Raw genomic sequence first — 72089 nt, 5'->3', positions numbered from 1 at the left:
GAGAAGGAGCCGAGGAGAGAGGATGTGAGTAGGAATCTGGAAAGTTTGTTTTGAAGTGTCCTATATCTGAGAGATAAGAATGATCAGGAAATTATTATTATTATTAATATTATTAACCCCTTTTTTTTAGGCACTAAACTATTCTGAAAAATATATATATAATTGCAACATGCAACAATTTTAAAGATGTTACTGAGTGACAGTTCATATAAGGAAATCAGTAAATTTAAATAAATAAATTAAACCCTAATCTATGGATTTCACATGACTGGGAATAAAGATATGCATCTGTAGGTTACAGATATCTTGATCTTTGATGGGGATTGTTTTATTATGTTAATTAGATTTCAGGGGGGCTGTATTATTAGTATTATGCATACTGTAAAGGGGAGTCATGCTGTAGTTCATGTCTTATGTAGCCTGACAGGCAGAAATAAATGCCCTCATTCAGGAAAATGTTACATTCTTGACTCTCAAAATGTGCAATACCCAAGTCAAACTTTATGGTCATCACTAAGAGTCACAAGCAAAACGTATGTTCATTCTGTTAGTAGTAAAGCTAAAGGACATTTCTGAACATCCTATCCTGTAAATTGTGAGAGGAGATATGAGTTCATGTCTGGTGTTCTCTGGCTTGGCTAAAGAGCTTGGCTGCCCTCCAGTGTCACAAGGTCAAAGGTCTTGTTTTGTTGCCTTTTTCCAGCAAGGCCAACTTTCACCTTCTGACAGTTCTTCAAGAATTCTTTATACCTTTTTTATGGCTTAATGCCGAGTGCCCTCTAGTGGCTGGGATAATATAGTTCATCACTTTAATCTGCCACATTTAAATGACCATGGTCAGTTTTAAAAACACTTTGCATGGTACAGTCTACAATATAGAAAACTTAAAAGATATATGTAGAAGTCAGTGGATAGTGGCAGTCAAAGTGTCATCCGTTACAGATCATATAGAACATTAGATGATAATCAGCTTTATGGTTCTATGTCTCTCATTGTAAATACAGTTTTAAGAGAGTGTTGGCTATTGCAGAAATAGGCCTATGTCCTATTATGGACTATTTAAGATTATTATCAAGGCAAGATTGCAGTTGCAGCTTTAGAAATTATGTATTGATTACTCCTACATCATGTTTTGTTCAAGTCAAGTCAAATACTTTATATACTATTTTGATTTATTCATATTGCAGTAGGCTTATATACAACACATTGAGTATTATGTCAAGAAAGGGACTAACAGTAAAGAGTTACTTATTCTGTGACTGAAAATGTTTAAATATCAAATGTAGTATTACAAGGCATTTGATTTTGGTATTCAATTCCTTACATCCACACTGAATGTCACAGCCACTTTGTCTGTGGTTAAAGAAGAAAGACAACAATCTCTTTTACATAACAAGTTATTTGAAATCATTAAATGAATTATGAACTGCCTGTTCTTTGTGGCAGTTATACTGTCTTTATACAACAACCCTCAATAATGGTGCAGTATATGACATTGTTATTGTACATAACATTTACAGTTGACTGAACCTTTCAAACAAGAATGATAGACATTAGTTCAACCTGTTTGTACATGGAGCATGTTTGAATGGATGGCAGTCAGTCTTCAGAGGGAAAGACGTTGTGAAATAGGCAAAGAAAATTAAGACGCACAGCCTTCCTGTTATTTGTTTTATTGATTATGATGAGCAATGTACTTTGTTTTTACTATTACTTACTGTGTTTTGGGTTTGTACAGAAAGGCACTGTGTATTTCTATGTTGGCCAGGGTGGTTCCCAATCAGAGACGGCTGTAGCTCGTTGTCTCTGATTGGGAGCCATACTTAGGTAGCCGTTTGGCATTTGTTTGGTGTGGTATCTTGTTCCGTTTGGTTTGTGTTTGTAACCGTAGGACTTCACGTATCGTTTGTTGTTTTGTTCGTTGTGTACTTCAATAAAATATGTACGCATATCACGCTGCGCCTTGGCCCGCTTCTTCCAATGACGATCGGGTGTCACCTGTACTGGAATTACCCCTTTTATTAATCCTACGTCTGCTGGACCCCGGGACCACAAATGCTCTGGAACTTCTTTTAAGTCTGACTCCTGTTGTTTTGTCAACAGGTATTCCTCTCCTCAGCATCTGCTATTCTCATCTAAATGTACTCCGGGAACTGAATTGGCTCTCCAATTCAATTTCCGACGATACCTATTTGTGGATGGGCTGTGTTGATCTCCACTCACAATATTGACCCAATCAGTGATCCTCTTACCCTTGGATACCCACTGGCCCATGTCTTTCCAGTCCTCTGCTGGCTCCTTTGCTAGGGACACATGTGGGCTCCATCTTTCCCGGAACATTGGGGCCCTAGTTCCACCTCCACTGCTGCGTGGGTGTTGTCATAGTGAAACCATTTCAAGGCTATAGTCCTTTTTGTGGTTTTAAATCATGCTTCCTCATAGATTGCATCTGGACCTGGGTGTTGGTTATACCAGAGAGTACAGTGTAGGTCATCGGGGGACATTTTAGTGGGGCCTGGTACTACATCATCAGCAAGTTCCATCAAGGTTCGGGGAAAATCAGTTATTCCCCCCCTTAACAAATCTTGACTATACCAATAACATGGCTCCCCTTCCCCACAGACCACCATATTGTCTCTGACTATGTGTACTTTCATTCCCCTCTCAGTGGAAATGACGGCCACATTCAATTTAGTCATTACATCACGTCCTAGTAAATTTACCGGACACAGCTTAGAGATCAGGATGGGTATGGTTGCCTCTCCTCCTGATTGGTCATGTTTTAGGGTTATTGGGGCTGATAACCTTTCAATAAATTGATGACCAGAGGCAGATCGCACTATGATTTTCATCTGGCTTGTCTGTTGCACAGATTGCTGTCCTGCAGGCTCCCATATCACAAAGGAATTTAATTTTCTTACCCATTACTGTCAATGTCAAATAAGGTTTCTGTTCCTGTTGAAGTGCTAAGTCAATAGTAGCCAATTCAAACACTTCACAATTTGGATCAATGGTTTCCGTAGTCTCCCCCTCACTAGAGTCTACTCTTTCTCCCTCAAGGACTAGTCACGCCTTATCTTCCTCTTCCTCACGCTCAAAGCTGGGAAATAGACGTCTGTTAGGCTTCTCTCTTTTTTCTTTCTTTCCTTTTCCTTTGGGTTTGCATTGAAAAGAGTTATGGCCTGTGTTACCACAGTATCTGCATGGGGCCTCACACTCTCTGGCGAAATCCCCTCCTTTGTTACAGTTGAAGCACCGACCTCCCCTGCTGTAGCCTTCACTTTTCCCTGCCTTTACCCGCTATTTCTCCAAGAGTGGCCATTAGGTACTCTGCTCCTTTCTGCTCTTTCTTGGCTCTGTCCTGTCTGTTATTCTGCTCATTATGAATTGCATATCGTTTAACCTCAGCTAGCGATGCCACCCTCCAAAGTCCTTTTAATGGTTCTGCTTATCTCTGGTCTGGTTCGGGTATGCCACTGTTTGCGTTAAACACATCTTTAACTCTCTCTAAGTACTGGCTGACAGTCTCATTATCCTTTTGTTTACACTCATGTGCTTTAGAGAAGTCTGCATGACGACGGTAATGTTCTCTGAGGCTATTACACAATTCAGTTATTTTCCCAACATACTCTCCGTGATCGGCCCATGGCAAAAGTGCCCTCTGGGCATCCCCTGAAACCCACTGCCCTCCAACGGCAGCCCAAACCTTCCTATTCCTGTTTTGGGGTGGGTCATTCCTACTACCGTTCTGGCCACGTCCTCTGTGTTCATGGCCTGTCTGCTAAATGGCATATTATTTTTATTATTACTGTATACATCTAAGGTTGCTGGGGCCCCTTTCATTCCACGCCAATAGATTAGGTAAGGCTATCAGTGGGTACTGGCCCCCTGCTACTCTCTCTCTCTCACTGCTTCTTTCTCCTTTACACACCTTATGTATCTGTTTAAGCATGGATTCGAGTTTATCTGCGTCCAGACGTCCCTCAAAACCATACCTCTCCCTCCACCTGGTTACATAATGGAGATTTCTTCTATCCCTGGATTCCATTTTAATTACATCAAGTATTTCTCGTCCCCAGTAAATTCTGGGACCTCTTGTGAGGATTTGCCCCCCATGGTTGGTACTGTTAAAAATCCCTTAGCCACCTCTTCTATATAACAAGTCAATTTAACAAGTAATTCAAAACAGCTTCACACCACAACACCTGGAATCACCCCTCCCTGTATAGGTATTCTTGACTAGTCCCCCAGAATTATCTCATACTTTACGGAGGAATTTATCCCCACAATGTAATCTTGATAATTCCTGACAGTCTCATACAACAGGAATGGGTTCTCCCTCCTCTATACAACCACCTGGAATTATTCATAGATGTGACTTTTGAGCAAACATTAGGTCTCACACGTATACAACCTCACATGATTATTGGTTAACACCATCGGTAACCTGGAGTTTATAAGGCTCCAGAACGGATAGAGTTACAGCAAAATCTACAGTTGTTTGTGACTTTTGACTTTACTAATATTCTATTTCTCACACATGCTATTTTAATTCCTTCTGGTGTACTTTTGGTATTTGATTAACCCGGATAATTTGTTGACTGTTCTATAATCTCTTACAGGTTACATCCCATAGGTGTACTTTTAATAGTTCCTTCTATTTCAACACCGGGTAGTTTATTTTGGTAATTGGCCTATTACCGTGAGTCGTTACGGACCCACCAACCTTAAATCGGCTAACAACCTTAAATCGGCTACCGGCTACAACCTTAAATTGGCTACCTTAAAATGGCTACGCATTGATCAATTTGCTACTCTAAATTATGACGTTACCCTCAGTCAATATTTTAGCAAGTTCTCAAATCAATTTCACCAAGTAATGAATAAAGACTACTGACCTTATCCTTGCAGCCGAGATTCAATGTAGGTTTGGATTCCGTCACCGTCTGTCATTAATCAGGTGTCCTCTGGCCTGTTTTAACCCTTAATGTCAAAGGGCAGGACTTTCTATTTACAAATGTATCATTCGCCCGTCGACGGTTTTCAGAGTTACCTGGAATGACAGAAGCAGGTATTGGAGTCCGGCTCAGAAGGACCAAGCTGTTTACGTGAATTATTTAACAAACTATTTCAGTGTCTCTGTGCGTCTCCCAAAAGGTTGTAAGTCTTTTGGGATTTAAGTAACGGACAGAGTCCCGGTCTGCATAGTCAGAGATTTATTCATTGAGAATTCTGCCATCACAATTTCAGAGTCCATCTTTTATACTCATACGTCATACAAAAAAATCCCTCCCCTCTGTAGGCGGGCTGTAGTTTTCCACTCTACAACTTCTCTCCTGACCATCAGTTCACACACACACACATATACTCACATGCATACACACATACATACACACACACTTTCTTATCGTAGCCTACTCCCTGCATTCCTCAGTTATTGCCATTCTCACAATATTCTGCACCATACTCATTAAAAAGCCTATCAGTTGCCTGTAGGCAGTTCTCCTTGTCCTTTGATGTCTGGCCTAACTCTTACTCACATTGCTAAATAGTGGCTCAATGCCATAGCCTTTACTGGTCCTACACTCACACATTTCTAACACATTATACACAGTTTCAGGGTGTAATAATTAGTGATTAATAATTAATCTATCAGGAAGGAACCAACTTTTTAATAAAACATTTACAAATTGGGGTTCTGTGAAGCTGCCATTACCAGAGACTATGGGTCTCAGAGGAGGGTCTGATAGTTATTGTGGATCATAATAAGCTGCAACAGACTGGGTGAAGGGTGATGAGGAAATCTCTCTCCTTTTCAGTAACCCAACCTTGATCTACAGCACTCCTGATATATGCATCAGTTTCACTCGATGCAATCTGTGGGGTTGGCACGTAAGTGGACATAGAAGTCTCCACTGTTCAGATGACTCATAATGCCTTTGTGATTTTGTTCATAGCTTTGTACCACAACAGCGCCCCCCTGATCAGCAGGGCACATTACAATATTACAGTTGTTTTGTAGGCCTTTGAGTGCTACGATGTCTTCTACACTGAGATGACCTTTTAGAGTATTTATTTTTACTGGCAACTTCTCTAAGGTCATTTTCATCCGGGCGGCTGTAAGTGGTAATAGAGGGGCTGAGATTAGAAAAGAGTGAAAAGGTAGACTGCTTTTTTGAAAGGGGTAGGAATTCTCACTCACTTCATTTCTTTATTCTCCTGGATAGCCACCCGTTGAAGTGTCCTGGGGTAAGGAATGTTTTGGGGGGATTTTCAAGTCCCTCAGTCAGTCACCTGATTTCCTTTTTTGTTTAAGCTGGGCTGTAGAGTGTTTGGGAACACCTTTTAAATCTTTGACTTTAACTATCTTTATAACGCTGTCTTTTGCTTTATGTTAGCTAGCTTTTAAATATTCTGCTTGCTATCTTTCTTACCATTATCTGGGTATTTGCTTTTCAATGCGAGTTCAACCATAATTATTCTACAGGATTGTGCCATGTTTATTCTGTTGATAACTGGATCACTGGCTGTCTCATGGTGTGTGTCATGTTTGGGATGGCCTGAACTCGGAGCCCCATAGAATACCAAGACTAACTGCAGTCAAAACACGGTGGAACAAAGCCAGAGTGCAGTAACTTCACTTACTGGAGTTTGCCTTGATTTTTACTTGGGTTTTGAAGTTACTGCAAATGTTACACTCAATTTGCTCTGAAACTGAAGATAATTAAACCAGGACACTTTGGCTGTGCTTACACAGGCAGCCCAATTCTGATTTTTTTCCCACTAATTGGTCTTTTGAGCAATCACATCAGATCTTCTTACATTAGATTTTTTTCAGAGCTGATCTAATTGGTCAAAAGACCAATCAGTGAAAAATTAAATCAGAACTGTTTCCAAATGCAAAAGTTTTTGCATTTGTGGCACAAATCTTATTAAAGTCATGGTACTGATAGTATCACTTTTCGTGCATCATGTCCAAATCATTCAAAAGTATCTAAAATGTATTGTGAAGCTCAACAAAGTCACTTGTAGATGATTTGAACTTGATATCGGTTAGCATTTGGAAACAGTGCCAGGGAAAATAAACAAGAGCATGGATTGCTGTAATAGCTTGTCCATAGACTGCATACAGGGTAAGGAAACACATGTATTATTTTGTCATTTGGGTGAACTATCCCTTTAACTAAAGATTGACCAAATGTGTGGTTACTGCGGTTTGCAGGTTTGCAATTGTACGTCAGAATAGCTGTGCACATAATCCTAATACACTACATAACCAACAGTATGTCAACACCTGCTCGTCGAACATCTCATTCCAAAATCATGGGCATTAATATGGAGTTGGTCCCCCTTTGCTGCTATAACAGCCTCCACTCTTCTGGGAAGGCTTTCCACTAGATGTTGGAACATTGCTGCGGGGACTTGCTTCCATTCAGCCACAAGAGCATTAGTGAGGTCAGGCACTTATGTTGGGAGATTAGGCCTGGCTCGCAGTTGGCGTTCCAATTCATCCCAAAGGTGTATGATGGGGTTGAGGTCAGGGCTCTGTGCAGGCCAGTCAAGTTCTTCCACACCGATCTCAACAAACCATTTCTATATGGACCTCACTTTGTGCACAGGGGCATTGTCATGCTGAAACTGTTTAGCACTTTTTTGGTTACTACATGATTCCATATGTGTTATTTCATAGTTTTGATGTCTTCACTATTATTCTACAATGTAGAAAATAGTAAAAATAAAGAAAAACCCTTGATTGAGTAGGTGTTCTAAAACTTTTGACCGGTAGTGTATATATATTTCCTGAGATTTCTTATATCTCCTAGATTAGTATTAAACCACACAGTGAACTCAGAGGGAATCATACAATAAGCAATAGTAGTATATAACTATTAAGAACCATATACAAATGTCTCACATCTCAGTTTGGGAACGCAATTCATCCCACAAGTCCAGAGATATGAGTGAGTCCAGTTGTTGATGGGCAGAGACAGATATGTTGCTCTCTGCCACTGCTTGAGGGAGACTGACAGTATTGTGTGACCTGCATAGTCAAGAGGATGGGCAGATGTCCGGCCCCCTAGTAACATCCCTAGCAACCTATTAGGGCAAAGGTCACACAGGTCAGAGAAAGATTGAGAGGCAGGTTTATGGTACATCCTAGACTCTCAGGCTCTGGTTGTTGGGGTGGGGAGTGGAGCTCAGGGTTGTGAGGTGCTGATAACAGTCACCAGCAGGGACTTTGTAACACCAACCGTAAATTCCAAAAAGTGTCAGATGATTCAGGGCTGCCTCTGGACCTGGGCATGGTGTCTCTGGAAGAGGAAGAGGAAGGTTTTTCTCTGGGGGAGACTGCAGCAAGTCTCCTGACACACTAGAGGGTGCTGTCCCTACACCAGGGAGACTTCTCCTACATCCAGCCTCATCCGCTTCCTTCCTGTTTCAGCAGCCTAACGGCTGGGGCCACCCAGTCTCCAACGCCCCCCTATTATTACTATTAGGAACTGGGGAGCTGATGATGATGATGAAGATGATGATGATGATTACTACTACTACTACCTGAAGCAGAATAGGAAACCGGAAGTGGGTTATTAATCTGAGGTCTTATATATTGGTTGTTGATCTAGAGCCATTTGATAATTACAGTGTGTTACTGGTTTGTTCACTGCTAATGATTTTTCACTGGACTGGGTGGTGCTTGAGATTTGTATTGAATTCAAACAGGTGCTTCTTTTTCCCTCAAAGTGTTATTCCCATAACTCACTAGATCCAGGTATCCTCTCAGTGTGAAACAGCATGAAAAGCAATTCTCCTAGCTTATTTACTTACTGTACTGATTATTCCACCCAAAGTTCTATGTGTGTGTGAGTGTGAGAGAGTGAGTGACTCACAAAATGACTAAAGTTTGTCCCCTGATGTCAGTTTTGAAATGTTAATGGTTCTCTGGTCATTTCCCTGTACCTGTGTGTGAGAGATTAGAGAACTGAGTGCAATAATTTAATATTGATAAGAATCACTGCACTCTTGATTTCATAGGCCTGCTGGTTTCTTGACTGTTGAGGCTGACTGACTGTCTGTATCTGAAATGGCACCGTAATACCTATGGGCCCTGGTCAAAAGCAGTGCACTAAATAGGAAATAGGATGCCATTTTGTCTGTCATTCCCAGAGCTTAGGGTGTGTTTGTCTCCCTCTGCTGGCCTGGAGGACCCAGACAGACCAAGCCACTGTGGCTCACATGGCTGTGTCTCAATACTCTTAAATGGCTTCCTTTCCTCATACCCATTCCTAGTCGCTATACATGACCAGACCAGGGAAAACTTCAAGCCTTAGTTATAGACCTGGAGGTTTTCCTAGTCAGGTCACATGGTCAGGAAAAGGTCCCGGTGATATTCATATCATATCAACTGATATGAGGGGACTTAAAAGGTTTATGACTATATGGCTTTAGCTATTAACCTTTTTAACTAGTTCTAACCAGTTAATATAGCTAGTGATCTGTAGGAAAGGAGGAGGAAAGATGAACAAGAGTATTGGGACGTAGCCGGTCTCACTGAACTGTGCTGGCCAGAGTCTCTTCATTACTTCACTGTTTAAACAGCTTTTACATCTTGGCATGCTCTCCACCAGTCTTTCACATTGATGTTGGGTGACTTTATGTCACTCCTGGTGCAAAAATTCAAGCAGCTCAGCTCTGTTTGATGGCTTGTGACCATCCATCTTCCTCTTGATCACATTCCAGAAGTTTTCAATGGGGTTCAGGTCTGGAGATTGGGCTGGCCATGACAGGGTCTTGATCTGGTGGTCCTCCATCCACACCTTGATTGACCTGGCTGTGTGGCATGGCGCATTGTCCGGCTGGAAAAACCAATCCTCAGAGTTGGGGAACAATGTCAGAGCAAAAGGAAGCAAGTTTTCTTCCAGGACAACCTTGTATGTGGCTTGATTCATGCGTCCTTCACAAAGACAAATCTGCCCGATTCCAGCCTTGCTGAAGCACCCCCAGATCATCACCGATCCTCAACCAAATTTCACAGTGGGTGCGAGACACTGTGGCTTGTAGGCCTCTCCAGGTCTCCGTCTAACCATTAGATGACCAGGTGTTGGGCAAAGCTGAAAATTGGACTCATCAGAGAAGATGACCTTACTCCAGTCCTCTACGGTCCAATCCTTATGGTCTTTTGCAAACCTCAGCCCCTCTTCTTTGCTTCTCATTGATGAAGGGCTTTTTTCTAGCTTTGCATGACTTCAGCCGTGCCCCTAGGAGCCTGTTTCGAACCGTCCTCGCCGTGCACTTCACCCCAGCTGCCGTTTGCCATTCTTTTTGTAGGTCACTTGATGTAATCCTACGGTTGTTGAGTGACATTCGAATGAGTTGGCGGTCATCCCGGTCAGTAGAGAGTCGTTTTCGCCCTCTGCCGGTCTGTAGCTTTGTTGTCCCCAATGTCTGCTTCTTGACCTTGTTCTTATGAACCGCTTTTAGGATGGAGGCAACCTGACGCTCACTGTATCCCTCTGCCAGTAAAGCCAGAATTGAACCCTTCTTTTCCTCACTCAAAACTTTCCTTTTCAACTTTTTTGGCATGGTCAATAGTTATTTTTTGATTAATATTACTTTTGAGGTACTATTAGCACTGTTTTTGCAATCCAGCTGGTCCTATTGCAAGAGGATAGTGATGACCACAGCAGTGGTTTTTATACTTTTCCTCGTTAAATAAGATTTGGTTCAGGTGATCACCTAATCAGTACCTAATTCAGTAGAATGAGGTGTGTCTGTGTTGGAATTCAACAGACACTGGAATGGAATGGCTGTCATACATGTAGAGATGCTGATTTAAGAAAAATTTGCAGTGGTCTCTTAATTTTTTCCAGAGCTGTATATATATATATACAGTGCCTATAGAAAGTCTACACGCCCTTGAACGTTTTTCACATTTTGTTTTGTTACAAAGTGGGATTGAAATGTATTTAATTGTATATTTTTGTAATTTATCTACACAAAATACTACACATTTTTACAAATGAATAGAAATTCAATAACTAAAATATAGTCATTGCATATGTAATAACCCCCTTAGTTTAGGCAAGCCTAAATTATTTCAGAAGTAAAATGTGGCTTAACAAATGGTGTAATAAGTTAGATGGACTGTGTGAAATAATAGGGGTTGACATGATTTTTGAATGACTTCCCCTTCCTCTGTCCCCTATACATATAACATCAAAGGTCCTTCAGTCAAGTATTGAATTTCAAGCACAGATTCAACTACAAAGACCAGGGAGCTTTTCGAAAGCCTCTTAAAGAAGGGCAGTGAATGGTAGATGGGTAACAATAACAAATTAGGCATTGAATATACACTATATTTACAAAAGTATTTGGACACCCCTTCAAATTAATGGATTGCTGACAGGTGCATAAAATCGAGCACACTGCCATGCAATCTCCATAGACAAACATTGGCAGTAGAATGGCCTTTCCTCAGTGACCTTTCCAACAAGTCAGTTTGTCAAATTTCTGCCCTGCTAGAGCTGCTCCAGTCAGCTGTAAGTGCTGTTATGTGAAGTTTAAACGTCTAGGAGCAACAACGGCTCAGCCGCGAAGTGGTAGGCCACACAAGTTCACAGAACGGGACCGTCGAGCGCTGAAGCGCGTAGTGTTTAAATATCGTCTGTCCTCAGTTACAACACTCACTACTGAGTTCCAAACTGCCTCTGGAAGCAACATCAGCACAATAACTGTTCATTGGGAGCTTCGTGAAATAGGTTTCCATGGCCGAGCAGCCGCAAACAAGCCTAAGATGCTCAATGCCAAGCGTCGGCTGGAGTGGTATAAAGCTTGCCGCCATTGGACTGTTGAGCAGAGGAAACGCGTTCTCTGGCATGATGAATCATGCTTCACCATCTGGCAGTCCGACGGACAAATCTGGGTTTGGCGGATGCCAGGAAAATGCTACCTGCCCGAATGTATAGTGCCAAACTGTAAAGTTTGGTGGAGGAGGAATAATGGTCTGGGGCTGTATTTCATGTTCGGGCTAGGCCCCTTAGTTCCAGTAAAGGGAAATCTTAATGCTACAGCATACAATGACATTCTAGACGATTCTGTGCTTTGTGGTAACAGTTTGGGGAAGGCCCTTTCCTGTTTCAGCATGACTACGCCCCCGTGCACAAAGCAAGGTCCATACAGAAATGGTTTTGTCGAGATCAGTGTGGAAGAACTTGACCAGGCCTAATCGCCCAACATCAGTGCCCGACCTCACTAACGCTCTTGTGGCTGAATGGAAGCAAGTCCACGCTGCAATGTTCCAACATCTAGTGGAAAGCCTTCCAAGAAGAGTGGACGCTGTTATAGCAGGAAAGGAGGGATCAACTCCATATTAATGCCCATGATTTTGGAATGAGATGTTCGACGAGCAGGTGTCCACATACTTTTGGCCATGTTGTGTATCTTTAAGCATGGTCAAATTAATACTTATGCTGTAGATCAGGGGTGTCAAACTCAATCAGAGCAAGGGCCATATTGAAAAAATATAATGTCCACTTATTCAGATTTTATTTAATCCACTTATTCAGTTTCAGACCCCTTGAGTTCTTCCACATTTTGTTACGTTACATTCTTATTCTGAAATGGATTAAATAAAATCAATACCCCATAATGACAAAACAAAAACAGGTTTTTAGAAATAGTTGCCCATTTAAAAATAAAAAATAAAATAAGAAATACCTTATTTACATAAGTATTCAGACCCTTTGATATGAGACTCGAAATTTAGAAAAATCCAAGCTCCCAGACAGGATTGTGTCGAGGCACAGATCTGGGGAAGGGTACCAAAAAATGTCTGCAGCTTTGAAGGTCGCCAAGAACACAATGGCCTCCATCTTTCTTAAATGGAAGAAGTTTTGAACCACCAATACTCTTCCTAGAGCTGGGCATCGAGGCAGAAGGGCCTTGGTCAGGGAGGTGACCAAGAACCCGACGGTCACTCTGACAGAGCTCTAGAGTTCCTCTGTGGAGATGGGAGAACCTTCCAGAAAGACAACCATCTCTGCAGCACTCCACCAATCAGGCCTTTATGGTAGAGTGGCCAGACGGAAGCCACTCCTCAGTAAAAGGCACATGACAGCCCGCTTGGAGTTTGCCAAAAGGCGCCTAAAGACTCTCAGACCATGAGATACAAGATTCTCTGGTCTGATGAAACCAAGATTGAATTATTTGGCCTGAATGCCAAGCGTCACTTCTGGAAGAAAACTGGCACCATCCCTACAGTGAAGTATGGTGGTGGCAGCATCATGCTGTGGGGATGTTTTTCAGTGGCAGGGACTGGGAGACTAGTCAGGATCGAGGCAAAGATGACCGGAACAAAGTACAGAGAGATCCTTGATGAAAACCTGCTCCAGAGCACTCAGAACCTCAGACTGGGGCAAAATAAGGTTCACCTTCCAACAGGACAACGACCCTAAGCACACAGCCAAGCCAACGCAGGATTGGCTTCGGGACAAGTCTCTGAATGTCCTTGAGTGGCCCAGCCAGAGCCCGGACTTGAACCCGATCGAACATCTATGGAGAGACCTGAAAAGAGCTGTGCAGCATCACTCCCCATCCAACCTGACAGAGCGAGAGGATCTGCAGGGAAGAATGGGATAAACTCCACAAATACAGGTGTGCCAAGCTTGTAGCGTCATACCCAAGAAGACTCGAGGTTGTAATCGCTGCCAAAGGTGCTTCAACAAAGTACTGAGTAAAGGGTCTGAATACTTATGTAAATGTGATATTACATTTTTTTATTTGTAATAAATTAGCAAAAATGTCTAAAAACCTGTTTATGGGGGTATTGTGTATAGATTGATGAGGGGAAAAAACAATTAAATCAATTTTAGAATAAGGCTAACAAAAAGTGGAAAAAGTCAAGGGGTCTGAATACTTTCTGTAGGCATTGTATAGGCCTATCGACAACCAATATTTCTCAAATCATTTCAGGCTAAATTCCAGCTAAACTTGGAGAGGACAGTTAGACCTCCTAACTACTTACATAAAGCATGCTTCTAATGAAGAGCTACAAATAGCCTTATTAGACTGAAAAATAGAAGGTCATTTCGTCAGCATCGTGAAGCTCTCCATGCTCATTAGTTGCTCATTCAACATATTTGCTGCTACTTCACTCAATCCCGTTTTAAAATGTTCCCATCCTAACTGTTTTACATTCCCTGAGACCAACCAGAAATGTTTCCTTGGCCAAATATTCCCAGATGTTCATAAAACAGCCTCACATGTGGTCTCGTTTCTGCATCACCAAATGTTGTGCAAGGCAAAAGAGCTACGCTTCAATTGCTCGTTCTGTGTTGCAGACTGCAGGGACGTAGTGATGCCAGAGTACACCTGAGCGTCGCTCCGCCACTTCTAACAATGGTGCTCGTTTAGTAAAGTTAGCTAAAAGCTGAATCAATGTCTTGGAAAATCACAATGATTGATTAGAATTTTACATAACATAACCGAATACAATAACATAGTATAAGGTTACTGTTATACTAAAAAACCCACATAATTTCTTATGAGATTTTAGGATGGTTAGCTGAATTGTCCCAAAAAAGTATCATTATTATTATTATTATTATTATTAATTATTAATTATCATGCGGCCAAAACTCAACAGCTCGCGCCACTAGACATAATGCATATGCAAATGCTGCCAAATATTTGTATTCATGTAGGGTAGACTGTCCTGCTAATGTCCTGCAAAAGCAACCTGTTGTCCCACATTTGGGTATTTTAAATGTTGTCACCCTAGGCATGTGTCTGTACCAGTGGCGACCCGTCATTCAGGGCAGAGCCCCACCTGTTTTGAGCCCCACATTTTTAGCTAAAAATAAAAATATAAAAAAGGAGGCAGCTCCAAAGTGTTTCAGCCTAGCTCAGTGCTTTCTGTGGTGGTGGGGGAGCCAGCGGAAAATACAGAGCGTAGGTGTTGGTAAACTACTTCTACTTCAAGGGTAGAGCTCGAAAATTCAAGCCCCTTGGGTGCTGCCATAAGAGTTACATTAGAAGTGCCCATCCAAGAAGGCTCAAGGTCATTGGCCACAGATAAAATGTCAAATCACATCATATCTACAGTAGCTTTGATTGGACTAATCATGTCAACATCATACTTTCAAAGTCTTAGCTAGCAGTCATCATCGTGAATCAAGTCGACAATCAACAGGCAAATCCTTTTTAATCATTGTCATATGAAGAGAAATAATGCTGAGAAATTATAGATCAAACATATCGGACATAAACATTACACAACAAGTTCGAAATCGCAAATTCAACAATGAGTGGTTTGGAAGGAATCAGTGGCTAACTGCAAGCATTGCAAAGCAATCACTAGCCTGCTATTCAGTGTAGTGGCTGTGTGGTCCCAAGCTGTTAGTAGCCCATGTGCCTCACCCTAATAATTTGGTCTATTTTCCCCTCTTAATTTCGCCTACTGTTCTGTCTCGGTGGTGCACATGTAGCCTATAACCTGTTTTAGAGAAATGTAATCATTGAATATTGTAAGAGCTTTCATTGTCTGCTTATATGCCCCCTTTATTTATCCTACGGTTCTGACTTGGTGTACAGGGAGAACACTGTAAGAATGGCCCATGTTCTGAATTCTGTCGCTTAACATTTGAAAAGTGTCGAACAAATAGTTATAATGACTACGTCCGTCCTAGCTCGCTCATTAATGTCTTAATCAAAATTATGGATTGCCTCTTATCCTCTTGTCGTCCCCTTATGCCATAGTTTGTGCATCTCAATTGTCAGTAGAAACCACATTTGTTTAAGCAAGTCAGCCATGTCAGCTATGTTTTTTTTAAGGCAGTAAATGAGGCTGAATGAACTGTTTCGCTGCCAGACAAGGCTCTGTTCATAGCCAGGTGTAGCAGTGGTAAGGATTCACTACATGGTGCTGAAAAGAAAGCTCTACGATTGGGACAGCTTTATGTAGGCCCTAACAGTTTGTGGGCACCGTTTGTCACCATTATAGTGCAATTAATGTATTGTTTAGTGTACTGGCTTTGCTGGCATGCATCCCACTTTTTTTATTGACATGCTAAAATCGCCACTGTTCTGTACACTTTACCTCCGCTGCACACGATAAACGGGACACACGAAAGCATTCTTCCAGAACAGGGAGAGTGAACATCACCCTTTTAGTCCGCAGACTACAGAGCCAGACAACTATCATCCAGAACACGAGGAGAAGACCCCATCGAGCCCTTTCCACGGAGGCCTGGGTCCAACAGAGATACATGACCTCCAACATGTAAATACATGCTTTACTTCTTACCAAACGGGCGGCAGTTCGGGGCAAGGTATTAGGATTACTGTGAGCGTAGTTCCTTGTGTACCCAAGTGTTCTCTCTCTCCCTCTCTCTTTAACTCGCCATCTTTTGTAACAAGTGTCATATTGTGTTAGTCCGCTAGGGACCCGTTTTCATTGTATTAAGTTTCTAATCCCTAACCTATACCGCGTATGTGTTTTTATCTTGTGTTATCATTTTAATTAGTTAGTAAATAAATAATTAAATACATTGGTGTGGTACGGAATGATCAGCAAGACCTAGGTTTCTGCGTATTTAAGGAGTCTACAACTTTCAGAATGAGACTTATGAGGTAAATGATTAATATGTGACTGTTAAATGATATAAGAGATATCTAGATAACTTTAGAGTTAATTTGGGAAACGGTAACTCGTTAAACAACTTTTCCCATGGTGCCCCAAATTCATCACATTAATGGAAGTCATGTCACAACATATTGGTGCCCCCGTGCGAGGAGTTGAATTCAGTCTATAGGAATGGTGTAGCAGGATATGTTGTACACCAATAGCGCTGTAGGCAGGATTGTTGAAAGTGGCGTGTGCGTGGTCCCTTTTCATCCAGATACTAGTAGGGAGAGATTGACTCCGGTGTTAGTATATCTAACGAAAAGTCAGTGTGTACTGAATGCTACGAGCTAGGACATATGGGCCAGCCAATGTAGGTATCAAGAGAAATAGACTAGTTGGGCCAAACTTAGTACTATTTTTGTCTCTCGCGTTTCAGGAGCAAGTAGACTCGGTCATAATTAATTTCTAGAGCGAGAACATATGGGCCCGCCAATTATAGAAATGTGAGTAGATAATAGTCGCTTGACCGAAACGGACTGATTATCTCTCCATCTCTTGCGTTTCAGTAGCGTGAGGAGTTCAAGGCGGGTATTTATTTTATGTTTCCGTGTGTTCCAGTAAAACATTGCTAGCAAAGAATCGCCGAAAGGGTTAACATGAGACATCATTAACAAACCTCTTCCCTTGTTAAAGGGGACCCTGTATGTGCTTGGAAGTGAGATTCTTGCGCAAGTAGGGTTACCTTTGCACTAGAAGCTAACAAAGGGAGAGGAGCCATTTTTGTTTTTCCCTTTGTTCCAACGGAAGTTCCGCCCCCTCAGGACTCCCGCTTGATTTCAGCTTTCTGCAGTCAGCGACCTCTGGTGGTGAAGAATCGCCAGTAATTGTTTTTGAAAAAATTCATGTGAGGGCACACTCTTAAACCACTGTTACAACGGGTTAAACTGTATGATATCCATCCAATCTCAACTGATTGGATATTATTGTCTCATTCGATTTAACCGGGAAGGTGAATCGCCAAACAAACCTTTTTCAGGGTTGGTCATTTGGATAAGGTCCACATGTATTTGTTCAAACCAATGAGACATTTTCAACTTTTCCACATTAACTTAGATACAGCGATGCTATCAGGTTAATTAAAGTTTAATTCCCAGATAGCCTGTAAAGGTATGATTAATCATTAACATTGATTTATTAAATTAAATGTGCAAATTCATTCATGTCCAACCCTCACATTACTGATCCAGTATTGATGGTCCATTAATGTTTATAAATAGATTTAATTTGTTTTTGCAGCTTCCAACGTCTTGTAGTATATGGAGAATTATGACTTTGCTAATGTTTTTAAGTGGAACCTGAGAGGATGTTTATTCAGTTTCAGAGGGAGACGTTTTAGAGTGACACCTCATAGAACAGAGAAGTCTGTTTGTTGGAGACAGGTGATTGGACAGTAGAGGGAGTCACCCATATTTTGGGAAAGATTATAAGTACTGGGTTTGAACAAAGAAGATTAGAGCAGACATATTATTTTCGGACAATGCTCTCCGGATGATCTTGACATCTGTAAACTTATGCTGAAATCTTGTGATATGAATAAAACTTATGATCAAAGCTCAGTATAAGCGGACTCCTTTGTTACAGCATAATTAGCAACATCAACTCGACACTACAAATGGCGACGAGTGATGAGGCGGATTACGTCTCTGCAGTGTTTCATTCATGAACAGCGAAGTGACTCTCGCTCAAGACGCCGGCTTATAAAGTGAGATTTCTCACGGTCTTGTGTGTGATTTCGTTTGTCTGCTTTTGGGTGTATGCGCTGGGGAGATGTACCGTAAGGGACCGGTGTGTGCTGCTGTTGCTTTTGTTGCTGTGAACGAGGTGTCTGGCCTAACCATTCTAAATTTGTTTGCACTGGTAAACAGCGCAAAAAGGGAGGAGTGTCTATAGAGATATTTTGCTTGAATAAGAGTTCAAGAACAATCGATTGAGAGGAATAAGGCCTAGGCATATGTATGTAACTTAGAACCGCTGTGAATCAACGGAAACCCTCATGGAGGTGATCTCTAGGATGGGCCAAAAATCCTAATAACGCGTTAGGTGAAGTTAGGTAAGCCCAAGGGGCTTGAGGCTGTGGTATATTGTGATTGTATGTTACCGCTCAGCTGGTGGTTGACGAATCATTTGTTTGATGTAACCGCTCATTACAATTCCGGAGGGACCTCGTGGTAGCATAAATTTAGCAAACAAAAGAATTTACGACACGGCGGAGGGAGAAATGCTAATAATGCTTCATGCTACATGCTAATGCTAATGCTACATGCTAATGAATTTATTCATGCTACATGCCAAATTTGATACGGGCTACGTTCGATATTTTTTCCTTGGTGGTCCATTGGAATGGGTCGAGCCACCAATATCGTGTTTAGATAGTTTCGGTTTGGTGCCTGATGTTTTGTGAGCTCTGTTAAGTGTTATTGTTTGTCTATAAGGGTAAAGGAGAGGAGGTATAGCGGGACTGCTAACGTTCTGTTGTCTGGAGTGAAGAGAGCTGAGAGAGAGCTACTTCCACTGTGAAATCGTAGTGATGAATGTACTGCGCATGCGTGTGATTTTACGACACTAGAGTAACGTAGGGGTAAATAGGTCACTCCTCTGCTATACTCTTCTGCGGGGAGGCGCAGACGAACGAAGGAACAAAGAGTTAGACATTTAGAGTCTAATGGTGTATTTTGGTTGTTACATCGGCTGTTGTTTGAAGATGAAACTGTTTTCTTGAGACCTATTGAATTGATAAATGAGAGAGAGATGTTGACGGATTAAAAATAAAAAAATAATTAAATAAATAAATACAATAAAAAATGTTATTGAGCTATTTATATTATTCCTGAGTTAATTCTTAGCGCGAATGTGACTAGAGGAATATTGAATGGTTGTAATAACTCAGTGACTGCATAAACTGCTAGATTCTTGTCTGTTTCTTTGTTCTTTTGTGATATGAGAGAGGAGAGAGAGAGAGAGCGGAAGTGCTGACGTATACATCACGTGACAGGGTGTGACGCATCAGAGTCTGCTGCAACAGGATCAAGTAAAAAAAAAATCAAGGCCAGTGCTGTTTTGTTTACAAAACCTTCCCCTACAGGATATTTGATGTTATGACAATTTGACAAGGACTTGGCAAAAGACTGATCAATTGATGAAAATAAAAATTGCATTTTGGAGTTTTTGTGCATGAGTGGGTTTGATTACAGTTGTGTTGGGAATCGAGTACTGACATTATTCTGTAAGATTGAGGTCATTTGGTGCTTATTAAATAATTGGTTTATGAGTACTGTAGTGTTGCTGGATTATAGGTATTTTCTTTTTGGATTGCTCTGAAGTTGTCTACTTTCCTGTACTTTTCCTGATTGGATGTGGTAAGATTGCCACTAATCAATAATTTGGTAAAATAAAATAAAATGAATAAATAAATAAATTGATGAATAAATGAATAAATTAATTGATTAATTAATTAATTTGGGGAGGAAAAAATAGGGAGGACACTATAGGCTATATAGTCTAAAATAATAAAATATTTCACAATAAAGGAATATAAAAGAGTTGTTACAATGGGGAAAAAGGACATCAAGACTATGAAGGTAATTACACCTGTTGATATAGTTGAAAATAGTAAACATTGCAATACTATTAACTAAAGGTTATCTGGAAAAGGGAATAAAGGTTGGCTTGACATTGAACAAACATAGCTAGTAGAGGGACTCTTAACCCTGACATAATCAACATAATGAAAGTGCTTCTGTCAATTCATAAAGCAGATCAAAAGAAGGGGAAAAAAGGGGTGATGGATGTTTGAAGAAGAAGAATACAAGAGATTCGAGTTCTGATAAAAGCAAAGATGAAGACAGCGATAAAGAGTGGGAGAGTAAAGGTGCTTCATATTCAAGAGGATTTTATCCTACAATGATTAGCAAAGAAGAAATAGAAAGAGATATAGACTGAAGTGTATTATGCCTGGATAAAGCGAATAGTTTAGAAGAAGTAAAAGAACTGGAGGAACAACTCAAGAAGCTGAAGATACAGAAGAGAAGAAAAAACTGCTGAGAAAAGAATCCCAAGAATTGGAGGAGAAGAATACATTGAGGCCAAGGAAAGAGGGTACTAGTAAGAAAATGATGCCAGTGATCATTCGAGGACAAAACTTAGAATATAAGCCTTTGCAAAGTACCGATATGTCAGATATACTTGAGAAGCTGCCTACTCTTCAAGATGGAGCCTATCCTTGGATTTCAAAATTGGAAGAAATTACAGTGGGAACACAGTCTGCTATAGGAGACATTAAGAGACTTTTGGCTAATCTCCTGGGGATTCCAGGTATGGAAGAAATTTTTCAGAGAGCGGGACTCAATAGATATGTGGGGACTGCAGTGAACGACCCTGAATTGTTGGCTGCAAGTAGGAATCGTCTGTGGAGAGCATTGAAAGATACATTTCCAACAAATGTACATCCTAATAACATTCTGATTGACCCACTAGGACAACAAGAAAATCCGAGAGCCTATGTGTCAAGAGTCCATCAAGTGTGGAGAAATATTACTGGAAATGATCCAGATGTGAGTCAAATTGAGCAGTCAATTTTGAGAGCTAAATTGCAGATGGGACTGCCCTCACCAGTAAGGAGTAAACTGGCAGAGGTGGTTGGACTTGGAAGCATGACAAAAGGTGTCTATACAGATCATATAGCCCATCAAGTGGATCTGTACAGAAAAAAGGAACACAACCAGAAAGAACAGGACCAAGAAACTCTCAGAAAACTCAATCAAATACAACTGGGTGGAGAAGAAGGAGAAGAAAAGCTTTGGTTATGAAGAATCAGAGTGAATCAAATCAACAATCACTGTTACAGCTTCAACTGAAAAAGGTCAAATGCAATTGTACCAGCCACAACTAGAGGTAAAAGTTGTTTCATATCCATAGATAGTTTCTGGAAACACAAGAGGGAATTTCAGAGGAAGATAAAGGAGCAAGTGAAGATCATCTGGAGGAGAGGTGAACCTTAAAGGAGCAAGGATTCTAGAGTGCCTAGAAGATCCGAAGGGGGGTGTCAGCTGGTAGCACCAATTAGGAAAAATATCCAACAATTGAAGTGAAATAAAAGGACTAGGAGAAGTGATAGTGGAAAAGCTTTTATCTGTGTTCAGCCTAAAGAGGTTAAACATCTCACTATGTAAAATTAACTAATTAGGATAGGGATTTGCGAGAGTAAAACAGTTGATTACTCTTAAGGAACCAATTGAGATCTACTATAAAAATCAAGAAAATTAAAATACACATACTGGTATCAGAACATATAGCTATTGCATTGTTGGGAAGAGAAGCATTGTGTAAGTTAAACTGTACAATAAGATGTACACCAGACGGCTGTCTGGTAGAAGATTATAAAGGAGTAGGGTTTTTGGGAACCATATTTGCTTGATTACATTCCTACACCAAGAGGGGATTGAGATTTCAAACTAGGCTAAAAGATGTTCAATCGTTTGCCAAGTCTGTGTGTAAAGAAGTCAGAAGCAGGTGGGGACTTCCCGATCACATATTCTAATATTAGTGGTAAGGGATTTTGTGAATAAATCAGTGAAAAGGTTTTTAAAAGGTTAGGAGAAAAAGTCAGATAAAAACGTTATGAGAACTAGGGTTGAAGGAACTCTAGGACAGTTAGCTAATGTTAGTTAGTAGTAAGAGAGAGAGAACTAGTGGTGACAGATGGAAATACAAGTAAAGAGTTCAAAGCCTTAGGGAGAATGGATGAATTAACAACAATGAGATCAACACTTCAGCCTATTATAACAACAGTGAGAAGCAATTAAACTCCTTCAACATTGACAGTTATTAAAGCCATAAATATATCACATTTGATTACAAGGGAGCCGAAAGCTCCAGCACCAATTTTAGAGGAAAAGACTGTTATTAGGGTTAGGATGGGTGATACAGCTCATCTTCCTTGTAGCTGTGAGATGGAGTGGGGGTGGTGACGTTCCTCCCACATGGAGAGATAATTATGGGGAAGAAGTGTTGTTATTAGGACCAGAAGTAGAAGCTCTTGCACCTAGTCAAAGGAAGTATATTTTGTACAACAATATGAAGTGGAAGAGGGTTATGAGTGATTGCTCACTTATTTTGCGTAATGTTACATGGAAAGATCAGGGAGAATATATGTGTACTTATCTAGTGCAAGCATTAAAATTTGTTCCGGTTAAGAATTATTGGTTAAAAGGCTATGTAACTCGTAAGGTGACGCTTATGATAGAAGATTTGAAGTCTGTTGAAACTTCCACAGTCACCAAAGGAGTTCAGGAGAAGCATATTACAGTAGCCACTCCAACAGTAAATAATACGCAGAGGATATCAGTAACTTTCCCACTGGAAATAGTTAAGAGTTTTAATACATCAACTAAAGCAACTATTTTAATAGTAACTTTGAAAGAGATTAATGGTACGACGGAGATAACAAATGTAGGAAGTATGACACAGACACCAACAACAACTTTTCTGAAACTAGAGGATGTAGCAAGAGTGACTCAGGAGTTTATGTTACGGATGAAGAGTGCTGTCAATGGTAGTAAGGATAGTGTTAAAATAGGAGAGCAGATGGTGGTAGAGAAGGATATAGATTCATCTGAAATAGTGCAAGGTACTATCATGGAGGTACAGGATGAGTTCTTTGATTTCAACGGAACATCAGAAGATACATCTGATCAATACCGCTCGTTAGGGAAGAGATAAACTAAATGGAAGGCATATGGGTTTGATTCTTCTGTTTTGAAAATTAAAGATGGATGTGCAGGTAGGAATCTTTGGTTCCAGCAGTTAACTCATTCTGTAAGGTCAGTGAGGAATCTTGAGGGTCCATGTCTGCTGAGAATTCCAGCACCAGGCACATGGGGTTTTATTTTAGAGACGGTCGCTAAACCTCTATCAAGTACGTGTCAATCTTATGCTTTATCATGGCTGTTGTATCAGCAACAATCACTAACGGATACAATAATGTCGTTGTTGAAACATTTGTTTAGGCCTAGGTTTAAGTGTTCTTGGTTAAATGAAATACCCTATGTGAATTTGTTAGATGGGAAGGAAAATCTGTTAACAGCGACTCCTGAAGCATTGGAGGTGAAACCTGTGAGGGCTAAAAGCAGTTTTTGTTCTAATAAAACATATGGTGGAAAGGGTATGTTTATGGGAATATCAGATTGTGATGATTATATGATGACTTTGGGTAAGCATGACCTTAAGGGTAGTAATGAGAAATATAACGTTACTTTTTATGTTCCAGTTAGTAAGAAGAGCAGGACTTTGATGGTGAAAGATCAGCTTTTGCCTGGCAATGTGACTATTGGGAATTTTAGAGATATTTGGTGGGTTTGTGGTGATAAAGCCTATATATTCTTACCCTATGGATGGATAGGATGTTGTTACATGTCGACGTCGAAGCTTCCATATGAGGTTTTTACCATTGAAAGAGGGGAAGCACCGGACACAGATAAATCTGAGTCTAGGTTTGGAAATAGGGTGAAAAGGGACATGGCAGAATTTCATAGTCTGGAAGCCTACCATTGGAGGATAAGTCTAGGAGAGAAGTGGGGACTGGGACTTTTTCCATGGTATGGTGTAACATTTTTGGCAGATCATATTGATAATATTACCTATACTTTGCAGGGTTTTGCAAATGAAACGATAAGAGGGTTTAACCTTCTGTCGAATACTCAAAGAAGTCACAGACTGACGCTGTTGAAACATGATATGGCTCTTGACTATATTCTAGCAAAACAAGGTGGCTTATGTTTGGCTATGAATTTGACGGGGGATGATTGTTATACTTTGATTCCAGATAGTTCCGATAATATCACTAGTGTTATAGATGCATTGAAGAATTTAAGGGATGCATTTGGTAGATCTGAAGGTGCTGGATGGTCAGCGAAGACTTGGTTACAAGATCAGTTAGGCCCAGTGGGAGCAGTGATGGTTCAGATTTTAGTAGCAGCTCTGATAGCACTGTGTGTGATGTTTTGCTTTTGTACTTTGTTACGGACCTTTGCGAAAGCTATGATATTGAGATGGGTTGGAGTTGTGATGACTGGAGACAACACTCAGATGCCGTTGTTGACTGTTCCTGATCTGGATGAAGATGGACAAGTGGGACTGGATGGAGTATTGATGGATAAATATCCTTTTTGATTATTTGATCATTTTTCAAATGTTTTTCAATATTAGTGTGATTTTAGTGTTTTGTTATGAATCGAAGGGGGGAAATAGAATAATGTGATTCATTCATATATCATTTATATATAATTTTTATATTCTTAGTTGATATTTATGTTTTAATTTGAATGTGTTGTTTTGCAAAAGATACTGTTTGGTCTTTTCTTTTCTTCCAGAAGCATTTGGGGGAATATGTAGAGATTGAAATACTCAAACAAGGACAATATGAAGGGACAATATGAAAGGAGAATATGAAGGGACTGGAGGAGATGGAACAAGGAAGGTGTGGAAATGTTCAGAGTCCATCATCAACGATGCATTGGAAGTCGACACTGCTGAGGAGATGAAGTGTAGTGGACTACATTCCAGTGTCTGCAATGAAATATAGACATATTTGCATGTGTAATACATAATTTGTGTCATATTCTTAGGTATTAATTTTTGTAGAATGATATTTGATGTTATTGGATACATGTGGGGATCTTAGATGTTTTTGTTTATTTCGTGGAAGCTTAGGGACATGGAGTCTAGGCAGGGATAGAGATAATCCACAGTAGGGTCCGATGGGTCGACCAGCCTGAGGGGACATTTTGGATAGTATTTTGTTTGCTGGGGCTTTCATGTGTATTTAATGGCATCATAGTTTCAAATGCATTGATAAAGATTTATGAATTGATCTGGAGTACTTAGGTGGTTGCCTGGGGCAGAGGGGCCGTGAGAGAATTTTACTGTCTTGATTGATGGATGGATATTTGGAAAGAAGGCTGCCAGACAGGTTTTTCGCTCTCACACTCCATAAAGATTTGTTCATATTTCATAGTAATGTATTCACACTTCATAAAGATTTGTTATATTTCATAGAAATATATTTACACTCAATAGAAAAATGTTTTTGGTTTATTGTTAAAGATACTCAATAAGAATAATTGTTACTTGTCATATTCCTATTCTTTTTGTTTTCGAGACTTTTAGTTAGTCTCGAAGGGGGGAAATATGTAGTACATGGAGAATTATGACTTTGCTCATGTTTTTAAGTGGAACCTGAGAGGATGTTTATTCAGTTTCAGAGGGAGACGTTTTAGAGTGACACCTCATAGAACAGAGAAGTCTGTTTGTTGGAGACAGGTGATTGGACAGTAGAGGGAGCCACCCATATTTTGGGAAAGATTATAAGTACTGGGTTTGAACAAAGAAGATTAGAGCAGACATATTATTTTCGGACACTGCTCTCCGGATGATCTTGACATCTGTAAACTTATGCTGAAATCTTGTGATATGAATAAAACTTATGATCAAAGCTCAGTATAAGCGGACTCCTTTGTTACAGCATAATTAGCAACATTAACTCGACACTACAGTCTCAAAACCCAAACTTTGAAAAAACTGACATTAAAAAAAAATAATGTGCAAGCTATCAGAGGGGGTGGTCCCCAGTCCCCCTCTAATTAGTTAACCCTCACCCTTAAAAGGATTGATCGCTGACCTCAGCAGTGATTTAACCCTAACTATGCAATTAGCGGAAACACAGCAGAAATTGCGACAAACGCCCTCCAAAGTAAACCACCGGGCGCAGGCCTTGTAAATGTTCTCTCCAGTTTAGCCCTGATGTATCGCCATCAGAGATTGGGATCTCTCCAGTACCGCAGTGCACAGCAGAAGCACGAGCAAGAACCGGTTGACATGAAGGGACAGGTGAAGAGAACCGGAACACTAATGACAAAAGCAGAAAAGGGAAAAGGTGCCCCAAATTCCTACTGAGTTAATTGTTACATGATTAATTTAATCTAGTAACAATTAAACATAGTAGGTAATTATTCGATAAATAACAGTCATCACAATGAAATTCTCGTCACGACACAGTATTCTATTTCTCATTTATTTTTTATTATATATTTTTCTTCCACTTTGACAGAGTATTTTGTGTAAATTGTTGACAAAAAAAGGACTAATCCATTTTAACTCCACTTTGTAACACATTAAAATGTTAAGAAATCCAAGAAGGGGTGTAGACAGTTTTCAAACAACATGGCATATTACAAAATGCATAGCAAAAAATACTTAATTAGGTCATCTTTTGTGCTTCATTTGATCAATGTCCTACTCATTGTATTATTTTCGACACAATGTATTTGGCCAGAATCATTCTGCCTTACAGTTTCTGTTTATCTATGTGAACAATACTGAAAAACTATTTTTCGGACAAACGTATTATGTTTGCTTACAACTTGTCCACCACCTAGACAGACATACATAAAATGGAACCAGTTTTATCATAATAAACCAGCAGTACATCAAATAGCGTGATGATGTCCCTTCAACAAAGGGTGGTCCTTCAATAGAAAAATGTCCAGGACCATCTGAATTTTTTCAGGAAACGTTAGAATCAGCAGTTCTGATACCTTGTACTTTGTCCACTGCAATTTGTATTAATTGCTTTTTGAAGTTCCTACTCCAGTTTTCTACTCCAGTTTCCTACTCCAGTTTCGGCTGCTGCTCCACTTTCTACTCTAGTCCTAAATCTGGAGTTTTTTGCTCCTGATCCCACTAATCCTACATGAATATGCATTTATAATTTTTCCCTCCTCCTCAAGTATTTTTCTCTCTCGCTTCACGTTTTTTCTCTTCTCATGTCTTTCTCTCTCCTCCTCAAGTATTTTTCTCTCTTCACGTCTTTTTCTCTTCTCCTGTCTTTCTCTCTCCTCCTCAAGTATTTTTCTCTCTTCACGTCTTTTTCTCTTCTCCTGTCTTTCTCTCTCCTCCTCAAGTATTTTTCTCTCTTCACGTCTTTTTCTCTTCTCATGTCTTTCTCTCTCCTCCTCAAGTATTTTTTCTCTCTTCACGTCTTTTTCTCTTCTCCTGTCTTTCTCTCTCCTCCTCAAGTATTTTTCTCTCTTCACGTCTTTTTCTCTTCTCCTGTCTTTCTCTCTCCTCCTCAAGTATTTTTTCTCTCTTCACGTCTTTTTCTCTTCTCATGTCTTTCTCTCTCCTCCTCAAGTATTTTTCTCTCTTCACGTCTTTTTCTCTTCTCATGTCTTTCTCTCTCCTCCTCAAGTATTTTTCTCTCTTCACGTCTTTTTCTCTTCTCCTGTCTTTCTCTCTCCTCCTCAAGTATTTTTCTCTCTTCACGTCTTTTTCTCTTCTCATGTCTTTCTCTCTCCTCCTCAAGTATTTTTCTCTCTTCACGTCTTTTTCTCTTCTCATGTCTTTCTCTCTCCTCCTCAAGTATTTTTCTCTCTTCACGTCTTTTTCTCTTCTCATGTCTTTCTCTCTCCTCCTCAAGTATTTTTTCTCTCTTCACGTCTTTTTCTCTTCTCATGTCTTTCTCTCTCCTCCTCAAGTCTTTTTTCTCTCTTCACGTCTTTTTCTCTTCTCATGTCTTTCTCTCTCCTCCTCAAGTATTTTTCTCTCTTCACGTCTTTTTCTCTTCTCATGTCTTTCTCTCTCCTCCTCAAGTATTTTTCTCTCTTCACGTCTTTTTCTCTTCTCATGTCTTTCTCTCTCCTCCTCAAGTCTTTTTCTCTCTTCACGTCTTTTTCTCTTCTCATGTCTTTCTCTCTCCTCCTGTCTTTCTCTCTCCTCCTCAAGTCTTTTTCTCTCTTCACGTCTTTTTCTCTTCTCATGTCTTTCTCTCTCCTCCTCAAGTATTTTTCTCTCCTTTTCTAGTCTTCTTCTCCCCTCATATTCAATGAGCCACAGAAACAATGGTATGTCCATCTCCTCATATATTTTTCTCTCCTCACAGGTTTTTCTCTCCTTTTCTAGTCTTCTTCTCCCCTCATATTCAATGAGCCACAAAAACAATGGTATGTCCATCTCCTCATATATTTTTCTCTCCTTCTCATGTCTTTTTCTCTCCTTCTTATGTATTTTTCTCTCCTTCTCATGTATTTTTCTCTCCTTTTCTAGTCTTCTTCTCCCCTCATATCCAATGAGCCACAGAAACAATGGTATGTCCATCTCCTCAAAAAATAATATTATATTATATTCTGTAAGAATCAATGGGTACATATCGATAATTTATAAGTTCAATTATGGATGTCGCAACTACAGATTGCCCCTTTAAGCTGAACAAATAATGGTAATTTAGCTTGTGGCTAGCCCAAGTGGCTATTGGTCTTACCTTGAAGTTGTAGGTAAAGTTGGCCGACTTGGTCCTTCAGAAAATTTCCATTCACGTAGGTTACAATGAAAAAGCATCTAGTACAATTGGCTGAAATGACACGCATTTAGAATTAAAACATGCAAATGTATAGTTATAAGGTACAAGAAACATCAGGGAGATTAAACTACCTGCAGCAACTTCTGGTACAATGAGAATACTAAGCTCAGTGGACTGAGCCCTTCTTACATATTAGCTGTTTGCTTACCAACTACACAAGTCAATTTGCAATTGTAACCAACTTCATATAGCCACCCAGTAAAAAGTCACATGGACACACACACTTCAGGTTGAATTGGTTTTTACCTGCAGTAAAATATATCAAAAAGTGATGACAGGCATTGACAGGACGGTCACAGCCACACATTAGGTAGGACACATGATATATTTTAGATAGGAGCAACAGTAATGATACATGCTCTCAATGTGAAGTGACATTAATCCATGAATACAGAGCACAAGTACAACCATTTTTATATGAACCTTTTAAGGTTGTAAGAAAAAGCCTTGAATTACCAATAAATCACCTGGTAGCAATAGCTAGTGTGACATTACAGCGCACCGACTGACGGCGCTAGTTAACTCATCATTAACATGGCTAGCTAAACCAGCAAACACTTGATTAACTTGCCGAAATAGGCTTTAAATACATTAACGGCAACATAAATCTATACATAGTCACATTCGCTAATGATGTTTGGCTGTATTAACCAGTTTTCAATAGACACTATTGTGTTATACAGTTTTAAACAGTTTCTATGTACAGAGGAAGGAGACACAAACCTGCTCTCAGAATATCTTTCTCAGACTGAAGAGCAGGCAGACCAACTTTCTGAATAGGGGAGAAGCACTCAAAACGTATCACACCCTTTTCTGAAGTGAAAGGTTTCACCCACTGCTCTGCCCGCGAACGGCGGAGTTCTATGATATTACATTGCGCGCAGAGCAAGGGAGGTTGATGGAAACTCAACTTTTTCACTTTGTCATAAGGCAAAGGATCTAAGTCCAAACAAAACATTAATTTGTTGCTTTCTCATGAAATCCACTGGACAACATTGACTGCGATGGCGACTTCACAATGGGGAAAATATTACCATAAGTACTAAAATGTGATTATTGATTAAATTAGGCGTATTGTATTGTCTATTCTGACTGGGTGTTGTGGATTCCTTATACCAGAATGGGTGAATAACCTAAAATTGTCTTTCTTGATCACCATGGCCACACCTTGATTCAGACAACACACCATTTTGTTTATGAAAAGTGTAGCCTCCATACTCTGTGCTACTCGTGTTTCTTGTGATCTAAAATGTACTACTTCTCTTCCTTAATATCTTATTACGGAATACACACAAATGGAAAACATATGTTTATACATGTTTCAAGATAACTAAACCTATAATAATACATGAACTCTACTGCTGCTCTGTAGACTACTGCAACCACTTGACATTTTAAAGGGTCAATAAGGGTACACTGACTGAGTTGAATCGGTTGACTGATTTTTCTCAATGAGTCATATCTGAAATGGGATTGTGTTTTTTTAAATAATTTCTTTAGGGATATTTTAATACATATTTGTTATTCTATTACAGCAAGTTCAGGGGAACTACAAGAGTGGAAAAGAAACAGCATGGGCCTACTTATAGATTGTAAGCTTAACACACACCCACACAAAAACACACACACTGCTGCTGCTGCCTATTGAAATCACTGGCCACTTTAAGAAGTGGAACACTAGTCACTTTAATAATGTTTACATATCTTGCACTACTCATCTCATATGTATATACTGTATTCTATAATATTCTACTGTATCTTAGTCCATGCCGCTCTGTCATTGCTTGTCCATATATGTATGTATTCTTAAATCCCATTCCTTACTAGTGTTGTGTGTATTGGGTATAGTTTGTGAAATTGTTAGATATTACTGCACTGTCGGAGCTACAGTGAGGGAAAAATGTATTTGATCCCCTGCTGATTTTGTACGTTTCCCACTGACAAAGACATGATCAGTCTATAATTTTAATGGTAGGTTTATTTGAACAGTGAGAGACAGAATAACAACAACAAAATCCAGAAAAACGCATGTCAAAAATGTTATCAATTGATTTGCATTTTAATGAGGGAAATAAGTATTTGACCCCTCTGCAAAACATTTCTTAGTACTTGGTGGCAAAACCCTTGTTGGCAATCACAGAGGTCAAACGTTTCTTGTAGTTGGCCACCAGGTTTGCACACATCTCAGGAGGGATTTTGTCCCACTCGTCTTTGCAGATCTTCTCCAAGTCATTAAGGTTTCGAGGCTGACGTTTGGCAAATCGAGCCTTCAGCTCCCTCCACAGATTTTCTATGGGATTAAGGTCTGGAGACTGGCTAGGCCACTCCAGGACCTTAATGTGCTTCTTCTTGAGCCACTCCTTTGTTGCCTTGGCCGTGTGTTTTGGGTCATTGTCATGCTGGAATACCCATCCACGACCCATTTTCAATGCCCTGGCTGAGGGAAGGAGGTTCTCACCCAAGATTTGACGGTACATGGCCCCGTCCATCGTCCCTTTGATGCGGTGAAGTTGTCCTGTCCCCTTAGCAGAAAAACACCCCCAAAGCATAATGTTTCCACCTCCATGTTTGACGGTGGGGATGGTGTTCTTGGGGTCATAGGCAGCATTCCTCCTCCTCCAAACACGGCGAGTTGAGTTGATGCCAAAGAGCTCGATTTTGGTCTCATCTGACCACAACACTTTCACCCAGTTCTCCTCTGAATCATTCAGATGTTCATTGGCAAACTTCAGACGGCCCTGTATATGTGCTTTCTTGAGCAGGGGGACCTTGCGGGCGCTGCAGGATTTCAGTCCTTCACGGCGTAGTGTGTTACCAATTGTTTTCATGATGACTATGGTCCCAGCTGCCTTGAGATCATTGACAAGATCCTCCCGTGTAGTTCTGGGCTGATTCCTCACCGTTCTCATGATCATTGCAACTCCACGAGGTGAGATCTTGCATGGAGCCCCAGGCCGAGGGAGATTGACAGTTCTTTTGTGTTTCTTCCATTTGCGAATAATCGCACCAACTGTTGTCACCTTCTCACCAAGATGCTTGGCGATGGTCTTGTAGCCCATTCCAGCCTTGTGTAGGTCTACAATCTTGACCCAGACATCCTTGGAGAGCTCTTTGGTCTTGGCCATGGTGGAGAGTTTGGAATCTGATTGATTGATTGCTTCTGTGGACAGGTGTCTTTTATACAGGTAACAAGCTGAGATTAGGAGCACTCCCTTTAAGAGTGTGCTCCTAATCTCAGCTCGTTACCTGTATAAAATACACTTGGGAGCCAAAAATCTTTCTGATTGAGAGGGGGTCAAATACTTATTTCCCTCATTAAAATGCAAATCAATTTATAACATTTTTGACATGCGTTTTTCTGGATTTTTTTGTTGTTATTCTGTCTCTCACTGTTCAAATAAACCTACCATTAAAATTATAGACTGATCATTTCTTTGTCAGTGGGCAAATGTACAAAATCAGCAGGGGATCAAATACTTTTTTCCCTTACTGTAGAAGCACAAGCATTTCGCTACACCCGCTATAACATCTGCTAAACACGTGTATGTGACAAATACATTTTGATTTGATTTGATTCAATTTGATACAATGGTTGTACAATATTTGGTGGTGCAGAGTACATTAACAATAATGCGTAACTTTAGACAGACACTCTGTGACAGTTTTAACTTCTTTTTTTATTGTGGCCTTGAACTGAAGTTATAATTTTGCATTGTTTTTAGTTCCCGAGCTGAGGATTGTCATAGTGTAGAAGACAGGAGAAGGGTAGAGCGCATCAGGAAACACCATCCTGGGAAGAACAGAGTTCGCAGTAGATTGTGCTTTCCAGTCTGTTACCAAACAATGTGATTGTAGCAGTGAGATGGGCTTCACAGTCATCGACACCCCGGGTCTGTTTGACACTCAACTCTCAGAGTCTTCAGTGAGGACCCAACTGGTGGAGTGCATCGCCCTCTCCTCTCCTGGACCCCATGTCTTCCTGCTTGTTGTCCCAATTGGTCGTTTCACAGATGAAGAGCAGAATGCTGTTAAGAGGATCCAGGACATGTTTGGAGAGGCAGCAGGGAGACACACCATGGTTCTGTTCACCTGCGGAGATAGATTAAAAGAGAAGAGAATTGAGGAGTTCATCCAAGAGACTGGTGCAAGTCTAAAGCAAATCATTGAGACATGTGGAAACAGATACCACGTCTTCAACAATGAGAACTTGGACGATCGTGAGCAAGTAAAGCATCTGATGGACAAAGTTACAGCCATGGTGAAAGAGAATGAAGAGGAATACTACACCAACGACATGTACCAACAAGTGGAGAAAGCCATCCAGAGGAGAGAGGAAGAACTGAAACGGGGGTATGAAAAAGAGCTGAAAGATAAAGAAGACCTGGAGTCAGAATTAGAGCGAGCAATGAAGGCACTGGCTCTGAAAGACTCTGATATACAAGAAAAACAGAAAGAGATAGATGACCTGCATGGACAAGTGAAACGGATAAGAGAGGACAAAGACTTGCTAAAAAAGCAGAAGGAGACAGTCAGAGAGAAGGCAGAAAAAGAAGAATATTGTTGTTGAATTTACTAGAAAATATGCTGAATGCTGTGCCACACAATGATGTTCTACACAAACATGTTGTAAAAGATTAGAGCCTGTTGGCATGGTGTCATTATGAAGTTAGTGATTGACTTCATAACTCTCACTCCTTGTTGTGGGCAGCCATGTTAGGCTTGGGCAGCCATTTTACTGTAAATCATTATATTGGACTCTGCAAATCCAACAGCAGTCAAGGATTTGCATAATGCTTGCTTACATAATGCAATATTAATCTCATGTTCATGTACATTATATTCTATGATGAATATATTTTTATGGAATACATTGCAGTGTATCTTTGATAAACCAGGCTCTGTCTTAGCCGGCCGCGACCGGGAGACCCATGGGGCGGCGCACAATTGGCCCAGCGTCGTCCAGGGTAGGGGAGGGAATGGCCGGCAGAGATGTAGCTCAGTTGGTAGAGCATGGCGTTTGCAACGCCAGGGTTGTGGGTTCAATTCCCACGGGGGGCCAGTATGAAAAAAAATAAAAAAAATAATGTATGCACTCACTAACTGTAAGTCGCTCTGGATAAGAGCTTCTGCTAAATGACTAAAATGTAAATGTAATAAACCTTCCATTTTGTAATACAGTATCAATTTCCTAAATTCCATTTTGTAATACAGTATCAATTTCCTAAATTCAATCTTATAAACAAATTATAGTGTACAAAAACCATATTAATAGATTTATTTGTATAAATCATGTTTTGTTATTGCATTTAACTGCCAAATACTGAAGTAAAAATGCTGTTATTGATGTCATTGTCTTAGTAGGTGAGGTCAGAGGTCAGCTACTGCACAGTCGATATTGGCACTAAACCTTAGTTGAGCCATGCATCGTCTGAGCAGGGGAACAACTTCCTGCCCCTGTTACCATTATACGCACACAGTTGCTACCTTTAGGGGGTGGAGAAAGACTAGGTCTCAAAGCACAGAGACTAGAAGAGGAAATGACTGTTTATACAGCATATCCCCTCCTGTAGCTCAGTTGGTAGAGCATGGCGCTTGTAACCCCAGGGTAGTGGGTTCGATCCCCGGGACCACCCATACATAAAAATGTATGCACACATGTGTAAGTCGCTTTGGATAAAAACGTCTGCTAAATGGCATATTATTATTATTACTGTAGAAACCAGCCATCGTAGTGGAGCAGGCACATGATTTTATAGAAAATGTGTCTTTGCTTCATAACTCCCTGCCCTCTATACACAACTTTATTTTTTAACTCATAATACAAGTATGCTCATTGGATTCACCGTGCAACAATGTTACTTCCCCTTTAAGTCTATCCTTCCTGTTATGCCACCATCTCTTTGAGTGTGTGGCAGCCTGTCACATGATTTCTTAGAAAATGTGTCTGCATTAGATCTCGCTGCCCTCCAGACACGTTTGTGTTGACTCAAAAGTGTCCATAATGCATCAAGTTTCTATGTTGATACAACATGAGGGAATAAATTGACTGTGGTGCATAGTGGATAATGAGTCTTGCTTTCAATTATGAGAACCATGGTTCTGGGAGGTCCTAAGAATAACACAATACAGAATTATCACATGGATGAAGTAATTCATTACATTATGTCCCTTAGGGAAATGTACTTGACAAATGCTTGATGGCTGAAATGTGTCCATTGTGAGTGTTAATAATAAATCTAAGTAATACTTTATTTGAGTTCCTAATATTTTTCCAGAGTCGATTACTCCTGATAAAATGTAACTCGATACAACAACCTTTTCCAGTGATCACTAAAAAATTATGGCAAAAACAGCTAAGTATTTGTTCATCAACCCCCCAAATATATTCTACTGTTATTGTAGCCTACATTAAGAATTACACATTAGTAACAGTAGAATATATTTGTATTTATTAACTTTATTTGAACAGGGACAATGTACGACAAAACATAAGTCTCAGAATTGAGAAGAGATACGGTGCAACAGATTTACCTAACATCTCATTTACATCTGCAGTCTTCCTGTCAACATGGCTTGTGGTAACCACAATACTTTCCATCTCTCATATCTCATGACTTGTCTCTACAGTAAGACAACCATATAGATGTCTTACTCCAAGTGTTCAGTGTAGATATTCCAGTGATGATATGAGTTAATGTCTAGTGTTCTCTGACTTGGCTGTCCTGAAGTGTTCCAATTAAATGTCTTTAGGCCCTTTTCAAATCAAATCAAATCAAATCAAATCAAATTTTATTGGTCACATGCGCCGAATACAACAGGTGCAGACATTACAGTGAAATGCTTACTTACAGCCCTTAACCAACAGTGCATTTATTTTAAACAAAAAAGTAAGAATAAAACAACAACAAAAAAGTGTTGAGAAAAAAAGAGCAGAAGTAAAATAAAGTGACAGTAGGGAGGCTATATATACAATAAAATAAAGTGACAGTAGGGAGGCTATATATACAGGGGGTACCGTTGCATAGTCAATGTGCGGGGGCACCGGCTAGTTGAGGTAGTTGAGGTAATATGTACATGTGGGTAGAGTTAAAGTGACTATGCATAAATACTTAACAGAGTAGCAGCAGCGTAAAAAGGATGGGGTGGGGGGCAGTGCAAATAGTCCGGGTAGCCATGATTAGCTGTTCAGGAGTCTTATGGCTTGGGGTAGAAGCTGTTGAGAAGTCTTTTGGACCTAGACTTGGCACTCCGGTACCGCTTGCCGTGCGGTAGCAGAGAGAACAGTCTATGACTAATGTGACTGGAGTCTTTGACAATTTTGAGGGCCTTCCTCTGACACCGCCTGGTATAGAGGTCCTGGATGGCAGGGAGCTTTGCCCCAGTGATGTACTGGGCCGTACGCACTACCCTCTGTAGTGCCTTGCGGTCAGAGGCCAAGCAGTTGCCATACCAGGCGGTGATGCAACCAGTCAGGATGCTCTCGATGGTGCAGCTGTAGAATTTTTTGAGGATCTGAGGACCCATGCCAAATCTTTTTAGTCTCCTGAGGGGAATAGGCTTTGTCGTGCCCTCTTCACGACTGTCTTGGTGTGTTTGGACCATGATAGTTCGTTGGTGATGTGGACACCAAGGAACTTGAAGCTCTCAACCTGTTCCACTACAGCCCCGTCGATGAGAATGGGGGCGTGCTCAGTCCTCTTTTTTTTCCTGTAGTCCACAATCATCTCCTTTGTCTTGGTCACGTTGAGGGAGAGGTTGTTGTCCTGGCACCACACGGCCAGATCTCTGACCTCCTCCCTATAGGCTGTCTCATCGTTGTCGGTGATCAGGCCTACCACTGTTGTGTCGTCGGCAAACTTAATGATGGTGTTCGAGTCGTGCCTGGCCATGCAGTCATGGGTGAACAGAGAGTACAGGAGGGGACTGAGCACGCACCCCCTGAGGGCCCCCCGTGTTGAGGATCAGTGTGGCAGATGTGTTGTTACCTACCCTTACCACCTGGGGGCGGCCCGTCAGGAAGTCCAGGATCCAGTTGCAGAGGGAGGTGTTTAGTCCCAGGATCCTTAGCTTAGTGATGAGCTTAGAGGGCACTATGGTGTTGAATGCTGAGCTGTAGTCAATGAATAGCATTCTCACGTAGGTGTTCCTCTTGTCCAGGTGGGAAAGGGCAGTGTGGAGTGCGATAGAGATTGCATCATCTGTGGATCTGTTGGGGCGGTATGCAAATTGGAGTGGGTCTAGGGTTTCTGGGATTATGCTGTTGATGTGAGCCATGACCAGTCTTTCAAAGCACTTCATGGCTACAGACGTCAGTGCTACGGGTCGGTAGTCATTTAGGCAGGTTATCTTAGAGTTCTTGGGCACGGGGACTATGGTGGTCTGCTTGAAACATGTTGGTATTACAGACTCAGTCAGGGACATGTTGAAAATGTCAGTGAAGACACTTGCCAGTTGGTCAGCACATGCTCGGAGTACACGTCCTGGTAATCCGTCTGGCCCTGCGGCCTTGTGAATGTTGACCTGCTTAAAAGTCTTACTCACATCGGCTACGGAGAGCGTGATCACATAGTCGTCCGGAACAGCTGGTGCTCTCATGCATGCTTCAGTGTTGCTTGCCTCGAGCGAGCATAGAAGTGGTTTAGCTCGTCTGGTAGGCTTGTGTCACTGGGAAGCTCGCGGCTGTGCTTCCCTTTGTAGTCTGTAATAGTTTTCAAGCCCTGCCACATCCGACGAGCGTCAGAGCCAGTGTAGTATGATTCAATCTTAGACCTGTATTGACTCTTTGCCTGTTTGATGGTTCGTCGGAGGTCATAGCGGGATTTCTTATAAGCGTCCGGGTTAGAGTCCCGTTCCTTGAAAGCGGCAGCTCTACCCCTTTAGCTCAGTGCGGATGTTTCCTGTAATCCATGGCTTCTGGTTGGGGTATGTACGTACGGTCACTGTGGGGACGACATCATCGATGCACTTATTGATGAAGCCAGTGACTGATGTGGTGTACTCCTCAATGCTGTCTGAAGAATCCCGGAACATGTTCCAGTCTGTGCTAGCAAAACAGTCCTGTAGCTTAGCATCTGCGTCATCTGACCACTTTTTTATTAGCCGAATCACTGGTGCTTCCTGCTTCAGTTTTTGCTTATAAGCAGGAATCAGGAGGATAGAGTTATGGTCAGATTTGCCAAATGGAGGGCGAGGGAGAGCTTTGTATGCGTCTCTGTGTGTGGAGTAAAGGTGGTCTAGAGTTTTTTCCCCTCTGGTTGCACATTTAACATGCTGGTAGAAATTAGGTAGAACGGATTTAAGTTTCCCTGCATTAAAGTCCCCGGCTACTAGGAGCGCTGCATCTGGATGAGCGTTTTCCTGTTGATTAATGGCCTTGTACAACTCATTCAGTGCAATCTTAATGCCAGCATTGGTTTGTGGTGGTAAATAGACAGCTATGAAAAATATAGATGAAAACTCTCTTGGTAAAAAGTGTGGTCTACAGCTTATCATAAGATACTCTACCTCAGGCGAGCAAAACCTTGAGACTTCCTTAGTATTTGGTTTTGTGCACCAGCTGTTGTTTACAAATATACACAGACCGCCGCCCCTCGTCTTACCGGAGTCTTCCATGGCCACCGTCCTGCTGTCTATATCGACCAACACCTTTTCTGGGGTCTGATGAGCGTCGGCATCGGGCGCCTTAACCCGGCGTTCGGTTCATCCCGCAGCGCCAGTTCTGCTTACCAAAAGTGGCCCACTAGGCGGCTCGCATTCCACGCCCGGCTCCAAGCCAGCGAGCCGGGCTTCTTACCCATTTAAAGTTTGAGAATAGGTTGAGATCGTTTCGGCCCCAAGACCTCTAATCATTCGCTTTACCAGATAAAACTGCGAGACTTCGAGCGCCAGCTATCCTGAGGGAAACTTCGGAAAAAAATCACATTTTATTTGTAACATACACGTGTTTAGCAGATGTTATAGCGGGTGTAGCGAAATGCTTGTGCTTCAAGCTCCTACAGTGCAGTAATATCTAACATGTAATATCTAACAATTTCACAACATATACCCAATACACACAAAACTAGTAAGGAATGGGATTTAAGAATATATACATATATGGACAAGCAATGACAGAGCGGCATGGACTAAGATACAGTAGAATATTATAGAATAGAATGCAGTATATACATATGAGATGAGTAGTACAAGATATGTAAACATTATTAAAGTGACTAGTGCTCCATTTCTTAAAGTGGCCAGTGATTTCAATAGGCAGCAGCAGCCTCTAATGTGCTAGTGATGGCTATTTAACAGTCTGATGGCCTTGAGATAGAAGCTGTTTTTCATTCTCTCGGTCCCAGCTTTGATGCACCTGTACTGACCTCGCCTTCTGGATGATAGCGGGGTGAACAGGCAGTGGCTTGGGTGGTTGATGTCTTTGATGATCTTTTTGGCCTTCCTGTGACATCGGGTGCTGTATGTGTCTTGGAGGGCGGGTAGTTTGCCCCTGGTAATGCGTTCGGCAGACCGCACCACCATCTGGAGAGCCCTGCGGTTGCGGGCGATGCAGTTGCCGTACCAGGCGGTGATACAGCCCGACAGGATGCTCTCAATTGTGCATTTGTAAAGGTTTGTGAGGGTTTTAGGTGACAAGCCGAATTTCTTCAGCCTCCTGAGGTTGAAGAGGCTCTGTTGCGCCTTCTTCACCACACTGTCTGCGTGGGTGGACCATTTCAGTTTGTCAGTGATGTGTACGCCAAGGAACTTGAAGCTTTCCACCTTCTCCACTGCGGTCCGGTCGATGTGGATAGGGGGGTGCACCCTCTGCTGTTTCCTGAAGTCCACGATCATCTCCTTTGTTTTGTTGATGTTGAGTAAGAGGTTATTTTCCTGGCACCACACTCCCAGAGCCCTCACCTCCTCCCTGTAGGTGGTCTCGTCATTGTTGGTAATCAAGCCTACTACTGTTGTGTCGTCTGCAAACTTGATGATTGAGTTGGAGGCGTGCTTGGCCACGCAGTCATGGGTGAACAGGGAGTACAGGAGGGGGCTGAGCACGCACCCTTGTGGGGCCCCAGTGTTGAGGATCAGCGAAGTGGAGATTTTGTTTCCTACCTTCACCAGCTGGGGGCGGCCCGTCAGGAAGTCCAGGACCCAGTTGCACAGGGCGGGGTTCAGACCCAGGACCTCGAGCTTAATGATGAGCTTGGAGGGTACTATGGTGTTGAAGGCTGAGCTATAGTCAATGAACAGCATTCTTACATGGGTATTCCTCTTGTCCAGATGGGATAGGGCAGTGTGCAGTGTGATGGCGATTGCATCGTCTGTGGATCTATTGGGGTGGTAAGCAAATTGAAGTGGGTCTAGGGTGACAGGTAAGGTAGAGGTGATGTGATCCTTGACTAGTCTCTCAAAGCACTTCATGATGACAAAGGTGAGTGCTACAGGGCGATAGTCATTTAGTTCAGTTACCTTTGCTTTCTTGGGTACAGGAACAATGGTGGCCATCTTGAAGCATGTGGGAACAGCAGACTGGGAAAGGGAGAGATTGAATATGTCCATAAACACACCAGCCAGCTGGTCTGCGCATGCTCTGAGGACGCGGCTAGGGTTGCCATCTGGGCCGGCAGCCTTGCGGGGGTTAACATGCTTAAATGTCTTAATCACGTCGGCCATGGAGAAGGAGAGGCCACAGTCCTTGGTGGTGGGCCTCGTTAGTGGCACTGTGTTGTCCTCAAAGCGGGCGAAGAAGGTGTTTAGCTTGTCTGGAAGCGAGACGTCGGTGTCGGCGACATGGCTGGTTTTCCTTTTGTAGTCCGTGATTGTCTGTAGACCCTGCCACATACGTCTCGTGTCTGAGCCGTTGAATTGCGACTCCACTTTGTCTCTATACTGATGTTTTGCCAGTTTAATTGCCTTGCGGAGTGAGTAGCTACACTGTTTTTATTCTGCCATATTCCCCGTCACCTTGCCATGGTTGAAAGCGGTGGTTCGCGCTTTCAGATTTGCGCGAATGCTGCCATCTATCCACGGTTTCTGGTTAAGGTAGGTTTTTAATAGTCACAGTGGGCACAACATCATCTATACACTTCCTGATAAACTCAGTCACCGTTTCAGTGTATTCGTTTAAATTATTTTCGGAAGCTACCCAGAACATATCCCAGTCCGCGTGATCAAAACAATCTTGAAGCGTGGATTCCGATTGGTCAGACCAGCGTTGAATAGTCCTTAGCACGGGTACATCCTGTTTGAGTTTCTGCCTATAAGAAGGGAGGAGCAAAATGGAGTCGTGGTCAGATTTGCCGAAAGGAGGGCGGGGGAGGGCCTTATAACCATCCAGTTCGAATAGCAAAGGTCAAGGATTTTGGCAGCGCGAGTACAACAGTCGATATGTTGATAGAACTTCGGCAGCCTAGTCCTCAAATTTGCTTTGTTAAAATCCCCGGCTACAATAAATGCAGCCTCAGGATATGTGGTTTCCAGTTTGCATAAAGTCCAGTGAAGTTCTTTGAGGGCCGTCATGGTATTGGCTTGAGGGGGGATATACACGGCCGTGACTCTAACTGAAGAAAATTATCTTGGGAGATAATACGGTCGGCATTTGATTGTGAGATATTCTAGGTCGGGTGAACAGAAGGACTCGAGTTCCTGTATGTTACTACAATTACACCATGAGTCGTTAATCATGAAACACACACCTCTGCCCTTCTGCTTCCCGTAGAGATATTTATTCCTCTCTGCTCGATGAACTGAGAACCCGATTTCGACAGAATATCCCAAGACAGCCATGTTTCCGTGAAACAGAGTATGTTACAGGCCTTGATGTCTCTCTGGAAATAAATCCTTGCTCGTAGTTCATTGAACTTGTTAACCAAAGACTGAACATTAGCGAGTAGTATACTTGGAAGCGGTGGGTGGTGTGCGCGCCTCCTACGTCGAACCAGCAGGCCGCTCCGAGTGCCTCTCCTCCGCCGGCGATGTTTTGGGTCAGCCGCTGGAATCAGTTCAGTTGCCCTGGGGAGAGCAAACAAAGGATCTGCTTTGGGAAAATCATTTTCCTGGTCGTAATCATGTGAGTTACCGCCGCTCTGATGTCCAATAGTTTTTCCCGGCTGTATGTAATGATGCAAAACACTTTCTGAGCTAATAATGTAAAAAATAATACATAAAAAAACTAAATTCTGCAAAGTTTCCTAAGAGCTAGTCGCGAGGCCGCCATCTTCGTCGTCAGCACCAGACTGATAGGGAAGGCAAGGTCAACTTTCACTCTCTTATTCTCTATCAGTCAGGGTTGGGGTCAATTACATTTCCATTCCAGTCAATTCGGGAATTACACTGAAATCCATGTCTATTCAATGCCTTTCAATTAGGAGAATTACTAAATTGGAATTTGGTTGACTTTCTGAATTGACTGGGATTGATAATGCATGCAACATCTGAGCAGGGGAACAACACAAACAATGGACCAATCGGAAGACAGCTAGAAGGTCAGGAACACCATTCAACATCTGAGCAGGGGAAATCAACTTAATTCTGCATTCATGACCAAGTGGGAAGGTGGTAATGAATTACCAGTTGTGATGTCGTGAATATCAGTTGGATACATTCAGGTGCTTTGAACTAGTTGAGAAACGCAGATTGGCTAATGGCCAACAAGCTGCGTCGACTGTAAACTAAAAGTACAGCTATCAATCTTATAAACAAATTATAGTGTTCAAAAACCATGTTAATAGATGTATTTGTATAAATACTGTTTTGTTGTTGCATGTAACTTCCAAATGCTAAAGTAAAAATGCTGTTATTGGGGTCATTGTCTTAGTAGGTGAGGTCAGAGGTCAGCTACTGCACAGTCGATAAAGTGGCACTCAACCTTAGTTGAGCCATGCATCGTCTGAGCAGGGGAACAACTTCCTGCCCCTGTCACCATTAGACGCACACAGTTGCTACCTTTAGGGGGTGGAGAAAGACTAGGTCTCAAAGCACAGAGACTAGAAGAGGTAATGACTGTTTATACAGCATATCCCCTCCTATAGAAACCAGCCATCGTAGTGGAGCAGGCACATGATTTTATAGAAAATGTGTCTTTGCTTCATAACTCCCTGCCCTCTATACACAACTTTATTTTTTAACTCATAATACAAGTATGCTCATTGGATTCACCGTGCAACAATGTTACTTCCCCTTTAAGTCTATCCTTCCTGTTATGCCACCATCTCTTTGAGTGTGTAGCAGCCTGTCACATGATTTCATAGAAAATGGGTCTACATTAGATCACCCTGCCCTCCAGACACATTTGTGTTGACTCAAAAGTTTCTACATTGATATACCACAAGGGAATAAATTGACTGTGGTGCATACTGGATAATGAGGCTTTCTTTCAGTTATGAGAACCATGGTTCTGTGAGGTCCTAAGAATAACACAATACATAATTATCACATGGATGAAGTAATTCATTACATTATGTCCCTTAGGGAAATTTGCTTGACAAATGCTTGATGACTGAAATGTGTCCATTGTGAGTGTTAATAATACATCTAAGTAATACTTTATTTGTGAGTTCCTCCCATCTTTTTCAGGAGTCGGTTACTCCTGATCAAATGTAACTCAATACAACCACCTTTTCCAGTGATTACTAAAACATAAAAACAAAAACAGCTAAATATTTTTTATCAACCCCCCAAGTGTCATTCTTAATGTAGGCTACAGTAACAGTATAATATATTTATTTTTATTTATTCTGTTTATTTGAACAGGGACAATGTACGACAAAACATACGTCTCAGAAGTGAGAAGTGATGCATTGCAACAGATTTAGCTAACATCTAATTTGCATCTGCAGTCTTCCTGTCAACATGGCTTGTGGTAACCACAATACTTTCCATCTCTCATATCTCATGACTTGTCTCTACATTAAGAGAACCATATGCTGTACAGGTCTTTCTCCAAGTGTTCAGTGTAAATGGTACCAGTGATGTTCTATCCAACAAAATATGTTCTATTGTCCAATGTTCCCTTTGTATACCTTATATCTCCATCTCCCTATGCCCTGTACTAGTTAGACCATAGCACGGAAAGGAAGCAGTTAAGGAGATAGTTCTTTGCTTTTTTATTTTGGGATTGGATATAAATCAAAAACATTGAGAGGTATTTTCAGTGACCCTTTATTATAGGACCATGAAATATCTATGAAATTATTAGTAATGGTTTGTGCTGAAATAATCTCCATTCATCATTGTTCTGAGGCAGCAATGGGAGCTGTGACTGCAACTGTCAATTCATATTACAGTATAGCATATAGCTTATGTCACCTGACAGGCAGAAATACACTTGTACCTTCTGCGCTCTCAATTGTGCGATACCCAGATATATCTTTATGTTCAGACTGTAAGTAGTGACGACTAAAAAACCTTTCCAAGGATCCTTTCCTGTAAATTGTGAGAGGAGATATGAGTTCACATCTGGTGTTCTCTGGCTTGGCTGAAGAGCTTGGCTGCCCTGAAGTGTTCCAATTAAAATGTCTTTAGGTCCTTGTCCAGGTTGATAGGGAAGACAAGGTCAACTTTAACTCTCTTATTCTCTATCAGTTCTTGAAGAAGTCCACCTAGGTCTTTTTTGCTGTTTTCTAGTGGCCTCTAGTGGCCATGGTAGTTTCATTTGTTTTGTGCATTTATTGTGTGTGAAGGGATCACTGCCGCTACCTCCCCTTAAACAGTTTTACCACAGTACTACTATGGTGCTTTCATTCATACCATGGTATATTCTTAGTCATGGAAATGTACCATGGTTTTAGCCTTGAAGTATGATGGTACTACCATGGTACTAACATTATACCTAAATATTACCATGTTATTGCATCATTTATACCATGGTATAATCTGAATCATGGAAATGTACCATGATTTTAGCTTTGAAGTATGATGGTACTGCCATGCACCTAAATAATACCATGGTATTGCCTAATTTATACCATGGTATAGATATGGATCATGGAAATACCATGATTTAAAACTGCATTATACATTCCACCATGGTAATGCACAATTATGTTAAATGGTAGCAAAAATGTACTTATGGTACCATCTATATGAATTGTGCGTTACCATAGTACAATGGCAGTATAATGCATTCAATAAATAAACCACCCCAAGGTCAAAACAGGTTGGTTTGTATTATATTGATGAATGTATATACCAGTATGGGCAAGTTTCTGATAAAGTCGGAGGCAGGCTACTATTGTTGGTCCTAGTTGGTAACATCAAAGAAAAAGAGACATAGTTGCTTTGAGAAAAGGGTACTACTTTCTGTATTAATAGTTCCGTTGTTTTTTACCAAGAGGGGGGCCACTTTTTGTTGTTGCCCGATTGGTGTGGGGGCCCCACAACCAAATCTCATAGCATTTACTGTGCAACAATATTCCTTCCTGTTATTTAAACACTTAAAACTGTAATGGGTGTTCCCTAATGGGATTCCCTAACGTCTGCTGATTGCAATGATATTCTCTATTGTGTTGATTTCCTGTGACAGGAAACCTGTCTTCTCAGTCTCCCCCCAACGACAAAAAAATGAGAGACAAACAATCTCCATGAGCCCTTTTTTTAAACATTTTAAATTGTAGGAGCAATTGAGTGTTTAGTCCAAGTCACGTGATTTCATAGAAAATGTGTCTTTACATTAGAACTCCCTGCCCTCTAGACACCTTTGTGTTGATTCATACTACATTATTATTCGCTCATCTATACTATTCATGTCAGCCAAGTGATTTCCAGGCACTTTTGTGTTGACTCAAAAGAGTGTCCGTAATGCATCTAGTTTCTAAGTTTATACAACATGTGGGAATAAATTAACTGTGGTGCATAGTGGATAATGAGACTTCATTTCAATTACGAGAACCATGGTTCTGTGAGGTCCTAAGAATAAGACAGGTGTATAAAATCGAGCACACCGCCATGCAATCTCCATAGACAAACATTGGCAGTAGAATGACCTTACTGAAGAGCTCAGTGACTTTCAATGTGGCACCGTCATAGGATGCTATCTTTCCAACAAGTCAGTTCGTAAAATTTCTGCCCTGCTAGAGCTGCCCCGGTCAACTCTAAGTGCTGTTATTGTGAAGCGGAAACATCTCGGAGCAACAATGGCTCAGCCACGAAGTGGTAAGTCACACAAGCTCATAGAGGACCGTCGAGTGTTGAAGCGCGTAGCGCACAAAAATCATCTGTCCTCGGTTGCAACACTCACTACCTAGTTCCAAACTGCCCCTGGAAGCAACGTCAGCACAATAACTTTTCGTCGTGAGCTTCATGAAATCTGTTTTCGTGGCCGGGCAGCCAGACACAAGCCGAAGATCACCATACGCAATGTCAAGCGTCGGCTGGAGTGGTGTAAAGCTCGGCACCATTGGACTCTGGAGCAGTGGAAACGCGTTCTCTGGAGTGATGAATCACGCTCTACCATCTGGCAGTCTAATGGACAAATCTGGGTTTGGCAGATGCCAGGAAAACGCTACCTGCTCAAATGCATAGTGCCAACTGTAAAATTTGGTGGAGGAGGAATACTGGTCTGGGGCGGTTTTTTATGGTTCGGCCTAGGCCCCTTAGTTCCAGTGAAGGGAAATCTTAATGCTACAGCATACAATGACATTCTAGACGATTCTGTGCTTCCAACTTTGTGGCAACAGTTTGGGGAAGACCCTTTCCTGTTTCAGCATGACAATGCCCCTGTCCACAAAGCGAGGTCCATACAGATATGGTTTGTCGAGATCTGTGTGGAAGAACTTGACTGGCCTGCAAAGAGCCCTGACCTCAACCCCATTGAACACCTTTGGGATGAATTGGAACGCAGACTGTGAGTCAAACCTTAATCGCCCAACATCAGTGCCGGACCTCACTAATGGTCTTGTGGCTGAATGGAAGCAAGTCCCAGCAGCAATGTTCCAACACCTAGTGAAAAGCCTTCCCAGAAGAGTGGAGGCTGTTATAGCAGCAAATGGGGACCAACTCCATATTATTGCCCATGATTTTGGAATGAGATGTTCAACGAGCAGGTGTCAACATACTTTTGGTCATGTAGTGTACTAGTGAAAATAAACATGGGACATCTTAGAAAATTATAAAAAAAATATCCTCTGTGACTAAAGCAGGCCTCTTTTGAACTTCTTAATCAACATATACAGTTGAAGTCGGAAGTTTACATACACTTAGGTTGGAGTTATTAAAACTCGTTTTTTCAACCACTCCACAAATTTCTTGTTAACAAACTATAGTTTTGGCAAGTTGGTTAGGACATCTACTTTGTGCATGACACAAGTAATCTTTCCAACAATTGTTTACAGACAGATTATTTCACTTATAATTCACTGTATCACAATTCCAGTGGGTCAGAAGTTTACATACACTAAGTTGACTGTGCCTTTAAACAGCTAGGAAAATTCCAGAAAATTATATCATGGCTTTAGAAGCTTCTGATAGGCTAATTGACATCATTTGAGTCAATTGGAGGTCTACCTGTGGATGTATTTCAAGGCCTACCTTCAAACTCAGTGCCTCTTTGCTTGATATCATGGGAAAATCAAAAGAAATCAGCCAAGACCTCAGAAATTAATTGTAGACCTCCACAAGTCTGGTTCATCCTTGGGAGCAATTTCCAAATGCCTGAAGGTACCACGTTCATCTGTACAAACAATAGTACGCAAGTATAAACACCATGGGACCACGCAGCCGTCATACCGCTCAGGAAGGAGACGCGTTCTGTCTCCTAGAGATGAACGTACTTGGGTGCGAAAAGTGCAAATCAATCCCAGAACAACAGCAAAGGACCTTGTGAAGATGCTGGAGGAAACAGGTACAAAAGTATCTATATACACAGTAGAACGAGTCCTATATCGACATAACCTGAAAGGCCGCTCAGCAAGGAAGAAGCCACTGCTCCAAAACCGCCATAAAAAAAGCCAGACTACGGTTTGCAACTGCACATGGGGACAAAGATCGTACTTTTTGGAGAAATGTCCTCTGGTCTGATGAAACAAAAATATAACTTTTTGGCCATAATGACCATCGTTATGTTTGGAGGAAAAAGGGGGTTGCTTGCAAGCCGGAGAACACCATCCCAACCGTGAAGCACGGGGGTTGCAGCATCATGCTGTGGGGGTGCTTTGCTGCAGGAGGGACTGGTGCACTTCATAAAATAGATGGCATCATGAGGAAGGAAAATTATGTGGATATATTGAAGCAACATCTCAAGACATCAGTCAGAAAGTTAAAGCTTGGTCGCAAATGGGTCTTCCAAATGGACAATGACCCCAAGCATACTTCCAAAGTTGTGGCAAAATGGCTTAAGGACAACAAAGTCAAGGTATTGGAGTGGCCATCACAAAGCCCTGACCTCAATCCAATAGAAAATGTGTGGGCAGAAAGGCTACCCGAAACGTTTGACCCAAGTTAAACAATTTAAAGGCAATGCTACCAAATACTAATTGAGTGTATGTAAACTTCTGACCCACTGGGAATGTGATGAAAGAAATAAAAGCTTAAATAAAACATTCTCTCTACTATTATTCTGACATTTCACATTCTTAAAATAAAGTGGTGATCCAACTGACCTAAAACAGGGAATTTTTACTAGGATTAAATGTCAGGAATTGTGAAAAACTGAGTTTAAATGTATTTGGCTAAGGTGTATGTAAACTTCCGACTTCAACTGTACATGTTATTCAATCATTTCATCCAAACTACTTGTGCGTGTCAACGAGCTTCCGCGTAGCCAAGTGCTAAAATAGAACTTGGTTCTATTTTTTACGCATGACACGCTGCATGTCCCGCCTCTCCCATCTCCTCATTGGTTTTTATGAGCATATACCGAAGTGGGTGACTGAAAGCTGAACTGAGGTCCACACACAGTCCAGTTGGTGGTGGTAATGCACCTTAAAGTTGGTTGCCATTCGCCATATAAAGTCCAAAGAAGAAGAAGAAGCCTGAAGAAGGGATGACCGATCATTGACGTCTGATGAAGAGAAGATGGCGGAAACTGAGGTTTTGTTTGAAACTGCTTGTGAGTCGGGTGAAGCTAATAGTACAGAAAGTGAGGATGAGTGGGTTACCGTGGCGAAGAAAAAGGGAAATGAGAAGTAAAGCTGTGGTGGAAAAAAGGAAACCACTAGACTCATTTTTAGTCGGGGTGAGGGTTTTAGATCGATGCTACTTGGGAATTGCGTTTAACGTCTCGAGGAAAATCTGGAATGTGTTGGAGGAAAGTGTGGAGTCTGTGAGAGTCACAAGAAGTGGTCTTATTTTGATTTTTTGTGTGTGCTCGGAGCAGAAGAAGCGTGTTTTAAGATTCAAAAAGATATCGGAGTGGAATATTTCCTGTATGGATTTACGTATCAGGGCGCCTATCAAGGGGGTTATTTCTGGGGTGGCGCAAGAATTAAAGGCAGAAGATATTACTGAAGACATCAATTGAGTGGTTGGTGCACGTTGACTGACCTGTATGGTGGATGGAGAAAATAAATTAACTTCATCCATGCTACTGTTCTTTGATGAAGAGTCTCTCCCTTCGCATATGAAGTTTGGATTCATGAGATACCCTATTAGAGCTTTTGTGCACAAGCCCCTTCAGTGTCATGAATGTAAAAGATTTGGAAATGTGTCAAGTGTGTGCAGAAGGGAAGAGTATCGTATGCCAGATGAAGTGAAAGGCTGCAACTGTGGAGATGAACATGCGCCTGAATTCCTGGACTGCCCTGTTAGGGTGAAGGAGAATGAGGTGGTAAGGAGTGTCCAGCGTGTCTCCTATCTGGAGGCGGTGAGAAGATTGGAAGGAACGAGTGGCGGGGAAGAAACAATGGTAGTAGAGTCACCACGACCAGTGAAGGTTTCTCATCAACTGAGGAATAGGGAAATGCTACATGTTAAAAAGGTGTACTTTGCTATTTATTGCAATGGTCATAAACTGTACACAGACCCCTGAGCCTGTGTAGGGATGTATTTTGGAGTGGACTGTGACTGAGGAATTGGTATGGGTTTTCTTAGTTGACATGTTTAATTTTGTATGATGTCGATTTCCCGTAATGTTTTTTTTGTTTGTTTCTTATTCAATACCCTGTCCAGCTGGTAGCGGTAATGCACCATTAACATTGGATGCCAACCGCCGTTAAACCCAATCGAAGTAGAAGAAGACTGAAGGAGAAGAGATTACAAGAAACTAACTAGGTACCCTTTTTATCTGTGGATTTATGAGGACCTTGTGCATTTCAGGTAAAATAACAACCCAATGTTTATATCCCAGGACAAATTAGCTAGCAGCAGCAAGCTAGCTAGTTAAATGGCCATTAATGTTTCATGCGTTTCGACCTGTCCCCAAATGAATATAGGTGGTTCAGAGTTCGTTTTGATATTTCAACCTGCGTGTCCTGATCGCGTCTGGTGTGGATGTACAAAATCAACATGCGCGATGGTGTACGCGGACGCACGCACGTGCCCGGTCTAGTCAGCATGTTAGGCTTGGGCAGCCATTGTACTGTAAATTATTATATTTGGACTCTGCAAATCCAACAGCAGCCAGCATTAGAGCACTTATGTTGCACATGAACCCAGTTCTAACACCTGTAATATCTGCCAGACAAAGACAACGATACAAATGCTAGATTTTTGTATAACACTTACTTACAAAACCTAAAAAGCTTGTTTGATTTGGTATGGGCAGTCCATTGAATACTATATAATACATATATATGGTTACTCTACAGAAGAGAAACTACACTGCAGAAAAGTCCTTTGACAAGACAAATATATGTTACATTTAGTAGAAAATCTGTTGAACACTGTACCACACAATGATGGTCCAGGTACAGGTACAATATTCAGACTCATAAATTCATATACCGGTTTTTAGTTCTCATCATATTTTTCATACACAAATATATTATTGTTGTACATGTGGGCTGTCACCCGAAAGAGAACCAAATGCGTACAAGGATAGAAATGTTCATATTACAAAATTAAGAATGAAGTAATACCATTTAATGTAAAGAACAAATAGAGGTGACCCCAACAACAGCCAACATTTGAGCACTTTACTGTTACACATTAAGCTATAACAGTTCAAAGACCTGAACGACTAACCAGACAATGACAAGGATGCAAATTATAACTGTGTTGCTAGCTGCATAATACTTTCTTACCAAGACTAAAACAACTTGTTTGAATAAGTATGTAAAGTCCGTTGAATACTATATGATGAATATTTGGTTACACTAAATAAAAACCTTAATGAATAGGCCATTATAAATACTTTTTTGTTTATAATAAATTGTTTATTGTTTTACAGTATATAATACTTATTGTTTGAATGGTTTTAATGCATATACATGTTTAGAAATAATGCGATACTCACTTAATATGTATGATATTATATGATTAACAGATGTGTATAGAATACTATATTTATAATGAAATACTAGAAAACAGCCTTCCTGTTATTATCAATCATTAATATCAACTATGTAACATACAAGGATAGACATCATCATATTATAACATTAAGTAATAATAATATAATATGCCATTTAGCAGACGCTTTTATCCAAAGCGACTTACAGTCATGCGTGCATACATTTTTTGTGTATGGGTGGTCCCGGGGATCGAACCCACTACCTTGGCGTTACAAGCGCCGTGCTCTACCAGCTGAGCTACAGAGGACCACAACAATACAAATGTTGTGTATAGAAAATAACAAACAACAGCGAACATTGAGCACTTTACTGTTACCCATTAACCTATAACAGTTCAAAGACCTGTAATACCAACCAGACAATAACAAAGACGCAAATTATCCTTGTGTTGCGTTGCTAGCTGCATAATACCTGCTTACAAAGATTAAAACAAGGATGTTGAATACTGTATAATGAATATATTTGGCTTCAGACATTTTTTAATAAATAACCCATTATAATTTCTTATACAGTAGATGTTTATATACTGAACTAAAATGTAAACGCAACATATAAAGTGTTTTGGTCCCATGTTTCATGAGCTGAAATAAAAGCTCCCTGAAATTTTCCATACGCACAAAAAGCTTATTTCTCAAAAATGTTGTGCACAAATTTGTTTACATCCCTGTTAGTGAGCATTTCTCCTTTGCCAAGATAATCCATCCACCTGACAGGTGTGGCATATCAAGAAGCTCATTAAACAGTAAGCATGATCATTACACAGGTGGACCTTGTGCTGGGGACAATACAAGGCCACTCGAAAATATGCAGTTTCGTCACACAACACAATGCCAGAGATGTGTCAAGTTTTGAGGGACTGGGCAATTGGCATGCTGACTGCAGAAATGTCCACCAGAGCTGTTGCCAGATAATTTAATGTTAATTTCTTTTATTTCAGCTCATGAAACCTGGGACCAGCACTTTACATGTTGCATTTATATTTTTGTTCAGTGTAATTATGAAATTAATATGAAAAATGTGTGCTTCATCATTCATAATGCTCCTGATGAGAGAGAGGTATAACATTCTTGACTCTCAAAATGTGCAATACCCAAGTCAAACTTTATGGTCATCACTAAGAGTCACAAGCAAAACTTCTGTTCATTCTGTTAGTAGTAAAGCTAAAGGAAATGTCTGAAGATCTTATCCTGTAGATTGTGAGAGGAGATGAGTTAATGTCTAGTGTTTTATGGCTTTGCTGCCCTCCAGTGTTATCAGGTAGTATGTCTCTCTAGGCCTTTTTCCAGCAAGGCCAACTTTCACCCTCTGTCATTGCTTCAAGAATTCCTTTAAAGTTTTTTCTTTATGGCTTAATGTCGAGTGCCCTCTAGTGGCTGGAATAATATGGTTCATCCCTTTAATTTACCACGGTAAATGACCATGGTCAGTTTTAATGACCCTTTGCATTGTACAGTCTAGAATATAGAAAACTTAAAAGATATATGTAGAAGTCAGTGGATAGTGGCAGTCAGTGTCATCCATTACAGACCATATGAAACATTAGATGACAATCAGCTTTATGGTTCTATGTCTCACATTGTAAATACAGTTGTTATTTAAGAGAGAGTTGGCTATTGCAGATGGACTATTTAAGATTATATCATGGCAAAATTGCTGTTAGAGATAGTGTGACATCATCAGTGTGCATCCTGTGATTTGAACCAATTATGAATTGGTTGATGATGTCATTGGAAACAATTGATCTGTCACAAATCCATCTCCCCTCTGCCTTTTTCTCATGATGATGTCACAGAGGAAGGGGACGGCTTAGACACAAAAGCATCTCTCCTCAGGATGGTGTTTCCTGCTGCACTCTTCCCAACTCCAGTCTTCCCAACCAGAACAATGCGGAGCTCATCATTTTGTCTGAGTTCTGTTGGATTACAAGGACACTGTTGTTACAGTTGACAGATCTTCTTCATGTTCTTCCTGTTAAGACATCTAGAGCTGCATTTTCTAGTTTCATGTTTATTCTTGATTCCAAGGACTAGTATTTATGGACTGTAAAATGTTAATATGGGCAAAGTTACCATGACTTTAAATTCAATTTATCAATTGAACTATGTATGTGTGCATGCAACGTGAAATTCAGATTTCTGTGTTTGAAATCCTATGTGTATGTGTGGCTTCAAAACAATTTAGATAATGTGGTGTCGAGATAACCATGCTGACATGCTGCGTTGACAAGGAATCCGCTGATACTGTACTTGATTACAATGGTTTATTACATCAAAGGTTACAGCATCAATTTACAAACTTCTGCAGAGTCTGGAGAGTAACTAACCCAATCTCAAATATGTTAACTCTCCCTGTCCCTTTGTTCAAACATGGTATATATCCTATGTACCATAAAATGGGTGGTTTTGGATAGACCAATCCCTGACCTCCACATAGCCAAGTGTCCTCTGTTTCAGGGGGCCCCTATAGTAATGTTTTCCAGATGCAGAGCAAAGGTCATCTAACACACAATATGAAACCTCAGCCAAAGCTATAGAATGTTCAGATACTCCAATAAGAAGACACTCTTACAGTGAAAAATCACAATCATTTTCCTGACACTATGAAAATTCTACAAAAAAATATGTAATTGTAAAATCTAGTGTGAAAAAAATATTTGGGTGACATTTTCTGTTCCTAAACAGCCCTCACAATAACCAAAGTTTCCCCAAAACAGCCCACACAATATAGTCTGGTCGAACCAGCCTGATTGCTGCGTTCACCATTCTATTTCACTTCATGTATCAGAATGCTGAATGCAGCGATCAGGCTGGTTCGCCCAGACTATATTGCAAAGTTTCCCAAAAACCCTTTAAATAAGCAAGTTTGGAATGATGCAGCTTGGGCGATTGCTGTTCAGTGCTGACAGAACATTTTACCCTTTATATTCCAACCATACCTGTTCATCATCAAAGTGAAGTATATTTTAAAATATTCCAAAAACTCTTAACAGCACTATTGTCAATGAACAAAAAGTAAAAACTATGCATTGCAGAACTATGCAGAATATTTAAGAAAACTAAATGTACCAGGTACAAAGAATTGCAAAGAATAAAGAAGTAGGGACTGTATGAGAGTCTGTCCAGAGAACACCTATGTCAGTTGCCTTTATACTGTCAGGCTATGTGGTGTCTGTCACAAACTCAGCCCCAGGCACTACCAATGATGTACAGTATATAAACCCTGGATTGCTGATGCTATGTACTGGCCATTGAGATGCTTTGAAGCCACCGGCAGGTCATATTGACACTCCCCAGTAGGAGCAGTCCTCCATAGGAATGAATGGAATTCTACAGTATTTCAATGAAAGGTACACTATGCAGAAATCGCTTCGCCATTTCCTGGTTGCTACAATTCTAATAGTTTCCCTAATTTCAGTTTGTGACAAAACAAGCAAGTATAGTGTAGAGTCATTGTACCATCTAAACCGATGTGAAATATATTTTCAATAACCAAAAGTATTGTATTTTCAGCTGTTTGAAGATGGTGTATAAAACCAAAAGTAAGAAGACGCAAAAACGATACTTAAGAACGGGAAGCATAGAAATAGTGCACATAGAACAGATATACCACTTCTTAGACTTGCGTTCAATGAGAATGACAGATCTATTACTCATATGTCTATATGAATTTGGTCGTGTTGCCCAAAAAGTTGCAGCTTTAAATGTTTCAAGGACAAAATTACATGTATTTAAGTTTTAGTTGTATTAATTTTTGTATTGGGGACAGTAACATTAGTAATCAAAAAAATATATACTTTATGAAAAATGTTTTTATATATTTGTAAATTTGTGTATGTTTAGCTCACATAATCTAATTTTAAAGTATGTATTTAGGTGTCTGTAATAGAATAGATGTGGCAAAAACTAAAATAGGCATTAATAAATATATTTCTATAGCTTCCAAAATATTTTTTACAAATGTGGGGGGTGCCAAGATGGAGGCACGGTGGCTTCAACACAGCGCCCCCTATCAGTCATCAAGTGTATATATATAAATAATTGGGCACACAGGCTTGATGAGTTCTCTTGGCACTTATACATGTTGCAAAGTCAGTGCCTGGCCTGCTAAACGGGGGAAAATATACACATACATAGTGGGAAATGTATCTCAAATTGCTAATGTTGCTAATTGTATGCAGTCGTTAGTTTACAAAACCATATTGTGTAATGCAGTCACTCATTTTTCATAGTCATAGACTGCTTTCAAGGTAAGGAAATACATATTTGAACTATACCTTCAGTGTCATAACATTGAACAACCTTTTCTGACATACATTTTTTGTTCAATATAAACATGTTACAAACAAAGGCATATTGCGTCTACATTTCAAAAAAAGGTAATGTCAGAAGTGGGATTCGAACCCACGCCTCCAGGGGAGACTGCGACCTGAACGCAGCGCCTTAGACCGCTCGGCCATCCTGACATATACACTGCATCTGAAATTGCTATTACTTGAACGTGATACCTTCCCTAGTTTACGCGTCAAAACATTTGCGATCGAGTTGAGGACCTTATTTTATTAGCACAAATTCAGACAATCCTAAAATTTGAAAAATGAAGAAGAATGCTATCCGCTTTTAAGCTACCATTGCAGCAAGCCAAGACTAACGTTTACTATTCACTATGTTTGACAAAGAAATGCCTTCATAATAGCAAACCTTGATGCGTTGGTTTGCCTTCGTTAAGATATCAGGTAAGAAACCTACTTTTTTAGCTATCTATCTTTAACTTCAGAATAAATGTTTCTGACTTCATATTGCTTGCTGTCTTGCGGCTATAAAGGTCCGTGTAGCTATAGTTTTGGGAATACTATCCCCTACTGGACATTGGTTTTGGAGTTTTATTACGTTGAACAACGAGAGAACAACAGACAGATACAGTAAGGACACAAGCAAACAGACAGTACATGTTGTCTACTTGTTTTGAACAGAATATTTTTATTTACTGTATTATTAGCAACAACCATTATTGTATTGGACAGGTTGACTGAGAAAAATAGTGTACTTTCTCACCATCAGCACCTCACACACGTCTTTAAGGGACCCTATTGTTTAAACAAATAATCATAAGAATACTTAGTTAATAGTTAGGTATTGTGTAATCAGCCCCTCACTGTCAGTGTGTGATTAACAATGTCGTTATCTTTGTGTTGGTCCAGTAGACGGTGCTGTCAGACCAGTTATTCTTAAAAACTGTATTTCAACTACTGTAAAACATAGCAGAACCACATATTATGTAGAATCAAAAGCTATTTTTTTAGCAAATTAATAGAATCATTAAAGATAGTCTATCTGCCTGTTGTGTTTGTATTTGTAAAATATGATTAGGACCAGCACATTTCAGGGATGGCCATTTTGTGTAGTTGTCCAGCTGAAAATGGGCAAATGGTAAGATATAGAAAAGCCAAAGTGGCACATGAAACATTTTCTGGTAAATTAAACACAACAACAAAATAATCAAACAGTGCTTTACTGTAGGTTAATAATATTAATTTGGCACAATACCGGGGTCAAAAGTGTCACAAATGTAAATATTTTCAGTAGGGTGCAAGACATGCAGGTGAATATATTTTATATTTACATTTACATTTTGCAGATGCTCTTATCCAGAGCGACTTACAGTTAGTGCATACATTATTTACTTTTTTCATACCCCCTGTGGGAATCGAACCCACAACCCTGGCGTTGCAAACGCCATGCTCTATCAACTGAGCTACATCCCTTTATATAATCATAATAGTTGTACAGAACATTCAGAGAAAAAATACTAAAAATATATATATATATATAGTATGCAATCATCTTTATTCCATAAATTAACAAACATTGACAATAGGTTTTCTCCTAATTTCTTGTCTCTTGTAAATAAAGAAGCATATAATTTAATATAACCGCACAATTTAATGCATTTAGACAAACAACTGAAGAAGCTACATAACAGGATAACTTGCAGAAAGTTGATATGCCTTGTAACATAATAATCATTTGATACTTTCAACAAACACAATGCAAAATCATAAAAAAATGTTTTAAGCATTGAATAGTTGCACATGGTTTATAGGCCTACAATGCTTGTTCATTGATCTGCTACTGTATAGTACTGTATTTTCAAATGTTAAAATTAGAGGGACTTAGAGAGAGTGCAATCCATTTCTTATGCAAGATTGATTGTCATTGTTCCACCTCTAAAAGCATGAATGATTCATTGCTGCATGTCACCCGACACCTGTTCTCTCTGCTTTGATTATACCCAGGTGGTTGAGGTTGCGTTTCCTCACACAGTGACAAGAGCACACTTGTATCTTACTTACTGTGATTCTGTCCTGGTTCACGGACATTCACCCAAGTCAAACCCTCCAGGCCTATATAACTTCAATGGAAACCTTTCCTTTCCCTAAGTGCGAACGCTTGCGTCCCTTACTCAGTCTACCTGATGGTAAGCTGTTTACGGGTCATTGTCATACTTTATGTCATAGGCTACGGGTCCCTCCATGGTGAATCCAAGGTAAAAGGAGACCTCCTCCGTGCTGCATCCACTCCGGACTCCACCAAGGTATACTGGACGCACTGAGATTTTCAGATTGCCCCCGTAGTAAACATAAATGTCACCGTTTTCAGTTTTCCCTTTGACCCGTAGTAACAGGTTTTGTATCTCAGGGTCCCTCCATATTGCTCCACTTTGCCACAGTTGATGCGGGTTTGGGGGTCTATCTTTGAATGAGGCCTTCTTGTGTGAGGTTTTGGGTCCCTCTTTGCACAGGAACTGATCAAGCCTGCCTTTGTGAATTATTCTCCTCAGTCCTCTTGAGTTCCCGAGGTAGAAATGTGCGATGCAACTCTTCGCCGGAAACATGTGGGAGAAGCGACGATGGAAGGATTTTTTCGATGATGTGACGTACGTGCCAATGTTTTTGAATGTTGTTGTGCTTTCAAGCAAGTTGTCCTTTCTTGGCCACATCAGCAACATTGAGAGGTAATACAGCTCTGTGCAGTTTGAATGGGTTCCCTCTTCTTGCAGTGCCTCGTTGAGAAGGGAGACCAGCTCCTCGTACCTCTTCAGCAATGTTGAGCTTGGCTTAATGCAGTGAAGAACAATGTTTGCAAGGATGAAATTGATCCGGTCAGCCATGAGTTTTCGTGTAGAATGTTGAACAATGAACTGCCATTTCTTCAGAATTAATTCCATTTGTAACCCATTCTTCTCATTCAGACACTGGAGAAGCCCAGCAAATGAATCTGCTCGCTTTTGCTCCAAATAGTTTCGCTGCTCCTCTATCTCCTGACGGAGACTCAGTTTTGGTTTACTGGCCCTTTCAGAGGCCCTCTCTTCTCCCGAGGAACAGAAGATCTGCATGTACTTCTTGAAGTGCTCTGATACTTTTCGTTTGTTTCTGTCCTCTGCTGTCTCCTTCTCGATTGACCTCGGCTTCAGGTATGTGAAGTAGTTCTCAAAAAAACTGAACATCTCCTTCAGCCGTGGCTTCAAAGAGACCAGGAATTTCTCATGGTCTGCCAGAACAGCAATGAATTGATCATTTGTACTGTTGCTTGTTTCATGAAAATCACTCACTGGCAAGTGGTTTTTGAGGAACTGCAGCATTTTGTCTCTTTGGTGTGCGTCACTTTTGTTGAAGAAAGGAATATCTTTAATGATATCAAAAATAATAATTGAAACTTCCATTTCACCAACATACCCAGATGTGTTGTAGGTTCGTTGCCTCTTTCTGTTGGGCAGATCAAGGGAATCCATTGGCTCATCCTTCTTCGCGAGTTCCTGTGAATCTCTGAATGCTTTGGTGGCCTGAAATGCTAATTTGAGGCATTTGTCTAACACTTCTGGTGTGAGCTCTTCAGCATGCTCAATTTCATATTTCAGGTGGCTTTTGTACACCTGCCCTAATGTGTCAGCAATGTAAGAATTGTACTTTTTCTGCTGTGCATCCTGGGCCCATTGCAGAGCAGATGTATAATCTTTCTCTTTCAGGTAGAAATGCCTTGCCAAAGCTTGTGGCACAGTTGCGTTTTTGTCAAATCTCTTTGTTGCTCTTACAAGAACTTCTTTGATTTGGCTGATTCCCTCATCCGTCTGTATATCTTCAATCAATGGAGAAAACAGTGTATCTTTGTCATGTCCAAGTTCCTTTCTTTGCCGCGTGATCAGCATACTTTGGATGTTTTGAACCAGGATGTCCTTACCCATCCCAGATTTGTACAGCAAGTCACAGTGCAACAGATTGGTTGTTATTTCCCCCAGTTGAAGCTTGTGCTTTCCGGTAAGGACTTTGAGGCAATTACTTGCAATCATTTGGTGTAGAAACCTAACTGCCTGATAAGTGCCGTGCTCTTCAATGTTGAAGCGGATCAGAAGTGTGGAGTATGGGTTCATTTTGTCCTCAAGTGTCTCTTTTCCCCACAGGGCATTCCTAATCCCCACAAACTCCTCACACAGGGACAGGGACATGTAGGAGCCGTTCACATACGTATTTAGCAACGCTAAGAGTGAAAATAGCTGTCCTTCTTTTCTGGAGGTGTCAAGGTCTTTCAGGGTGTTGCACACCAGATTCTTGATGTACTTCTCACTGAAATTGTTTGTCATGATCATGAAGGCGTAGAACGTTTCAGGTTTTTCATGGTGACCTTTGAGCTCTTTCAGTTTCACCTCAAAGAAGCTCTGCTCTTTGGTGGAGAGTTTGTTGACAATGAACACGTTATCAAGTCGGCTGTTTCTGGAACTCTCTGCAGGAATTTGTGATCTCTCACAGTTCAGTATGATCACCATCAGAGTCTCAGGTTTCTTCTTCTCATTGGCTGCACTTAGTATGCATCTCTGTAGGTCTTCAACGTCCTCCCAGTTGTCCACCAAGAGTAGAACAGGAGTAAAACTCGACTGCTTCTCTTTGCCACAGGTCAGCAGGTGTGCGACTTGGACTGCGATCTCACTGTTCTGTGCTATGGTGTTTTTCAGAAAGGCACATCTGAATTTACGTCTCAAATTCCACAACACGTGCATGGCCAGTGTTGTTCCACCACAACCTGGATGATGGAAGAGGTTGATTATTACACATGGCGATGTGTACCCCTCTGTAGGTGTGATCAGGTTGTGAAGATCCTCATACTTGTCACGTTTGATGAATGGCAGACAACCTGGCCTCTCGGACAAGTAGAAGTTCCACCAAGTCACCTGTCCGCCTCTATAAAAGTCCTCCTCCGTGTTGGTCTTGAATTCCTCAAAAGTGTCCTTGGTTTCAATTTCAGTGTTCTCACATTCATTTTCACTCAGGATATCAAGTACGGTCATCAGCTCTTCGTCTTTTTGTGTCAGGAGGACCGAACTGGAGCCAGAAGATGGCAGATATCTCCTAGAGGACCGTGTCTGGGGTTCTTTGATTTTCCTGATGGTGCAGTCAATTTCATTCAGACTCAGTTCGTAGATACATTTACTGGTGATATCCACTTTGCAGCGAGTGTTTATCATGTCTCTCCATTGACTGAACACATTGGAATCTTTGCATATGCAGAGCATATTATCCTCACCCTCAAGAGTGCGATAGATCGCACAAAAGGCCTCGAGTATAGGACTTGAGATGTCAGTGACTCCTGAGTGAAGCATGAACACCACAAGTAATCTGTCTTTCGTCAAGACATCTGGATCGCAGAGAAATGAAACCATATCGCTGATTTCTCCGGCACGTTTCTTCAGCCAATCACTGGTAGTGAAAGGTCTGTCTGCTTCACTGTCCTCATTGGCTCTACCATTACAAAAGATCCAGCTTGTCTGCTTAAACAAGTTCAGCTTTCCGATAACAGTGGAGACACTGTCATTGGTATTGTACATTCGAGGGTAGTGAAGATTAGCTATGCGATCTGTTCTGTAGAAACAGCATGTCCCGTTCATGTCAGATTCTGGGTCAAACTCGAGCACTGCAAACAACTTCATCTCTTTCAAAAAACCCAAATGCTCAAGTTGACTGGGGTGGCACTTGTTTGTGACAACTATAACTTGCAATGAGTTTTCAAGTGTGTCTCTCCCATGCGTTATCAATTGTTTTAGCCTCTGACCTTGGTGGTTTTGGTTGGGCTGCTGACAGTTGCTCTCCTCGTTTGACTTGCGTGCTGATGACCAACATTTGACTTCCTCTGTCAAACCACTCATCTTCTCCTGAAGACTTCTGGGATTATTGTCTGCAAGAACGTTGATACTCTTTGGGCCTTGTCGAAGAAATAGACATTCAGTTTTGTGTTTTTCTCCACTATGTTCAGATATTATTGAGGTATAGAAAAGCTTCTCTTGAGTCTGTGAATAACTTGGGACAACATCAACTTCTATCACCCACTTGTCTGAAGTCGTGCCATCTAGACGTTGAACCTGAAAGAATTTTGGAGGCCTGATGCATGCTCTTGCGATGTTTGTGTTTTCTCCAAAGTGTTCCTTGAGACGAAAGTCAAACTTGTCTGTATACATATTGAATGATGGCAGTTTTTGCCCAATCACCTGTCCATGCATGTGTCCGGGCCCGCCTGTCACCCCAAAATGAATGGTCCCATTGGTGCGAGAGTTCATGCAGGCTGCGGAAAAACAAAACACTTCCTTGCTGAACTTGTCCAGGATATCTTTCTCACTGGCTTCCTCTGTGCTTGGCAGGATCTTGTACTCATGTACCGGGTCAATGAGATTGCTTGGACCGGCTTCAGGCGGGAGGGTATCATTTGTATGTATGTGAACGATGGGTCGTTTTTGTCGAAGGGACGTGGGGGACATATTCTCTTCTCCAGATTCAGAGCTGTTTCAAATGATGAGATGGAAGTCTCACTTTTTCTCGGATTGTCCTCCATATTTCCATAAGCTGGAATGGATTCCGACCCTCCCATTGGCAGCTGAATGGGGGATGCAACATCTGAATCTGAACGTCTCAGTTCTTCCACTGATGTCCATGAAGAGCTTAGACTTGGAGCCACCGACTCCGATTTCACACTGTCAGAATCCGTAGTTTCCTCATTTGACCCTATCCTAGCTTCTGGTATGGCTCTAAATATTTCCTGTCTTCTGAAGGGGTCACTCTCATGGGATCTCATGCTTCTCCCTACACTCTCCAAGTAGTTTCTCAGTAGCTCTACATTTTTTATGATTTGAATCGCAGGCCCAAACTTAACACCTAAATAAGTCAAGTCCTGTTTCTCAATGCAAACCAGGCTAGCTCCTGACACATCCTGTTCATAAAGTTTTGTTGCGACCTCAGGGAGTTTGAGGCTACTAATTAGCCACTCTTTCACATGCTCCTTAGTCCAGTCTTCGATTCTCTGTGGGAATTCTCTGAGTTCGCTGGCTCTGTTCATACCTTGATGTTCTGTAGGCTGAGAACCAAATAAATAAAAATGATCATCAACAAATGCAGTAGTATTTTTTTGAAAACCAATTAACAGTTACTGTACCTGCACATGTAGTTAATATTTGTTATTTGCCAAATCACCAATGCCTTTTGTTTATTATTAAGAACAAACAACAATCCACTGAATATACATTTACAATGAATACATACAATTTCAGCTCAAATCTTGCCAACATACCATTGTTGCATGCACTCCACCAATGGATAGTTGTGTTATGTCTGAAATCTTCATCCTACATTAGGTGGAAATACATTAGGTGGAAATGCATTAGGTTGAAACACATTCATTTGAAATTAAACAAATTAGCTGTTTTGGATAACCTCAAATGTTGTTTTTATACGTACATGCATGGTATTGTGTATTTTCGTTTTGTTTATTTTTTATAGTAATGATTTCCCACATGACCGACTGTTAGATCAAATAAAAATCATAAATTACCTTAGAGATGGATCCATTGACTGGTCACTCGTCATTGACAGATAGCTGGGTGTAGGTGAGTCTGCTCCCTCCCTGTGAAAAATACATGGAGATGTGTTTTTAATCAATCCTATCCTCATGATGTACAATCGCTTGCAAGATTTTGCAATCACACATTCAAAGCTTCTCAGAGTAGGAGTGCTGATCTAGGATCAGGTCCCCACCTGTCCATTCATTATGATCTTGTAGATAATAGGCCAAATCTTCCGCACACCCAAACCGATTTAGTGAAGGTGCTGGAGTCAAAATGCTAAAGTGGAGAAACAGGAAAAGGTCTCTGCACATTCCCAGTCAGATGCAAATTCATTTATTTAACTGTGGCTGAGCTTTCGGTCAGTCTACCCTCATCAGAGAATATGCTAAATGCAGGCCAGGGGGGGCTGGTTCAATGGATCAAAACTGAGTAATGCTAGTCAGTATTCCCGGGGGCCTAAGTCCTCTGAGCGTCTGAATGACTAAAATAAATATTAGTTATTCCTACTGTGAAAACGGGCCCAGACCTTTTGTTTCTTGCGCCGTGACCTTGTGGAAGTCGATTGCCTGACACATTGCAACGTCCTCATTATGAAAATCATAAATTACCTGGGATTGGGAATAAACTCTCTCTTGTAGTTTATCGGTGGATCCATTGAGCGGTCACTCCTCATTGACACACAGCTGGGTGTAGGTGACTCTGCTCCCTCCCTGTGAAAAATACTGTCAGTGCCCTAACCCCATAACATAGCTTGTAATGACTGCAAAATGTCAGTTGGAAATCGGGACCCATATTCAAAAGGCCTGTTCTCATTGCACCTTAGCCCGGGTCTAAGAGTCTCCTTATCCCTGGGCTTATGGAGATTTTAGCCTGGGGCTATGTGAATGTTCACACTTGCACATTCTAGCACCATCTTTAGCCCAGGGCTAGCTGGTCCTGCTCCGGAGCAGGGTTAGCACCAACCTTAGCCCAGGGCTAGCTGGTCCTGCTCCGGAGCAGGGTTAGCACCATCCTTAGCCCATGGCTAGCTGGTCCTGCTCCGAAGCAGGGTTAGCACCAACTTTTTTGGGTTTAGCCCCAGAAACACGGTGCCAAAATAGCCGGTGTCAAACAGGGGTTCAAGAAAAACGCATCTCATTTTTCACTGTCCAATCACAATAGCTGGATTTTCACCTAATTTGCATATGCTTGTGCTGCCTGTGTTGAGTTATGCACACTATTTTAATAAGTACATTTATGCTATTTCATCCTTCCATCTGAGGACAACAACGTGACAAAAAATGAAATATTTTAATCAGTGCGAAAACATTGGTTGCTATGGCTAACAAAAATGGTTGCTATGCAGGCAGGCTAGCGTCTTCTCCCCACTGTCCCTAGGATATTTCAGCCCAGGATTAACAAATGTTTGTGTGAACACAGGATAAGCTAGCCCAGGGTCAGTCTTAGCCCGGGGCTAAGAACATTGCAGTGTTAAAAGGCCTGAAGTGTCTCAGAGTAGGAGTGCTGATCAAGGATCAGTTCCCCTCTGTCCTTTATAATATTATTAATTATGATCTAAAAGGTGAAACTGATCCTAGACCAGCACTCCTACTCTGAGACTGTGAATACAGGCCCAAACCTTTTGTCTCTTGTGCCACGTCCTCGTTGGAAGTTGATTGGCTGACCCATTGAGTGATCACTCTTCATTGACAGGCAGCCAGGTGACTCTGCTCTCTCCTCCCGGGCCACCATGTCCTGTTCACCAGGGCAGAGAAGACTTGTCCCTGCAACGTCCTCATTATACTCCTGTGGGACAGTGGGACTACTATGTAGCCACTGGCGGACATGTTCTTTCTTCCCGCTCTCTGCACCCTCAGGCAATGCAGTGTTGTCACTCATCCTGTCTTGACACCAGCATTCAGGTCCCTGACAAAGGCAAGAGGGTGAGAGGAAAAATGTATTTACTTTCACTGTGATTGTCTCACCTAGCTGTCTTAATAAGATGAATGCACTAACTGTAAATCACTCTGGATAAGAGCATCTGCTAAATGACTAAAATGTTATTTAGCCATGTATCAAAACCTTGCATCTCTCTCTAACCTCATACTCTTTCTGAAACTCTCAGCTGAAGGGCATCATTGAAACAAGAGGAAGCAATATACATCCAAATCATAGAGAAACAGGTCTATTAAACACACATTCCCATATGATTCCCATACCATTCCTCTGCAAATAAGCCACTTGGGATACTCTTGTTGAAAATGTATTATGTTTCCCAAACATTGTAGTTATGTTGTTTGTAGAAAAGGTCTATCATATTGTGTTCCCTGTTACAGGAGTGGGTCGCAGTTCCGGAGCGACACACTAGGTGTCATCCTCCGACAACCATAGGCACCTCCTCACTCATAGTCGGGACTAATTATCTGCCTATTGGTGTCACCTGTGTCTATCTGATTCACTTGTGTATTTATGCCCTCACTTCCCTGTGTTCCCTTGCTCAGTTTTCTCTGCTAGTTCCTTGATGTCAAGCAGTACGTATCAGTGTCGGATCATGTGACGGAGTTACAGGTACTCGAGAAGTGTTCTCCCTGTGTCATTGTGTTTTTCCAGTCAGAGTTACTATTTCGTATTGTTTGCTGTCAGCCTGTTTTTGGGAGACATATGTGACATTTGTTTTCGTGAATAGTCCGTTGTTTTGTATCCTGGTTTTGGGACCACCAGTAAAGATCCTTATTTCACCACCTCTGCCTACTGTCTATCCTGCACCGCACCTGGGTCACACCTCACACCAACCCTTACAGTTCCCATGCGGTAGAAAGCTACAGTTGAAACAATAGCCGAAGTGGATAAAGGTAATCTGGTTACTCTCTCCTATGGTCCAGCAACAGGGATAGCAGATCAGACACCTCTCCTCGATGACTCAGCAGTGGTTGCACACGCAATATGTTTCATTTGACAGTAAAACTAACCTGGGATATCAGCTTCTCACATGAACTTGCTTGTGATTTGAACAGTTTTATGGTATTTGACTATGGCTTACTTCCGAAACATTACTATGAGAAGCAAACAAACCTATTCATTGCCTATCCCTTCAACAAACATGGAGACTGAATTAAAACGTGTCTTTCTGCATTCCAGAGATAAACAATATACCAAGGAAGTACAGTAGACTTGCTACGTCAACTAAGATTTTCTCTCTGGAGGGATTTGATTTCAGTATGCTATTGAGTATACTTGAAACTTTATCACCCATGGATTATGTCTGATTAATGCATTCAGAATCTCAGTTATTGCATGAGAATAATCTGTGATTATTGTTATAACTAGCTACACGTAATGTGGCTACATTCATTAGTAATAAGTAGGCTAATAACAGCAGTTTACAATATATTTATTTAGATAATAACAGAATATGTCCAAGACTTTAAACATAACCTTACCGTTAAGAGTCCTAACTTTACTTTCTTAACTCATATCTGCACAGTTTGAAAGCTGTGCTCTTGGATCCTGTGCAGCCACAGATATATAAGTAATCCTTTCCCGCTGTATTCTTGACAACGAAACAACAATTCTTCACGTATTCCGGGCCGCACTTAGAAGGTGCCGAATATAACCTTTAACCCCTGACGTTAGTAATACAGGAGTAATATGGTCTATTTAGTAGCTCACAGCTAGTAGATCCTTAGCCTGCGTCTGAACAGGTGCGGCGGCTGACATCAGATCAGACTTTAGACCTACCTATGATCTCCATATAAGGAAACCAAAGGGCGGAGTTAGGGTGTGTGGGAGGTGGCTTTGGGTATATATTTCAGATATTTTTGTCTTGGATTAAAATACGGTAGAAAGTAGAATGAAAAACCTCTTGTTGATAAAACAAGAATGAAAAAATGGTTTGGGGAGCTTTCTTCTTTGTAGGGTTGTTTGTGTTTTCTACCCGTCTTCAACTCTAGGCTCCACTGTCTTGCATTTGTTATGAAGGCAGAGAGTCTGGGAGCCAGTGGACCAGTTTTGTGCTGGCTCAATGCCCGTGTTCCTGCCCTGACCTGCCATCTTCATTACATTCTCTTTATGGCTGTCGTCTATACTTGAACACCAGTGGAGGCTGTTGAGGGGCGGCTCATAATAAATGGCCGGAACGGAGCAAATGGAATGGCATCAAATACCTGGAAACCATGTCTGATACCATTCCACAAATTCCGCTCCAGTCATTACCACAAGCCTGTTCTCCCCAATTAAGGTGAAACCAACCTCCTGTGTTGAACACCCATAATCTTCAACAACCACAATGTATAATACCTGATCATGAGTCAAAGAACATAATATGGATCCTGTAGGACACAATGAACTGTAGGACTCTGGAAAACAATAGTGTACATCTACATGTTAACAGTTGACAGGATATTTTATTTACTGACAGAGGTATAGGAGAATCTAGTACAGTACAGAGACAGTTTTGCAGGATACGTAGGCTAAAACACATACTCTTACATAGTTGGTGAAAGGTGGCGCTCACACAGAAAACATACTGTACACTGAGTGGACAAAACATTAGGAACACCTGCTCTTTCCATGACATAGACTGACCAGGTGAAAGCTGATGATCCCTTATTGATGTCACCTGTTAAATCCACTTCAATCAGTGTAGATGAAGGGGAGGAGACAGGTTAAAGAAGGATTTTTAAGCCGTGAGACAATTGAGACATGGATTGTGTATTTGTGCCGTTCAGAGGGTGAATGGGCAAGACAAAATATTTAAGTGCCTTTGAACGGGGTATGGTAGTAGGTGCCAGGCGCACCGGTTTGAGTGTGTCAAGAACTGCAACGCTGCTGGGTTTTTCACGCTCAACAGTTTCCTGTGTGTATCGAGAATGGTCCACCATCCAAAGGACATCCAGCCAACTTGACACAACTGTGGGAAGCATTGGAGTCAACATGGGCCAGCATCCCTGTGGAACAGTTTTAACACGTTGTAGAGTCCATGGCCCAATGAATTTAGGCTGTTCTGAGGGCAAAGGGGGGTGCAACTCAATATTAGGAAGGTGTTCCTAAGGTTTTGTACACTCAGTGAATATCACAATGCAATGACAGGTTATGTTTAAGCAATGAGGCACCTCGGAGGTTTGCGGTATATGGCTAATATACCACGGCTAAGGGCTGTTCTTATGCACGACGTAACGTGGAGTGCCTGGATACAGCCCTTAGCCGTGGTATATTGGCAATATACCACAAACCCCCGAGGTGCCTTATTGCTATTATAAACTGGTTACCAACATAATTAGAGCAGTAGAAATAAATGTTTTGTCATACTCGTGGTATACGGTCTGATATACCACGGCTGTCAGCCAATCAGCATTCAGGGCTCAAACCACCCAGTTTATAATAACATTTATAATTAAAATGTTAAAGCATATTTCTAATCATGTAAGGCAGGTTAACGCTTGGCTCTTGTTGCAGAACGACAGAAGGGACGAGAAGCAAAGAGCTGCAGTGCCTGGTTATATAATGGACCTATAGTGGATGTAGTGCCTGGTTATATAATGGACCTATAGTGGATGCAGTGCCTGGTTATGTAATGGACCTATAGTGGATGCAGTGCCTGGTTATATAATGGACCAGTAATCATGGACACCTTGGTCTTCATTATAGGGCTAATGACAAAAAATCTGTGTGTGTTTATTTGTGTTTGTGTGTGTTTGTATGTGTGTGTGTGTGTGTGTGGGGTGTCAGAGGAGGCTGGTGGTAGGAGCTATAGGAGGACAGGCTCATTGTAGTGGCTGGAATGGAATTAATGGAACGGAGTCAAACGTGGTTTCTATATGTTTGATACCGTTCCATTTATTCCATTCCAGTCTTTACAATAAGCCGTCCTCCTATAGCTCCTACCACCAGCCTCCTCTGGTGTGTGTGTGTGCCTCTACACGTGCATGCATGTGTGCGGCTAAGTGCAGGTAAGTGCTGATTTGGCTCCACTACGATGGTTGGTCTCTGCAGGAGGGGAAGATCGACCAGCCGTCGTCCGTCCCTTTAGATCAGGGTTCTTCAATTCCGGTCCTGGAGGGCCGAAACACCTCGGTTTTTCATCCTCTCCTTCTAATCAGGGGCTAATTCAGACCTGGGACACCAGGTGAGTGTAATTAACTACCAGGTAGAAATAAAAAACAGAAGTGTTTAGGCCCTTCAGAACCGGAATTGAAGAACCCTGATCTAAAGGGACGGACGACGGCTGGTCTCTACAGGAGGGTAGATATAAAGGGACGGACAATGGTTGGTCTCTACAGGAGGGTAAGATATAAAGGGACAGACGATGGTTGGTCTCTACAGGAGGGTAGATATAAAGGGACAGACGATGGTTGGTCTCTACAGGAGGGTAGATATAAAGGGACGGACGATGGCTGGTCTCTACAGGAGGGGAAAATATAAAGGGACAGACGATGGTTGGTCTCTACAGGAGAGTGAAGATATAAAGAGATGGACGATGGTTGGTCTCTACAGGAGGGTAAGATATAAAGGGTCGGATGATGGCTGGTCTCTACAGGAGGGTAAGATGTAAAGGGTCGGACGATGGCTGGTCTCTATAGGAGGGTAAGATATAAAGGGACTGACGATGGCTGGTCTCTACAGGAGGGTGAAGATATAAAGGGACGGATGATGGCTGGTCTCTACAGGAGGGTGAAGATATAAAGGACGGACGATGGCTGGTCTCTACAGGAGGGTGAAGATATAAAGGGACGGACGATGGCTGGTCTCTACAGGAGGGTGAAAATATAAAGGGACAGACGATGGCTGGACTCTACAGGAGGGCAAGATATAAAGGGACGGACGATGGCTGGTCTCTACAGGAGGGGAAGATATAAAGGGACGGACGGCTCATTTCCTTTTTTCTTTCTCCGCCCCCAGACACCGCACCCCCTCCAGCAGCATGGGAGTACCATGGTGGCGATCTATAGAGAGAGGGAGAAGGGGAGGGAGGGAGGGAGAGAGAGAGGGGAGGAGGGAGGGAGGGGAGGGGAGGAGAGAGGAGGGGAGGGAGGGAGAGAGAGAGGGGGAGGGAGGGAGAGAGAGAGGGGGAGGGAGGGAGAGGGAGGGGAGGGAGGGAGAGAGAGAGAAGGGGAGGGAGGGAGAGAGAGAGTGGGGAGGGAGGAGTATGAGGGAAGGAGGGAGAGGGTGGGGTAGATCGGGTTGGTGGGGAAGAGATAGGAGACAGAGAGAGAGAAAGAGGAAGGGATGGGTATTGAGAAAGAGAGCGGAAGAGTCACTGTTATTTTGCTGAGTCAAAGGATCATATTGAGTGTGTGATGTAGAGGAAGTTGTAGAGAGCTCTGAGTCCACCAGAGGGTGCTGTCCACCCTTTAACACTGACAGGCCATTGTACATTTGTTGCATAATAGCATTTAACTCAGCAGTATGCCTTACTGTAAATACCATAAGTAAGTAGTAACTAACCAGATATTTCCCCTATTAACACAGGGTTACTGCCCAGATTATCAGTGTGTGTCACTGTGTGTGTTCGCGTGTGTGTTTGTGTTTGTGTTTGTGTGTGTATGTCTATGTCCATACATGTGCATGATCAGGGACACAGGAGTAACTCACCCATGACCCGGGCCTGTAGTCTGACCTGCAGACGTTGGTCCCTCTTCCCCCGGCTGACCAGCGTCAGCTCCTCCTGCAACACCCCCTCCTGGTGGGTGGTGTACTCACACGTCACCTTCACCCCACCTGGAGAGAGAGAGAGAGGTAGGAAGGGAGGGAGTGGGATAGCAGGAGATGGCAGATGGACTGAGAGAGAGAGAGAGAGAGAGAGAGAGAGAGAGAGAGAGAGAGAGAGAGAGAGAGAGAGAGAGAGAGAGAGAGAGAGAGAGAGAGAAGGGATGGAGAGAGAGAGAGAGGAGAGAGAGAGAGTAGGGAGAGAGAGAGAGAGAAGGGAGGGGGATAGCAGGAGATGGCAGATGGACTGAGAGAGAGAGAGAGAGAGAGAGAGAGAGAGAGGGGATGAGAGAGAGAGCGAGAGAAGGGATGGAGAGAGAAGGGATGGAGAGAGAGAGAGAAGGGATAGAGAGAGAGAGAGAAGGGATGGAGAGAGAAGGGATGGAGAGAGATAGAGAGATAGAGAGAGAGAAGGGATGGAGAGAGAGAGCGAGAGAAAGAGAGAGAGAGAGTGGTAGAGAGAAGAGAGGGAGGGAGACAGACAGAGAGGTAGAAAAAGAAAGGGAGAGAAAGAAGGAGAGAAAGAAAGAAAGAAAGAAAGAAAGAAAGAAAGAAAGATGGAGACCATCAATAATAAAAGGACAACAATGGTCGGGGAAAGAGTGACATAAAGACAGAGACAAAAAGGAGTCAGACAGACAGCGGTAACGTTAGACTGAGAGACAGTAGTCTATTGAAAAGAACAAGTGTCAGCGTAGGGTCAATATCTAATGGTATTTTTAACCAGCATTTACCTCAATGTAATTGGCCATACAGTGGCTTGCGAAAGTATTCATCCCCCTTGGCATTTTTCCTATTTTGTTGCCTTACAACCTGGAATTAAAATTGATTTTTGGGAGGTTTGTATCATTTGATTTACACAACATGCCTACCACTTTGAAGATGCAAAATAAGACAAAAAAAACAGAAAACTTGAGCGTGCATAACTATTACCCCCCCCCAAAGTCAATACTTTGTAGAGCCACCTTTTGCAGCAATTGCACCTGCAAGTCTCTCTATAAGCTTGGCACAT

At 41.5% G+C, this 72089-nt stretch overlaps 1 protein-coding gene, 1 long non-coding RNA gene and 1 other non-coding gene across 3 annotated transcripts; 2 read left to right on the top strand and 1 right to left on the bottom strand.

Moving 5' to 3' along the window:
• Positions 1–32952: 32952 nt before the first annotated feature.
• LOC123484995 (GTPase IMAP family member 7-like) lies at positions 32953–33657 on the top strand. The gene has a single exon (XM_045215826.1). It carries the CDS (start codon positions 32953–32955, stop codon positions 33655–33657), a length of 705 nt encoding a protein of 234 aa, XP_045071761.1.
• Positions 33658–48982: 15325 nt separating this feature from the next.
• LOC123484993 lies at positions 48983–54856 on the top strand. Its single transcript, XR_006658808.1, has 3 exons — positions 48983–50080; positions 50175–50276; positions 53310–54856. It is a non-coding gene; the product is annotated as an uncharacterized LOC123484993 (long non-coding RNA).
• A 1040-nt stretch (positions 54857–55896) lies between these two features.
• trnal-cag lies at positions 55897–55979 on the bottom strand. Its single transcript has one exon. It is a non-coding gene; the product is annotated as a tRNA-Leu (tRNA).
• Between the last annotated feature and the right edge of the window lie 16110 nt (positions 55980–72089).

This window comes from Coregonus clupeaformis, unplaced genomic scaffold, assembly GCF_020615455.1.
Source record: "Coregonus clupeaformis isolate EN_2021a unplaced genomic scaffold, ASM2061545v1 scaf0528, whole genome shotgun sequence".
Classification (NCBI taxonomy): domain Eukaryota; kingdom Metazoa; phylum Chordata; class Actinopteri; order Salmoniformes; family Salmonidae; genus Coregonus; species Coregonus clupeaformis.
The sequence above is the reverse complement of the archived record's forward strand: the minus strand, read 5'-3'. Positions and strand labels throughout refer to the sequence as shown.

Excerpts from the sequence above, each read along its gene's own strand:
- LOC123484995 (XM_045215826.1), top strand. The coding sequence starts at position 32,953 with ATGGGCTTCACAGTCATCGACACCCCGGGTCTGTTTGACACTCAACTC.